The sequence below is a fragment of the Pituophis catenifer genome, unplaced genomic scaffold, assembly GCF_029215685.1.
Source record: "Pituophis catenifer annectens isolate HBS135680 unplaced genomic scaffold, rPitCat1.0.hap2 SCAF_1, whole genome shotgun sequence".
Lineage (NCBI taxonomy): Eukaryota > Metazoa > Chordata > Lepidosauria > Squamata > Colubridae > Pituophis > Pituophis catenifer.
This window is the reverse complement of record NW_027256881.1, coordinates 325,847,013-325,904,450: the sequence shown is the minus strand read 5'-3', so window position 1 is coordinate 325,904,450 and position 57,438 is coordinate 325,847,013. Positions and strand designations below refer to the sequence as shown.

Below are 57,438 nucleotides of genomic sequence, written 5' to 3'. Positions count from 1 at the left end.
AACACCCAGAAACTTAAAACTGGCCATTTGCTCCACTCGGTCTCCATTGATAAGCAAGGGCTGGATGTCTGATCTATTTCTTCTGTAGTCCACTATAAACCCCTTGGTCTCATTGGTGTTAAGGACCAGGTTATTGTCTCCACACTACAAAAGCAACTGGTCCACCTCATCTTGATAGGCAGACTCATCCCCTCCGGAGATGAGCCCCACCACTGTTGTAACATCTGCAAATTTAATAATAGTATTACTAGTGTGAATGGGAATGCAGTCATGCACATAAAGAGTATAGAGTAAGAGACTCAACATGCAACTGTGGGGTGTACCAGTGTTAAGAATAAGGGCTGAAGAGATATGATTACCTAATCTGACTCTCTAGAGTGGCCAGACAGGAAATCCATAATCCAAAAGCAGATTGAATAAGAAAGTCCAAGATCCATAAGTTTAGACACTAGTCTACGTGGAAGTATTGTGTTAAATGCAGAGCTAAAATCTACAAAAAGCATCCTCACATAGCCCCCTCCCCCCCTCCAACTGTTCCAAATGAGTCAGAGCAGTATGAAGAGTGATGGCTATAGCATCCTCTGTATATCTATTTCTTCTGTATGCAAACTGGTGTTTATCAAATGTATGCGGAAGACAAGAAATGATGTGCCAGCAGACCAACAAGCATTTGTGGGAACCCTTGTTAAATGTTTTGTTAATAAATTGTGTTTATTGTGTTTTTATGTCTTACTGATCTAGTAGCCATTTAAAAATGGACGTAACTAATCGAGAACAGCGGGCCTTAAACTCAAATCAGCATAAATGTTACACAAGCACTTGGGCTATGACACAGAAGCCTTGTTGACCATTGATTCCAAAATCTCCAATGAATCAAAATTGAAGGAAATGAAGTGCAATCTTTTGCTCAAGTCAGATCTCAGATAATATAATCAAGAAGCCATTCCATTAAGAGCTGCCAAATCCTGCTTTTCTTTTTCTCCCTTTGCTAAACTGAAATAGCTTTCCCTTCTTCAGTCTTTTTCTTGTTCACTTTCTTTTCTCTTATTTCTCCTTGCCTAGCAAAGTCCTCCTTCCTTCCTTCCCTCCCTCCCTCCCTCCCATAGCAGAGAGATCTTGCTTGTTTGCTTGCCCTCTATTTTCTCATTCCTTGCCACACTGAGACCCTTGCAACAGGAGGGCTCAATCCAGACCTTCTCCTCTGCTCCTTCCTCCCTGCTTCCCTTCCTGCATACCTGCTGTCCTTTTCCAAAAAAAGCCAGTCACCATGTCACTTCAGAAGCAATACCCATTACAGACCATCAGAGTGGGTGGAGAATTCTTGATAAGCAGTGCTGTTCAGCACAGGTGATCTCAGGGCACCTTTTTGCAATCCATTTTTTCAGAAGATACAGCAGATTAAAGATTTGATGAGCAGTATCCTGGACTGCTTGTTGTGGTCCAGCTTCTGCACATTGATGTTATTTGGGGGTTCAACTTTCTGTCCTTTCTGATCATCATCCTTGCCACTTACAAAGCCTTGCTGCAGGCCGCAGAAAATTACTTGGAAGGTTTTTTGCAACTCACAGCTATGAATCTGAGACTCCTGATCTAAATGTCTGATTCATGATAACCCATTCATAATTCATAATTCAAAACAAGTTATTCATTAGCCCTTAGCTAATTAATAGCCTGCTTTGTATTGATGCTGTCCTAGATTTGTAGATAGCAAAATTTCTAAAGGAATATGTTCTGTGTCTATTCATTCCATCGGTGTCCACTTTTGGTAAACAGCAAATTTTCAAAGCAGAAGCTTATCTATATCTTCTTAAATATAAAATCTGTGGCTTTCCATTCTTCTTAAACTTCTTTGGGATCATTGTTGTTTTGTTCCTAATGTGAAATGAAAACCCAGGGATGGATCTTTGGAATATTGTTATTATGATACAAATAGAATGGTAAGAAAGAGAAGACAATAGTGATGGGAAAACTGTATTACTGAAACTTAAAAAAATATTAGTAAATTGAGCACAGGGTGAGTTTGCTAACTAGCTAGCCTATCTTCACCACTGATGGTTTTTATTTTCAAGAAGAGCAGAAGTTACTATTTGTTCCTTTGTTCCCCCACATCTATGTATCAGTTTGAAAACATAGTACACTGAATGTACATGTTTTTAATTCATTTTTATTTCAACATACTTATTCTTTTTTTGTTCCTGTATAAAATAGTTGAGAGAGAATATAGAAGATGTTTTTAGTGACATGAAGGAAAAGCCACCATAAGGTTGAAAGAACTAGACATAGATATCTGTCTCAGCAAGGTAATGGATCAATCTTAGGAAATGGCTGGTTTTATAAATTCCCATTATTTTGATCCTGTAATGATCAGAGGGGGTGAGATGTTCAAACATTCCCAGATAAAACAATCAACCTGCTGTTTAGTGGTATTTGAAAGCAGTGAGGAAAGAATCTCACCACTGTTTTCTAACACTTATGTGTGCACATACAGAGACACAGCATATATGGAAGTGAATCAACTGGAGTCCATATTCAACCCATGTCTCACAAGTTTCCCACTCTTAAAAGTCACATTGATATGCTCTAGTCTAATGGCTGAAAAATATCGAGAAACTAAACTTTATTCCTAATTCTATTAAGATGCTGCTAAGCTCTATCAGGGATCATTTGTGCCTTTATGTGCTGTAGGAAGTTAGCACCCACCCCTTTCTTAGAAGAATGAAATATTTTAGGAAATATTAAAAAGGCAGAATATTATGTTTCCCTGGATGAGAAATAGAGAAGCATGTTTTAAAGGAAGCAGCTCCCATCTTCCTGCCCCCACCCTTTGTCAATGGGCCAGAGGCAGAAACTCAATCTTTGTCAATGGACCATCATCTGCAACACAATAAGACCCATCTAGCAACAGAAACTAACACAATAGAACGCATCTAGCAACAGAAACTCACCACATGGCACCTGGGAAGATTACATCAGCCAGCAAGGCTAGCTAAGACCCCCAACCCCCTGGGAGTCTGACAACCAATCAGGATACTCTTTCGGGGCCCCAGGAAGTTCCAAGCCAGAGAGGGCATAAAACCCCGGGACTCGCTGCATCTCGCCCTTTTCTGTTCAGGAACTCAAACCATGTGATCCTGTCCACTATTAAACCATCTTTCCAAGCAGTCTCCATGTTTCCAGTGTCTTTTTCCCCACTTGGAGCTGAACCCAGAAGGATATTTCTTCTAACAGTGCCAAATGTCAGCACCATGCAAAATGTGAGGCTCACTGCAAATGAGGCTTCCAGAAAGGCTCCAAGCAGCTCCTCTACAAAAGCACTGTTGCAGGTTCTTTTTTGAATCCAAATAATCAGATTGATCCAGACTCAATAAAGACACAAAGCACTGGAAACCTGGACAGTTGGTTATTGTTGTTGTTTTCTATCTCCCTTAAATGGCTGGGGGCACTTGTATTTTACAAAACAAGGACAACTGTTTGCCCTTTTAAAAAAGGAGTTGAAAATTATAAATGCCTTCAACTATTTCAGAAACTAAAATTGCTGCCTGGGGAATTCTGAGAATTGGAGTCCACATCTTTTAGTTTTACCATTTTCACTTATAATGAACTGGATGACATAGTTCTCACTAAATCCATATGCAACTCTACATGAATTAGAGAAATAATCCTATCAGAACAATCCAATTCTGAATCCCAGTAACAATAATTAGTTTGTGCTATATACCTATTAAAAGTATTAGCTGCTTGAGCAGTTCTTTCTCTCCTATCAGAATTAGAAACAATTAGGGGTAATCCAATAGGGCTTGATTTCACAATATTTTATTTTTTTGGTAGGATATGAATTGATTTTGAAATGCAGTATACTGTTTCAGTAACAGCTGTATGCTTAAGAAAACAAATTAAGGAAGAGTCTGAAAGGTAAGTCTTACTTTTCCTTAGTTGGAACAATACAAAGGGCTTGTACACCCTTCAGAATATAATGCAATGCTAAATCAGAAAACATTCAACTAGGACACAATAAATCACTGCCTATCAAAAAGACCAACGTTTATTAGAAACGTAACTGCACCAAATATTGTATTGAACCAAATACTGTATTGATAAACAGCATGATATGCAAGAAAAGAGGGTCCTGGGTCTGCTATGGCGTTTACTTCAATCGCCTGTCATTTTTTTTCTTATTTAATTCTAGTGACGAGATCAATCCATGTTACACTTCTCCAATTTTAACGCCCTTAGTGTTAGATGGGAATTACGCAAAATAAGCCCCTGAATTGAAGACCGAACTTAGTTCAGGACAATTCTTCACAAGGCCGCCGTGAGTCGACGTCGACTTGACGGTAAAGAACCACAATAGTCCCAGTACAGTTGAAAAAAAAAAGGGTGGGGGAACTCGCATTCAGAATGCATCGGCGCGGACGCTGAAAGAAATCGGACACAGAGACGCGCCATCAAGTAAGCAGATTGGCTCAAGTTCCGCGCAAGCGTGGAAGAGATGGAAGAAAAGCCCCGCCTCCTCCTCCTCCTCGTCCTCCTCAGAGAGTTGCGCGCGCAGGTGGCGGGAAGCGCCTACCTCTCAGCCGGTCTGTTTTGAAAGCGTTGGTGGGGAGCTTGTGGCGGAGCTCGTCGGATATGCGCCTCCCGTGCGACGTGGTGGTGGTGAGTCGCCTGCTGCCCTCAGCGGGGATGCGGACCCCGGGACGAGCTGCCAGGGCTCTGCTCGCCCTGGGGAAGGCAACCGGAGGAGACGGAGGCGTCTGCCTTCTGGTCAGCACTGCCCGCCACCGCCCTGGAGCCAAATACCAGGTGAGGAACCGCGAAGAGGGAAGGGGGTGGGTCGGTGTCCCTTGCTCCTTTCCTCGGTCTTGGGTCCTCCATGCCTAATCGGAAGTCTGCACGGTCCATTTAACGCCGGTCGGTATTTTGTTTGAGTTTGATCCCTCTTAAGAAATGATAGCAATAATTCACAATTTTTTCTTGCTGATAGCTTATTCAGCTGTTAGTTGCATCTGTCTATCTAATCTATCATCTATCTATCTGTCTGTCAGTCTATCTATCTATCTATCTATCTATCTATCTATCTATCATCTATCTATCTATCATTTTTGACCCATCTTTTTTTTAATATGTACAGTTCAAGACAGCGAACATAGCAACACTCCCTCTTCCCTTTTCTACCATAACAGCAACCCTGGGAGATGAGTTGGGCTGTGTGAGTTGGACTGTATGACTGTAACTTTGTTGCTTGTATCCTTATGATTTATATTGATATTGTTTCCTGATTGCTTATTTGTATCCTATGACTATCAATAAGTGTTGTATCTTATGATTCTTGATGAATGTATCTTTTCCTTTTTGTACACTGAGAGCATATGCACCAAGACAAATTCCTTGTATGTCCAATCACATTTGGCCAATAAAAAATTCTCTCCTCTCCTCTCCTCTCCTCTCCTCTCCTCTCCTCTCCTCTCCTCTCCTCTCCTCTCCTCTATCCCATCCCATCCCATCCCATCCCATCCTATGAGAGAGTCACTGGCCCAAAGTTACCCAGGCTATTTTTAATGCTTAAAGTGGGACCAGACCTCAGTTTACTGGTTTCTAAGCCAGCATCTTCATTAATTTATTTGATTTATATAGCCACCCGTCACACAACATGACCCTGGTTTTACAATAAACAGTTGTAAAAACAAGGTAAAAGAAATATGTAGAATAGAACAGCATTTTATTAGAGTCACAGCCTGGAAATAAAATGCATAATATAAAATAAAAACATAGCAGCTGGGCATCCAACCATCAGCAAAGCCAAAGGTCTTTGGTGGGCTTTATCACTCTTCCAGGGCCCCAGGCTCAGAAACAAAGCCAATGTTTTAAAGGTCTTGCAAAACGCAAAGATAAGAACTAACCTAATCTCAGTTGGAATAATATTTGACAAAGCAGATACCACAGCAGAAAAAGCTCTCTTCCTGGGCTCCAGGAGCCAACACTCCTTAGCAAAAATACCTAGAATATGTCCTATTGGAGAGTACCGTATACTTCCTACAAAAGCAGATAATCCTTAAAAGTTTATACACTAAGCAACAATGAAAGCAAGAGCTTGGAGATGATGATCATGATCTAAACAGAACAAAAATGAACTGTTAGCAGGGTGGATTTGATTTAAATCAAGTCGATTTAAATCACTAGTAAATAGGCTTGATTTAAATCAACTTGATTTAAATCAGTGGTTCTCAACCTTCCTAATGCCGCGACCCTTTAATACAGTTCCTCATGTTGTGGTGACCCCCAACCAGGGGTGGGTTCTAATTTTTTTCCCTACCGGTTCTGTGGGTGTGGCTTATTTTGTGGGCATGGCTTGGAGGTCATGTGACTGGGTAGGCGTGGCTAGCTGGTCATGTGACCGGGTGGCCATGGCTATGTGTATAGGGACTACTCAGAGGGCTGAAAAAAGTCATTTCTGACAGGTCCTCACACTTTTGACTGGTCCTCACGCTTATGACCATCCTCACATTTATGCCCGTGCAGCATTCTTAACAGCCATGTCACTCATTTCACAACTGCTTCTCTTCACCATGGTGATAAGATAGGGCAAAAAACGTAAAATGTGAGGACAGTCGTAAATTCGAGGACTGGTCAAAAGTGCGAGGACCAGTCAAAAATAACTTTTTCAGCCCTCTGAGTAGTCCATGTGCACAAAAGGACTACCCAGAGGGATGAAAAAAGTGATTTCTGACAGGTCCGAAGCACTTTTGACCGGTCTTCGCACTTATGACTGGTCATCATTTATGCCCATTGTAGCATTCTTAACAACCGTGTCACTCATTTCATAACTGCTTCTCTTCACCATGGTGACAAGATAGGGCAAAAACATAAAATGTGAGGACAGTCGTAAGTTCGAGGACTGGTCAAAAGTGCGAGGACCAGTCAAAAATAACTTTTTCAGCCCTCTGAGTAGTCCATGTGCACAAAAGGACTACCCAGAGGGATGAAAAAAGTGATTTCTGACAGGTCCGAAGCACTTTTGACCGGTCTTCGCACTTATGACTGGTCATCATTTATGCCCATTGTAGCATTCTTAACAACCGTGTCACTCATTTCATAACTGCTTCTCTTCACCATGGTGACAAGATAGGGCAAAAACATAAAATGTGAGGACAGTCGTAAGTTCGAGGACTGGTCAAAAGTGCGAGGACCAGTCAAAAATAACTTTTTCAGCCCTCTGAGTAGTCCATGTGCACAAAAGGACTACCCAGAGGGATGAAAAAAGTGATTTCTGACAGGTCCGAAGCACTTTTGACCGGTCTTCGCACTTATGACTGGTCATCATTTATGCCCATTGTAGCATTCTTAACAACCGTGTCACTCATTTCATAACTGCTTCTCTTCACCATGGTGACAAGATAGGGCAAAAACATAAAATGTGAGGACAGTCGTAAGTTCGAGGACTGGTCAAAAGTGCGAGGACCAGTCAAAAATAACTTTTTCAGCCCTCTGAGTAGTCCATATGCATAAAAGGATACAGAATAGAGAGGGATAAAGGAAGGGAAGGGAAATTAGAGTAGGAGTGAAGGTAAGAGAGGGAGGAAGAGAGGAGGAGGAGGAGAAAGGAAGAGGAAGTAGGGAGGAGAAGAAGGGGGGAAGAGAAAGTAAGAAGGAAAGAAAAGAGGTGGTAGGTTTAAGGAGAAAGATTGCTGTACAATAAAAAAGATGAAAGGGAAGAAAACCAACCCCAAACAAATACAAAGATATTAAGATAAAGAATGAATTGTTAAACTTTAAAGAATAAAAGAGAACAAATATGAATAAATAGCAATAATTAGAAACACACATACAAACATACAATGTATTTTCTTTGAACAGAGTATTTGGCCGGTTCACAAATTTAAACAGTGTTTAGTCATTTCAATTAAATTTACAATTTCTATATTTCCTTTTTGCCATATTTATTCCTCATCTATTTTTGTAAAAAACCAATATTGCCCTTCATCCTCATCTCTTATCTTAATCAAATTCAATTTTTCCCTTCTATTCTATATTATATCCCTTCCCATTGTCATCTATTTTTATATCCATCCTCATATTGGTTAATTATGTAATTATGTAATACAGTTGTTTAATACAAATTCAACATTTTAATATAAATCAATTAGTTATATAACTATCTTTTTTGTATATTAATCAATATGAACATGAATATTCCAATTATTTCCATGCAATCCAATTTCTTACAAATCAATTAATTATATTTACCAATAATAATAAACCAAATAATTTCCCTCATATATTCCTCCAAACCACAATTTAACCATTTCTGCTTTCAATACAATATACAATTAATAGTATTTCAATTATTACAATTCCCTAGTTAAATTGAGCTTTTTTTCTTTTGTGTTTTAAAATCTTGAACCTCCTCTTTTGCCCTAAATTTCCCATTTTTCCCTACCTTTTTTGGTGAGGAAAAAGAAAAAGAAATCTCTCTCTGCCTCATTTTGTCACATTGCAGCAAAGACCCTGCTTTACTTTCAGTTTCGCTTTTTCAGCATAGCTAGGGGGAAAAAAATCTGCTCCAGCTCTCTTTGCAGCTAGCAACAGAGAACAGACCCCTGCACAAAACAGCTGAGAGCAAATCAGCTGAGAGTCGGGAAGCCGATCTAATAAACTTGTGGTAATTAACCTATGCGGAAGCTGAAAGGGGCTGTTTTTTCTATTTTTGCAGGCACCGGTCTACTCATTTGTTTTCTTTTAACACTGATCAGCTTTAGGCCGGCCCTTTGAAGCCCCGCGGCAAGAATTTAAACAGTTTTTTTCCCTCTAGCCATCAGCTGGGACTCAGGAGGCAGCAATAGATTGGGAGTGGGCGGGGTAAGCGAACAGCGATCCGGCAGAGGGTGAGGGTGAGTGAAGGCATGGGGGGGGGGCGAGAGAGGGCTTTGGCGACCCCTGTGAAATGGCCGTTCGACCCCCAAAGGGGTCGCGACCCCCAGGTTGAGAACTGCTGATTTAAATCATAATTTTTAAAGAGCAACTGTCATCTCTGACCAGCAGCGGCTCCTCTTCTGACCTGCTGTTGACTCACCGACTCCCAATATTGCAGAATATATAGCCTCATGCTACATAACTAAGCTCCATTTCATGCTGAATAAACTAAATTATTAATGTATCTTAAATAGAAAACTATTCTTAGGTAGATTTTTATTCCAAAATCATTTTATGAAAATAAATTTGATAAAAATAAAAAAAAATTAAAATCATTGATTTTTATCCACCTTGGATGTTAATGTTTTAAACAAGTAAATCAGTGATTGGGATGTGATTACTTCTCCATAGGAAAATTGCTATAGGCTTCTGTGGATGTTTAGGTGAACTTTTTAAAGATATTTTTGCCCTTAATCTCTCACAGAACCATCAAGCTTCTTCTCTGAAATCTAGGGTTCTGACAGAGTTTGAAAACTCTAGGTTAAATACAAATAAGATGTAAGATTACTAACATTTTTAATAATTGATATTATAGGATTTTGAAAATATTTAAGGTGGGGATTCTGCATTGTATCAGACTCCCGCCGATATTGCATTCTTTTCTTTAGTCTTGCCTGAATCAGGCTGGTGATTTATTTGGCTATACAGTTGAAAAATCATTTGAATAATGAAGAGCATTATGAAACTGTTCTCTTTTCTTGTCTCAACATCTGGTCCTATGAAGACACAGTCTTTAAATTCAGCATAGGTTGCTTGTTCATGGTTCTACCATTTTTTTCTTTAAAAACAGTTGAAAGAAAACATAGATCAGCTTTTTACTAAGTTCGTGGATGAAGGAAAAGCAACCGTACGGCTAAAAGAACCAGCTGTGGATATTTGTCTTAGCAAGGTATGAAATCAGCTCTAGAGGCAAGTAGACTAAGTCACATAATTTTTGCCTTTAAAATTAAAGAAAACTTAAAGGGAGGTATCTTGGCAGTTCCATTTGAATTGGAGGGACAGGTGAAGAATGCGGAGGAGGGATGTTCAAACATTTTAAGGTAGAATAATCACAGTTGAAGTTAATATACAGTAGTTTGGAGGAAAAAAAAACGTTACTAATGAATTTTCTGACATTACAAATTTAAGAAATTAGTTGGCAGCTTTTGAACTTCTAATCTATAGTGCATATCTATATGTCTGTTTGAAAGTAATGACCAGATTAAAGGCTGTAACTTTTTACAGCCTTTAAACCCAAGTGAATTATACATGTTGTTTAACTTTGTGCACCATTTTCTTTCCAGGCAAGTGTCAGTGAGCTGAGGACTTTCCTTTATGCAGTGAAATTGGCTCATCAAGGCACCAAAGAGGAAACTTTACCACTTTCTAAACTGGTATCACCAAAGGCCTCTGAAGTTGAAAAACCAAAAACCAAGATGACTATAACATCAAAGAAGGATTATCCTTTAACTCGGAATTTCCCATACTCTCTGGAGTATCTCCAAGCCTCCTATTGCAAATTAGCTCGTATAGATATGCGTATGCTTTGCCTGAGAAGCCTTCGGAAACTGGACTTGAGCCACAATAGTATTAAAAAGCTTCCAGCAACTATTGGGGACCTTGTTTGCCTTCAGGAGCTCAATCTACAGGACAATCACTTGGAGTCATTCAATGTGGCTCTGTGTAACTCCACTCTCAAAAAATCACTTCAATCTCTGGATCTCAGCCAGAATAAAATCAAAGCGCTGCCTGCACAGTTTTGCTACTTGCAAAAACTCATACATTTAAAGTTAGATGATAATAATCTGATTAGATTGCCATTCAAGATTGGTCAACTGTCGCATCTCCGCTTCTTATCTGTGGCTCGTAATAAACTCCCATTTTTGCCCAGTGAATTTGCTAAACTCTCACTTGAGAGCCTGGATTTATTTGGCAATCCTTTTGAGCAGCCGAAACCACTTGTTCCTGATATACACTTAAAAATACCACTGACTTTACTAGAATATTCTGCAAGAGCAACCATCAATTACAGGTAAAAGGGACAGGCTCTAGTTTAAATTATTTTTAAAAAATCATTTTCCCAATTTCCTAATTGGACATTTGGCAAGAAGAATCATGAGAAGGGTGATGGGGAAGTTTTAGGGAACTTTACTTTAGGGAAGTAAATCTAATATGAATGCCATTTTTTTTGTAGGGTCCCATATGACTGCCACATTCTTCCTTATCACCTTTGTGTTGATCTTGAGATGTCAAAAACTTGTCAATGTGGACGGGCTTGCGTGACCTGCTTCATTCAAACAACAGTGACTATGAATCTGCACAGTGTGGCACACACAGTTGTTCTTGTGGATAATATGGGAGGCACAGAGGCCCCCATTCTTTGCTATTTCTGCTCTCTCACCTGCTATTCCCAGTTTCTGGATAGACATTTGCAAAGTGTGAGGTGATCAGATTATAATCTGAGAAGTTTTATTCAGCAAATGCTAACTTCTGTTTTGTATTGGAAGAAAAGGAAACAATAATCTGCTGGAACAAGGCTTCTCATCTGTAAACCATCTCCTTTTTTATTATCTGAAGATTGCATAAAGTGTTTCAACACTAGGGTCTTCAAACTTGGCAAATTTAAGACTTGTGGACTTCAATTCCCAGAATTCCTGAGCTAACACGACAAGGAGGAATTCTGGGAGTTGAAGTTCACAAGTCTTAAAGCTGTCAAGTTTGAAGACCCCTGCTTTAAAGTGTTAGATATTATCCCTGATGCCAGGTGCAAGTTCCTTCCTAACTCCTGTTTAATGCTGTGAATGGAATAGCTGGAACTCACATCCTCTCAACTGGGAAAAATTCCTTTTCTGCTCTTATTTTAGCATTATTTTTATAAAATCTTTAGTAATTTTTTCTGGGTAAGAATGTATTTTCAGAGATGCTGTATAACATGCAGTGTTTTGAATGCAGAATTTGCAATCACTTGAAAAATTCTTAAATTTATAAACCATTCTTTGAAAATGGGAAGTGCTGAACTCATTATAGTATTTGGTATTCATTTTAAAAAATAAATGCACACTTTGTGCAATCTGTACATGCCTATCAAAGGAAAGTTTGTCACACCAATGTAACCAATCATATTTACAAACATTTTGATTCAGAATGGTATTTTAAAAGTTGTTTACTGTAAAGATCAGTTCACATATTACACTTTGTATACAATAATTTATTGACAACAAAATACAATTTATAGTGTTTTTATAACATTGTGGACAATAATTTCCAGACATCAGTTGAGATTTTAAAATCAGCATGACAAGATTTATTACCAGGTCAGATGGAAATTGTGCTTAGAATAAAACATAGTGCTTTAACTACACCATGAATCTAGAAATATTTTTCCAGTCTCAGAGAAAAATACAGAATTTATCTTGTTACTACAAGAAATAAAACTTAATTTTAATACTTTTGTGGGAAACCTCCCCCCAAAGAATGAAATATTTTGAGAAATATTTGAAAAGGCAAATTTGTTGGAAGAAATGTCCATCTGGGTTCAGTTCCAAGTGGGGAAAAAGACACTGGATCCATGGAAGTTGCTTGGAAAGATTTATTGATGAACAGGATCAAATGTCTTGAGATGAATAATAATAATAATAATAATAATAATAATACAGAAAGCTTTATTTTGGCAGCTCAAGAACAAGCCCTAGCCACAAACTGCATGAAGGCAAAAATTCAACATGTTACCACCAACAGCAAATGCCGCCTCTGCAATGAGAAAGATGAGACAGTCGACCACCTAATCAGTGGGTGCAGCAAAATTTCACAAACTGACTACCTACAACGCCATGACCGTGTTGCTAAGATCATTCACTGGAAATTGTGCCAGAAGTTTGGATTTGAGTACAGCAAAAACCACTGGGAACATCAGGTTGAGAAAGTTTTAGAGAATGAAAAACTCAAGATCTTGTGGGACTTTAGGATTCAGACTGACAGGCACTTGGTCCACAACACACCTGACATAACAATAGTTGAAAAAAGTATGGTTCATTGACATTGCAATACCTGGTGATGCACGGATTGAAGATAAGCAGCAAGAAAAAATCACAAAGTACCGGGACTTGAAAATTGAAGTTGAGCGACTGTGGAAAAAGAAATCGTGTGTTGTCCCGATTGTCATTGGAGCCCTCGGAGCAATACCCAAAGGGCTACTCCGCTATTTAGAAATTCTAAATTTGCTGGACTTGAACATTTTGACTCTACAAAAAACCACCTTACTCGGAACAGCTTACATCCTCCGGCGATACCTTAACAGTTCCTAGGTCCTTGGTTAGGACTCGAGCTGCTGAGCTATTACCCAGCCTCAAAGGCTGTGAATCTCACTAAAGATTAAATAATAATAATAATAATAATAATAATAATAATAATAATAATAATAATATAATTTCCTGAAGTTTCCTGAGTTCCTGAACAGAATCACATGGCCTGGGTTCCTGAGCAGAAAAGGGGCCAAGATGGTGGGTGTGCCTTGGTTTTATGCCCTCTCTGAGCTTTGAACTTCCTGGGGCACAGGAAGAGTATCCTGATTTGTTGTCAGACTCCCAGGGGTTGGGGGTCTTAGCTAGCCTTGCTGTCTGATGTAATCTTCCCAGGTGCCATGTGGTGAGTTTCTGTTGCTAGATGGGTCCTTTGTGTTGCAGATGGGATGCTGAGGCCTTAATGGCCCATTGGCAAAGGGAATGAGTTTCTGCTTCTCTTTTAGGGGAAATATTCTGCCTTTTTAGTATATCCTAAAATATTTCATTTTTCTAGGAAAGGGGAGGGTTTTAACTTCCAACAGCAGGATAAAATATTTCCTCTAAAGGAGAAATGAAAAAATCTTAAGGGAGGCAGAAACCAGCCCATTTCCCTGCCCCAAGCGGGAAACTGAGGAGACCAGCTTTTAGAAATGCAGATTTGGTAATCCATTCAGAAAAACTGTCAAGACAAACTCCATTTTATTTCCAGCATCTTTCTCCCAGCTTGAAACTGAACCAGATGGATTTTCCTTCCAACAATTTAAAAATCTAGAAACCAGAAAACTGATTTCTAGTCCCACCTTAGGCAAGAAAAACTAGCTGGATGACTTTGAGCCAGGGTCTCTCAGCACATTTCACCTCACAAACATAATCTATACTAAAAACATGGATATAGCTTATGTAAAACATCATTGTTATGCTTTGGGGTAAAGATGAGCTCACAAGGAAAGAGAGATGAATTGTGAGGGAGTTGACTGCTTTTCAAGAAGGGGGCAGGTAAGAAATGAGAAAAGTTCTCCATCTTTGTTGGACCACTGCACATTTATATACTGTACACGCGATTAATTGATTATGGACTATCAAGTCATTGTCAACTTTTGGGATGATCTGTTCCTAATCTGGTTTTTCAGGTGTGATCTATACACCTACCATATGGCCAACAAGTTAGGATAGTTAGAAAACATGACTGGAGAGAATAAGTTGCCCATTGTCTACAGCAGGGGTCAGCAACCTGCGGCTCTGGAGCCCCGTGTGGCTCTTTCACCCCTCTGCTGCGTCTCCCTGTCACTCAAAATATGTGTCACAACCGTCAATGTGTGACACCCGCCGGCACGCGATTTATTGAGCTTTTCAACCCTGGTAGGCCAACCATGGATACAGCCAAGAAAAAAGTTTAAGAAGAAAACAGAACATTTAATTCAACTATATATGGTTGTTTTGTGACCGTTCAAGAAATAGGCAAGGGAAGGATTTTGTGGCTCCTGGCGTTTTCTGTGGGAAACAGGTCCAAATGGCTCTTTTGAGTGTTTAAGGTGACCCCTGGTCTACGGAAACAACGAAAGTTTGGGGATACTTGGTGATCTCTGAGCTTGGTTGTTCTTTTCCAGCGGTTTCATTGCCCAACTAGGCAACAGCCCACGAGAAAATAACCAAGGTCAGAAAACTCCACAGTTCAATCCAAATATTCTCTTCTGTTGCTTCAATAAGTTATTTAAAAGGCCAGAAAATTTGGACAGCGGAATATCTGCCTCTTTTTGCCTCCTATCAATCAGATTCATTTCGGGACCATCAGTGCGAAGCGGCTCCTTTTTCCAAGAGAGCCTCTAGCTAGCCAGACACAAACCGTTCGGCCCAGATCACGGCCTCTCCAGCGAACGAAGCGGGTAGTCCGGATCCGGAAGCCGCGCCTGGAGAGGGAGGTCCTGGGGTTGCTGCAGCCCCGACGGAGGTAGCGTGGCCGGCTGGTGCGTCCGGGGCGGAGCCGCTCGGGTCCCTCCTTCCTTCCTTCGCTCGCTCGCTCTTCATCCGGCCGCGCCGCCTCTTTCGTCTTCGGCCAAGAAAAGGAGGGAGAGGATGCGCGCACGGCGGCGGCAGCCCGAGCAGTCGGGCGCCCTCGAACCCTGGAGCGCTCGGTTGTTCCGCTGATGCGCGCCAAGGGGCAGGGGGCCGCGCAAGGCCCGGCTCGAAGCCACCGCAAGTGAGGAACGAGGAAGGCGCAGGAGAACCGGAAACCTCCCGGACCATGAGACTCCGCATCTACAAGCGCAAAGTGGTGGCGCTGCTGCTGGTCTTGGGCGCCGCCGCCTGTGCCTTAGTGCTTTGGGGAGGGACAAGCGAGGCCGGCGGCGGCGGCGGCGTGGCCGGCAGCAGCAGCAGCAAACGGGAAGAAGCCGCGTCTCCGCCGCCGCCGCTGCTCCCGGGAGATCGACCGTTGCCACCGGCGGTTACCAGCAGCAGCCTTCCAGTTAATAACGGGCGGCACTCCAATTCTTCTTCGATATCGCGGGAAGAGCCGCCGGCAGGATCGAATCGCACCCTGCACTACCGGTCTCTGGTCTACCGACTCAACTTCGACCAGCCGGTTCGCAACGAGGCGCGCTGGCGGCCTGGCGGGAGCCCCGGAGAGGTAGCCGTGGCGCTGGTGGTGCAGGTGCATGAGCGCGCCGAGCACCTCCGGATCCTGTTGGACTCGCTGCGACGCGCGCCAGGCGTGGACAAAGTGCTCCTCGTGCTTAGCCACGACGTGTGGTCCGCCGAGTTGAATGCGCTGGCCGCTTCCGTGGACTTCTGCGCGGTGCTGCAGATTTTCTTCCCGTTCAGCTTGCAGCTCTATCCGGGCGAATTCCCAGGCACGGACCCACGCGATTGCCCGCGCGACGTGGGCCAAGCGACAGCGTTGCGCACGGGCTGCCTCAACGCTCACTACCCCGATGCCTTTGGCCATTACCGTGAGTCTACTTTCACCCAAACCAAACACCACTGGTGGTGGAAGCTTCACTTTGTGTGGGAGAGGGTGCGGGCTCTGCGAGAACACCCAGGCTTGGTGGTCTTCTTGGAGGAGGACCACTACCTGGCACCTGACTTCTACCATGTCCTGCAACGCCTCTGGGCCCTGAGACAGCGTGAATGCCCTGAGTGCCAGTTGCTGTCCTTGGGCACTTACGCCACTGTGCGTGGCAGCTTTGCTGGCCGGGCTGACAAGGTGGAATTGAAGACATGGAAATCCACAGAGCACAACATGGGCATGGTGTTTGCTAGGGACACATACCAACAACTGATTGCCTGCACTGATGCCTTCTGCACCTATGATGACTATAACTGGGACTGGACTCTGCAGCATTTGACTGTAGGATGCCTTCCTCATTTCTGGAAGGTGCTGGTTCCGGAAATCCCCCGAATCTTCCACACCGGTGACTGTGGCATGCACCACAAAAAATCTTGCCAACCCTCTGTTCAGAGTGCCAAAATTGACTCGCTGTTAAGTAGCAATAAACAATACTTATTTCCTGAAACCGTAACTATTAGCAAGCGGTACTCAATGACCCCTTTGAGCCCCCATGTGAAAAACGGGGGTTGGGGTGATATTCGGGACCACGAACTCTGTAAAAGTTACCGAAGATTACAGTGAAAGAAGGAACATTGAGTCTTTGTCTCTGTTAGACTGACTAGTCTTTTAAATACGCAATCATAAAATACTTGGAATTTGCTTCTAGTTTAATATGGACAGCAATGGTTGCAGACGATGTCATTTGGTAATTTTGGACACTGAATAATTATGTGGAGCAATGCTCAAAATAAAAACTATAAATGTCTACTTGTTTACTGGAAATAAGAGGGTTTTTTTACAACTGATCTAGTCCCTTTTATAAGATATTCCCAACATCTTCAAACTTGTTTTTAACAAAGATAAATATTATAGATACAATTGTATCTTGGGGGGGGGGGCTTGTCAGTCCTTCGCTATTCAATGTCCATGAGTTTTCAAAAGTTAGTTTTTAAGTTTGTTTTGTAACTTACTCCCCCCCCTCTTTTTTTTTTTACAGTATGATCCTCTGCTCATTCAGTATTCCATTTCTATAACCTTTTACGCGGCTTGCTTGAAATTTGATACCTTAATACCTGCAAAAAGCATTATCTTATTTTCTATGTGCTTATAAGAGAAAAATGAAATTGATTTCTTTTAATGTAGAATTATGCAGCTTTTTTAATTATGCCAAAATAAAAAAATCATGTTTTTGTAATACAAGTTTCAATGGTCTGATAGGATCCATTTTATTTGAATTAAATATCACAAATTAAAATTCTCAGTACAGAAATGTTATAATGCAATGCTAAAAATAACATGTAAACAGCTCTTTTTAAAAATATATTATTTACTTCCTATTGAAATAGTCTAATTTTTAGATTTGGCACCTAATATAATTATAGAGCATTGAATACAGAATCTGAATGTTAGAAAAATAACTAGAACATTCTAGGCTTAATACCCTAAAAAACCTTGCTTGGAAACGGTCACAATTTAATTAAACTATATGCTCAGCTCTACGATAGAATTTGTCTCAAATTTCTTCTAGGCAACCCACATAAAAGTTCATTATGCCAACAAATGTCCTAAAATACATCTTTAGTTTTTAATAAAAGAAAATCCAAAATTTATTACTTGTCCAAACAGATAACAGAAATAACTGGGACAAACTAGCTTAGTCTTTAAAATATATTTTTGATAAATTGTATTTTAAAAGTGAGATCCAGGTCGTATTAAACTAGGAGGAATTAACAGAAAAACTACAACAGCTTTCCGTATCTTGTTTTTTTGCCTTTCTGAAATAAAGATATTTTTTAGGATTACAAAAGGAAGGATTTATTAGATTTTACAAAATTTCTTACTACAGTTTCATTTGACTATGCAGACAGAACTTTTAAGTTAAATAGATGAAAAACTGCAAACTGTTTTAAATCATTCTTATTTAGAAGTGAATTTTGTTAAAATTTCTGGTTTGTAATATCTGCAAAATGGAACAATCCAGTTAAAACTAAGCATAACTAGGAACCATATGTCACTGATGAAAGTTCATTTACTTCATGGAAACTTTAATCTTGACTTTGTAGTGTTTGCTCTGTGCGCTGTCGCTTGCTAATTTCCAGTAAATTATCAACAGCACCAAGGCCATTTTCCACCTAATGGATAATTCTGGGGCATAATTAGAAGTTGGCTTAAGCAAGGAAATTTAATTAAGTTGACATTTAGAACAGTTCTCTGTTATTGCGTACTGTGTAGTTTTGGATATAATGATAGTTTAACTGGATTTCAATAAGACAGTTTTAATGATGTGATCTGCATATTCAAAAGGATAACAATTTCAAATACATACAGTAGTATCTAAGAATATATTTTTATGGAGGTACCTACCTTATTGTTTGCATAGGTAAGTCTTTCCATGATTATTTAATGACATTACTTACACTTACATGACTTACACATAACAAAAACAGACTGAAACTGCCACTGGTTGTTGTGACAAAATAGGACAATGCTTACAAAATGTCTTTAAATTAAGCTTTTAAATTCTTTGAAAATTTAAGTAAATGAAATTGACAATCCGGCAGCATTAGAATCCTAGCCATGTTACAAATAAATCCATTTGGTTTCAATGATTTCATTTTACAATTACCACTTTTTCATACCACTTGAAGAATTTCCCCAATGTGACTGAGACATTACAAGGGCTCCCAAAAGACTGAAAAAATTAGCAATTAATTAGTAATGAATTGTTAATAATCTTTATTCTCTTCCCTACCTGTAGGATGCTAGTTAGCATGAGAACACTCAAGCTGTGTAAATAGTTGAAAGCAATCTAACAGCAAAGGCTGTGTGTAAAATGTCATCTAGTTTTGGAGAACGTTTACTGGTTTATTATTTGCCATTTGGCTGAAAACTGGAGAAAACAGAAGAATGGGATATTAAGCAAAACATGTTTACAGTTTACTTATAAGTCAAGGTGTTTGCAGATTTTTTGCACATTCTGCATGCTTTCCTAACTTGTGCCATCTAATTCGGATCAGGATTTGCCTGAGAAATCTGTTTAGCTTCAATGAACTGCCCATTTCTTTTTGAAATTCAGTAACAAACAGTCACATCTGAATCTTAGAACTAAATTAAGAAACAAGCAGTTTGTTCCTTTTTTCTTCCAGCAATTGAATTTCAATTTCTGTATAGCTTTGACTTTTTGTATACTTTATAGTAAGTGCAGAATTTGAGGTAGCTGAAGACTCAGGTAAGAGTCTTATGAAACTGATTTAATCCAGTTCATACAGCAAAGCATTTTCAAAGGTGGCTGCACACTGTGTTCTGTGACAGCTTGTATATTCCACGCTACCATCTTGCATGTTAGTTTCCTTTAACACAGTGGGAGCTAACCTGTTCAACTCTTTGTTCTGTGAGGATTTCTTCTGTTCATTCACTTCCTCTCCCTCCTGGAGCTCAGCTTGCACTGAGGACGTGGCTCTTTTGCTTGTTGCAAAAGTAAGTCCTGACTCATGTAATTTATTTATCTGCAACTTCCCCAGAATCCTCCCACTGGGATCACCAGGGTCAAGCTCCATACAATAGCTTGATCCCTTGCCAACTTGCCCCATTGCCTGCATAGCTACAAATGAACCTGAAACACTCTTGGTTTGTTCAGAGGAATTTTCTTCATCTGTTAAAAGTTTGCCATCTTCTTGTTCTTGTTCACTGCCCTCTCTTTTTTCTCTTCTGCCAAGTTCGAGGCTACCATTCTCTATCTGCTGAGAGGAAGAGAGAAAACATTTCACTGTTTCAACCTAATAAACAAGCTCATTAACCAAACCAGAATAACTTGCATTTCCTCCTTGCCTGGTCTTATCACACACACATCTGTGTTACTATCTTCTTGTTATACTTCCTGTAAACATAGTTGGAGTGTTTCCTAACCCTGACAGCAGAATATAACTACCAAAATTGCTTCTAACCAAATTGCTTAGAAGCAATGTTGCATTATATCAGACAGGTGGTTGGTATGTATTTAGCAAAAAAAGAATCATGATTAATGTATACAAAATGTCTTCTGCCTATTCAATGCCTCAGTACCATATGGACATATGTTCCTGGAGAAATGTTATGATTCCAGTTGAAGAATTAGTTGATCTGCTTGGACTTTCAGCCTCTAATGTGCCATTTGGATCTACTTTGTTAATTATTTAAGTATTAAATGGCTATATTGATAGCCTAGCTCAATGAGAAATTTGATATGCTTCAGATGCTTGTGAGGAGGACAATTGGGAAGGGAAAGATGGACAAATATGCTTCTAAATTCTCAAAATTCAATTTACCTAGAAGTAAACTAATTATTCTCACTCAACAATGTTCATAAGCCTCCAATTATTATTATTTGCTAGCATCCTTCAAGGCTACATTCAAATTCTTATCGGACAAATCAAGTTGCTGTACTGCTTGAAATATTTCAGACTTAGATAAAGGTAAAGGTTTCCCATGTCCAGTCATGTCCAAATCTAGGGGATTAGTGCTCAGGGTTGTCCGAAGACATTTTCCACATTTTCTGTATAGACAGCATGACTATGCCAAAAGTGCACAGAATGCTGTTATCTTCCCACCAAAGTGGTACTTATTTATCTATTCTAGAGTCATGGTGGCGCAGTGGTTAGACTACAGGACTAATTCACTGCTCACTCCAGTAGTTCAATTCTAAGCAGCTCAAGGTTGACACAGCCTTCCATCCTTCCGAGGTCGGTAAAATGAGGACCCAGATTGTTGGGGGCAATATGCTGACGATAAGCCATTTAGAGAGGGCTGTAAAGCACTGTGAAGTGGTATATAAGTCTAAATACTATTGCTATTGCTACTGCTACTCACATTTGCATATTTTCGAACTGCTAGGTAGACAGGAGCTAGGGCAAGTAACGAGAACTCACCACGTTGACCTAGGCCAGGGGTGTCAAACAAGGCCCGCAGGCCGATCCAGCACGTGATGGATCGGATCCGGGGCCGTCCTGGAAAATGTAAGGGGCTGGCCCGTTTCACTTCGGCCCAGTCTACCCAATGTGAAGAGGAAACATTGGGCCAGCGTGGCTTCGACCCGGTCTACCCAGTGCGAAGAGGGGAAATATCGGGCCAGCGTGGCTTCGGCCCGGTCTACCCAGTGCGAAGAGGAAACATGCCAGCAATTTGGAGAGTGGCATCAAGCTGGCCACACCCACCTAGTTGACCATGCCCACCAGTTGGCCATGCCTGTCCGGCCCCCGGGATCAACCACAGCCCTGATGCGGCCCTCAATGAAATTGAGTTTGACACCCCTGACGTAGACTGTCAGCTATCCAGCTGACAAGCTTGGCGGCTTAGCCACTGAACCATCAGGCACCCCCAACATTTCAGATTTTATTTCACTTTTATGGCCAAATAAACTAGTGCATCTTAAACAATTTGTCACCAAGCAATGGGCCTCATGTAATTATCTGACTAGATAATTGCACCCTAGTACAATCAGAGCTAGAATTTTTGACATAATTGACTTTAAACTGGCAAGATATAAAAGCAGTATAATTTGTAAATGTTTGAAGAAAAAGAAAATATAATAGTTGTGAAACTATAATATATAATAGCAGAATCTGAAGCATTCTTATAAAAGAAAAAAAGCAGAGCTAGGATTCAAATGCAGTTGTTTGCTCTCCTTACAATTTTTTTGCTTACTGCAGTGTAGATTATTCTACACCAGTCTCAGCCAAGGAGCAAAGTCCAAAATGCAGCCTGGATTTTCCCAATCTGATTTAAGATAAAAACTGACTAACAGAAGGAGAATCTAAACAACACCTGCAAATATAATTTAGTATCATACAAAATTCAATGTATATTTCAGATAGAAAACTATATGTCTATTCAATAGTTCTTGCTGGCTTTCTTTCACTATTTCATTTACAATTTGAATATTAATTTACATTATAGAAATTGTTTTTCAGAGTGATAGGCTCTACAAACAAAGCCTGAGAAACCTGTGCACTGTTCAAGGTAATAGGTGGCCGACCTAGAAAAAATCTAGCAAGAGAATACATACAGTATAACTATTTTGAGGTATCTTGATACTCAAGTAATTAATCATAATTTAGAAGGAACTCTTAAATAATCATTCCCAGTAACCCTATCTTTTTATTACCATGTTTCCCTGAAAATAAGATCCTGTCTTCTATTTTTTTGAACCCTGAAATAAGCGCTTGGCCTTATTGCCATGTGCTCAAAAGCCCAACTGGGCTTATTATCAGGGGATGACTTATTTTGGGGGAAACAGGGTAGCATCCTGAATTCTACTCTACAAATAAATCTCACATCAATGTTCTATTATTATTCACCTTACGGTTTTCTTCAAAATCTTATCTACAGAATTTATATATATATATCCTGTCATAAACTAAAATCTATACAGTACATAGCATATGCCAGTGATGGCTAACCTTTTTGCCATCATGTGCCAGGAGAGAGGGGACGGGGGAGGGTTGCGTGCGCACGTGCCCACGCGCATGTGTGTGCAACCCCCTCCCCCCCCGCTCCTGGCACATGATGGCCTAGTAGGCCCGTTTTTCTTTCTTACCTGGTTCCAAATCCTCTCTGTGTATTTGGGAACAGCAAAAACAGCCTTTCCCACTCCCTTGGAGGTCCTACGGAGGCTGAAAGGGCCCATTTCCTCACTCCCGGTGGGACAGGAAGTGACATTTTTTGCTGTCCCCAGCCTCCAGAACCTCTCTAGGAGTCTCTAGGAGCCTCTCTAGGAGTCTCTAGGAGCCTCTCTAGGAGTCTCTGGAGGCTGGGGACAGGAAAAAACGTCACTTCCTGTCTCACCGGGAGTGGGGAAATGGGCCCTTTCAGCCTCCATAGGGCCTCCAAGGGAGTGGGAAAGGCTGTTGTCGCTGTTCCCAGATACACAGAGAGGATCTGGAGCCAGGTAAGAAAGAAAAACGGGCCTTCCCCACCCCCCCACCCAGGCCCTCCAGAGGCAGGAAACAGCCTGTTTCCCTATTTCTGGTGGGCCCAGAAGGCCCGAAAATCAGCTGGCCGGCGCGCGCATGCGTCCCAGAGCTGAGCTGGCGTGCCCACTAATATGGTTCCGCGTGCAACCTGTGGCACGCGTGCCATAGGTTCGCCATCACGGGCATATGCATTCTTGTTTGGGGAGATGTAATGAGTTTAATTTAGCAGAGAAAAGGAAGATGGTCAATCAATTCTTATTAGGCCTGTGCAACATTCTGAGTGCACAGGGATATGTACGTAGTATCAATTGACTCTTCCTAAACCAAACTCACCTTTTCTTAGGCGTGCGCAACAACTGTGTAGGGTAGCCACATAATGCCAAGAAAAGATAGAATTGCTTTAAGAAGTTGGTGATAGCTGCTATGTGTTCTGAAACATCTTTTACCAATTTGAATCCAAGGTGCTGCTGCACAACCCTAGGTGCTTTATTTCTGAACAACACATACTGTACAGTATTCTACTTTCCAAATCACTGTTTATCATACAAAGAATAAGCCCTCAAGAACATTAAGCGGGACTTGTGAGAGTAACCATAGTGATAGATCCCCTCAGTTTCAGAACCAGATAATAGACATATGCTGAATAACCATTTACCTTTAATCTGATCTGGCTTTTGCCCTCAGAGACACCCAATACTTCAATTAATGGCTTGTGTTCCTTCTCTGATTGACTGGAGCAGCACATCCCTGGGTGACTGACAAACTTATCAACATTGTTTTCAGTGATAAACCACCTTTCCTAAAGGTAAAACAGATATGGAAGGATTTAAATTTCATTTCAAATTAAAAACATTTGTTCTGAAGACACCACAACCACTACAATCGCAAGAGTTTCTTTTTTTATTTTTCTTCAAGGAGACGTTCATGATGCAGGGAACCTTAGAGAAAAAAAGGACCCAATAATTTTTCTCTTACAATTGCCATGCATTCTGAAGCAGCTTCTTTACTCTGCTGCTCTCCAGATGTGAAGGACTTCCTTCAAAGAACTTCCTTGCCATGCAGGAGAGATTTTAGTCACTTTTCCAATAAAAAATGTTAAACAACCACATAAAAGTATAACACTAGTTCAGTTCTAGCTTCAATTCTCAAGAATATTTTGGTATTAAAATATACTTTTTAGTACTTTTGTACTAACAATATTAAGATGTATTGAAACCAAATGGATTTATTTGTAACATAGCTAGGATTCTAATGCTGCCCGATTGTCAATACTTTTTAGTACTTTTAAGCAACATTATATGCTAACTTACGAAGAATTTTTTAATATTTTAAAATGGCTACAAAAATATTCTTGAGAATTGAAGCTAGTAACAAAAAAGCAGTAAGGAATATGTGCATATTTATTTATTTATTTATTTATTTATTTATTTATTTATTTATTTATTTATTTATTTATTTATTTATTTATTTATTATTTAATCTAATTTTTATACCGCCCTTCTCCCGAAGGACTCAGGGCGGTGCACAGCCAAGAAATAAAACAAACACATATACAAAATTAAAAGCAATTTAAAAAACATATTAAATAATTTGGCCCCGATATCATTAAAAAATTAAAACAACCCATTAAAATTAATGTTTAGGCCAGCCCAGCTTGTTGGAACAATAACGTCCTGAGGGAATGGCGAAAGTTGCATAGGTCAGGGATCATCCATATCTCTGGGGGCAATTCATTCCAGAGAGCGGGTGCCCCACAGAGAAGGCTCTCCCCCTGGGGGTCGCCAGTCGACATAGTTTGACCGACGGCACCCTAAGGAGTCCCCCTCTGTGGGAGCATACTGGCCGGTGGGAGGCTATAGGTAGTAGAAGGCGATCTCGTAAGGGTCTTATGTTATTCAAAAAAGAGGTAGTGTTCTTATTTGCGTAGATTTTGTAACTTTTGAAATACTGTGATTTTTTAACATGCATTGATTTATTTACTGTACATGCATCAGAAGTAAATTATTACAAACACTTTAAGCAGAAATTGGTTCAAGCAAATGTAAAAGATTGTAGATGCTGGTAGCACAGAGCTGCAAGCAAAACAAGTTCCAGACTGACTATGCAACCTTTGTCAGAAATGTATACCATTGCTCTGCTTTTCCCCATCATTACATCTTGATGCTAAAAAATGCTGGATTCATTTATTTGAATTCTGTCTTTATTATTTTTACATATAACTCAAGGTGGCAAATGCACCTTCCTATTCTGAACCCCGATGTGACATTATCACATTTCCACTTTTTCTTCAGACTGAATATCCCATATACCTTCCATTTGTTTTCAAAGAACATAACCTCAAGTACATCACCTTTATCACCCTCTTCTGACTTATCAATATCCTCCTGGAAATGTGTCCAGAACTATACACACAGGTTTGACCCCAAGCATCTTTGATACAGTAATTTTCTAATGTAACCGATAATTGCATTAGCCTTTATCTAGTACCAAATTAAATATTTCTCCTGAGGAGACTGCAGGCATTTAAAATTAGGATATATAGAGGGATTTAATTTAAGTGAAAATCACTTCACTGTCAAAAACAGCAGGTTGACAAAGAATGAAGATCTGGAGATCTCAAGGGCTTTTGTCAATCTTGACACATAGAAATTCAACTCTTTCAAGCAATGCAAAATGAAGGGGGTGGGAAGTGTTTGTAGAAGTTTCCCTGAGGCAATAGCACTGGTTAAAATGATAATAGCCCCAAGAGGCAATCCCAGAAAAAGCTTTTAAAAGCTTGATCAAGAGGTCAGCAATACACATTTTCTAAACAAAGAAAGAGGGGTGTGTCCCTTAAATATTAGTGGCTCTTCCACAAGGAGGCTCTGTTTTGTCAGTAGTTAAAGCAGCAACATTTTAAAGAAAATAGATTTTTCCAAAAATTATCTGCTATTTATTCAAGATTCTTGTGATATATCAAAAGAAATACATGCTTGGTAACCTTTGCAATAAATTGTTCAGGATTTAATCTTAACATTTATATTTTCAAATATTATATACATAACTATACAATGCTGTTCCTTTCAGAGTAATCAATGTTTACTTAAAAAAAGAAAAAAACACTAGGTAAGAATAAAAAGCATTCACTTTTTCTCCATATCTTTCCATTCTAGCAAATTCCTGTTGATTCTGTGGGAAGCCCCCCCTCCCCCGCCCAGAAGAATAAAATATTTTGAGGAATATTTTAAAAAAGGCAGGATAAAATATTTCCCCTAAAAGAGAAATAAAAAATCTTAAGGGAGACAGAAACTCAGAGCCCCAAGCAGATACTGAGCTGGGGCAGCTTTTATAAATGCAGATTTAGTAATCCATTACTCCCTGAAGCAAAGTCTAAACAAAGACAGAGTGTTAGGATTAGCCCTCACTCAAGATCCAAACCAGGACAAAGCCATTAAGCCATAATAGGAATTGCCCAACATCCTTTCAGAACATAAACTCCTTCATTGCATCATCTCAGAGCAGACCAAACTGCAACCAAACTTAGCTCTGACAAACACCTAGGATTTGTACTTTTCCTATAGAGCTGTGATGGCGAACCTATAGCATGTGTGCCACAGGTGGCATGCATAGCCATATCAGTGACCATGGGAGCTTAGCTCCAGCGCGTGCCAGCTCATTTTCGGGCCTTCTGGGCCCACCAGAAGTAGGAAAACAGGCTGTTTCCTGCCTCCGGAGGGCCTCGGGGGTGGGGGGGTGGGGAAGGCCCGTTTTTTGCTGTCCCCTGCCTTCAGAGCCTCTCTATGAGTCTGGGGAGGGCGAAAACGGCCTTCCCCATCCCCCTGGAGGCCCTCCAGAGGCCAGAAATGGCCCATTTGCCAACTTCCGGTGGGACCGGAAGGCCCATTTTTTGCTGTCCCCAGCCTCCAGAGTCTCTTTAGGAGTCTGGAGAGGGCAAAAACGGCCTTTCACACAACCCCGGAGGTCCTCCGGAAGCCGAAAACAGCCCATTTGCCAACTTCACAGTAAATCAATTTACTGTGATTTTTAAACTATAATTTATTACTAACCATTTTATATGAATCCATTCAATAATCGATGGCTGAACAACTGTGGTTTAGCATTGATATAAAAAAAGCCTAACTGGCAAAGTTAGTTTGTTTCATTAAACTGTAATTAAGACTAATCATTTTAAAAGATTTCTATGCTGACTTTATTATTTTTATAAATAACTCAAGGAAGCAAACATTAACAAATATAGCTAACACTCCTTCCTCCTCTTATTTTCCCCACAACAACACTGTGAGGTGAATTGGGCTGACAGAGAATGGCCCAAAATCACCCAGTTGGCTTTCATGCTTAAGGCAAGACTCGGTTTCCTTATTTTTAACCTGCTGCCTTCATCAGTAGACAAAAATGGATCTATTCATTTTTTCATTCTTTTGTCCAGGTTCTATAAACAATTTATCAATACCTCATGACTTCAACAAGAGCAGACGAACAAATTCCTCTGTGGGGTGCCACAGCGGTCGGCCCTCTTACCCCTTTTGTTCAACATTTATGTGAAGCCGCTGGGTGAGATCATTTGTGGTTTTGGGGTGCAGTACCATCAGTACGCTGATGACACTCAGATGTACATCTCCACCCTGGACCATCCCAATGATGCCCTTGACATGATGTCTGGAGACTGTGCGGATCTGGATGTGGAGAAACAGGCTCAAGCTCAACCCATCCAAGACCGAGTGGCTGTGGTTTCCGGCATCCCGATATAGTCAGTTGGTGCCATCTCTGACTATTGGGGGTGAGTCGTTGGCCCCCACGGAGAGGGCTCGCAACTTGGGTGTCCTCCTGGATACACGGCTGTCCTTAGAAGAACATGTGACGACCGTGGCCAGGGGGGCTTTCTATCAGGTTCGCCTGATTCGCCAGTTGCCTCCCTTTCTGGATCGGGACACCTTGCGCACGGTCACCCATGCCCTCGTCACTTCCCGCCTGGACTACTGTAATGCTACATGGGGCTCCCCTTGAAGAGCACCCGGAGGCTCCAACTGGTTCAGAATGCGGCCGCACGGGTGATTATGGGAACGTCATGGCGCTCCCATGTAACACCTCTCCTGCGTGAGCTGCACTGGCTTCCGGTGGTCTTTCGGGTGCGATTCAAGGTGTTGGTTACCACCTTTAGAGCGCTCCATGGCTTAGATATCTATGAGACCATCTTCTGCTGCCGAGTGCCTCCCACTGGCCAGTACGCTTCCACAGAGAGGGGCTCCTCGGGTGCCCTCGGTCAAACAATGTTGACTGGCGGTCCCCAGGGGGAGAGCTTTCTCTGTGGGAGCATCTGCCCTCTGGAACGAGCTCCCCCCAGAGATACGGACGATCCCAGACTTACGAACTTTTCGCCGGGCCCTAAAGACTTTCTTATTTCACCAAGCCGGACTGGCCTAATTTTTAAATTGTTTAATTTTAATCTGAATTTTAATGGGGTATTTAAACTGTTGGGCCAAATTATTTAATTTATTTTAAATTGCTTTTAAATTTTGTATTTTGTGTTTTTACCTTTGGCTGTTCACCGCCCTGAGTCCTTCGGGAGAAGGGCGGTATATAAATTTAAAAATAAATAAATAAATAAATAAATAAATAAATAAATTCCCCTAATAAATCTGTTCTTATTTTTTGTTTATTAGATGTAACATGGTTTTACTACTATTTCATCTAAGCAAGTATGGCTGTACCACAATATAGTACAGTATATTCTGTCAAAAAAGCAGGCAAAATAATTTTGCTGTAATGTGAATAAATGGAGCAAGAATGGGAAAAGTGATTTAGAGGATATAGAGAAAATTACGGTAGTTTTTCAGGCATATATGCAATTATTTCAAGCCCAAATACAAACTTTTGTTAATTTTCTTTCTTATGGGCCACCATTAAATCGGTATAGTTTACCTTTGATTTCTTCGTGTTCAATGCAGAACTGCACTGTACTGCTCATTGTAATTTTTCATTGTCAGTGTTAAAGATTTTGTGTTTTTTGTAAGTCTTCAGAAGCTTAAGTGAAATATCTAAGAAATACTGAGAACATTCCTTCAAGTTTTTGATTGGAACGTAGCTGGTTACAGTACTGATACTCCTTGTCTTATGATCAAAATTGAGCCCAAAATTTCTGTTGCTAAGTAAGACAGTTTAAATGAGTTGTTGTCCCATTTTACAATATTTCTTACAACAGTTAAGTGAATCACTACAGTTTTAAGTTAGTAACGTGGTTCTTAAGTGAATGTGGCTTTCCCATTGACTTTGCTTGTCAGAAGGTCACAAAAGAGAATGACAGAACCCTGGAGCATTGCAACTGTCATAAATATGAGTCAATTGCCAAGTATCTGAATTCTGATCACATGACCACTGGGATGCTGCAAAGATCATAAGTGTAAAAAATAGTTGTAAGTCACTTTTTTCGGTGTCATTGTAACTTCAAATAGTCACTAAATGGACTCCTGTAAGTTGAGGACAACCTGTACTATGATTTCTGCATGAAGGAATAAACTTGTTTTCCCATGCAGGCTGAAAATATACAAATGTCAACATGATGCCAGCCATAATGAAGCAAGATATAACCATCTGGATTAATTTTCTCAAATGAGAACTAGAAATATTTGCAGTGTTCAAAAAGTATTTCAGATGCTACCATTAAATCTCAATCTATTATATCAATCAAATAAGCATTTTAAAAAACTATAACAAATACATGTTCAATAAAATCAGCAATGTCAATCATAAGTAGAATTATCTATTGCAATATGTCAAATTGACTATGTAAAATAGTTATTTTCAGAAAATTTGTTGATTTATACAATTCATTAGACACAGCACTCATTGCAGCTTATATGTATGTATATATGCAATAAACTGAAAAAAAAAGTGCCGCTATTTGAATTACTTATACTAGAAGAACAAATCCTCTGGGAAGAGATGCCAAGTATTTTCCTCATCAGATAGCAAATCCAACATTCCCTGTTCCTTCATAAGAATTCTATTGAATGCACTTTTACTTGAAGCTTATTTGGATTCTCTGCTTATCTTTGCTTCTACCTGTCTGTTTCTATAATATATAAATCCAAAGTTAAGCTTGGAAATGCCTAGACAAAAAAAGGACAGAATTGATATAATATCAGCCAATAGTACTACACGTCATTTTTCCTAAATTATTAAATGTTCCACTAATGTAGGTAATATTGATGGGACAGGATACATTTCAAAATTCAATCCTTTTTCTTTATACATGGAACATTTGAATAGGCAAAAAAACAGCCATAGGCAACAAAGTTAATAATAGTAGATGTATAGGTCAACCAAAACTTCATGTCTCAGGAAACAATTATCCAGCTCACACCAGCAATCAAATTTTGGGTGTTTCAATGCTAACAATAAAAGGCATGGATATATGAGCCTACCCCAATCTCTATATGGTTCTACATGCTGAAAATCTTACCTGACTTCAGTGAAGTAAAGACAGTTATTTGTAATTTTATCTTCATTGTGAAATCCTCATACCAATGGCAATATTTGTAATAAATTCATAGGTTCAGTAAACCATTAATGACTTTGCAGCAGCCTCTGATAAAAACACCAGAGTTATTTGTGTACCTCCCTGTCATCACTGATCCGTAATGAAGAAGATAATAAAATGGACAGATCTTTTTATTCAAAAGAACACTTGACTTTTGAAACTCCATTTAACAAATTAGTAACCTTTGAGTAGATGAAAAATTATATTGCCTCTCCAATGGACACAGCATTTACAAATGTTTACAGAGGCAAACTGTCATTATACAGAACTCTCTCAAAAAAATTAATCAATTTTCCCAAGTAATGGGTACATACTGAATGACAAGACCAAAGTTCAACAAGTCATGGAACTAATTACTATTACAAGAAGAAGAAAAAACTTTTCCACAGTGGTTGGCAAAATGTGGAAGGAATGGGAGAGAAATCAGGCCAGTCTTCAGTAATACCAGAATAAAAATAAGGAAGATTGTCAGAAAAGGTAAACAGAAATCCTAATAACAAAGAAGCATGGCAAATGTTGCAGAAAAGTGATTTACAACCATTTTTCACACTTATGACCTTTATAGGATCTCCATGGACATGTGATCGAAATTCAGACATTTGGCAACTGACTCATATTTATGATGGTGATAGTGTCTTGGGGGTCATATGATCACCTTTTGTGATATTTTGACAAGCAAAGTCAATGAGGAAGCCAGGTTTACTTAACAACCATGTTACTAATTTAAAAACTGTAATGATTCACTAAGCAACTGTGGCAAGAAAGTTATGAAAAGAAGCAAAATTCACTTAACAATTATCTCAATTATCAACAGAAATCTTGGGCTCAATTGTGATTGTAAACTGAGGACTACTTGTAGTTATCAGAAGTATGTATTTCATTAGGAGGAAACCGGAAGCATTGTGGTGAGACTGGCTGGGAAATAGTGGGGTCTGACGAGCTCCATGAAAATCCAGCCAGACAAACCATTGTCGGGGGGTCTTTGGACTGGAACCGTCCTGTAGGGACGGTGAAGAAGGAGAGGTGCCTCGGACAACCAAGAGGAATAGACAAGTTCCTCGAAAGGTCAGAGGCAGCTCTTCGAACCGGGTGGCGGCCATTAAAAACGATCGGTTTGAAGCTGGGGCAACTGGAATAAGATTTTGTGCAGGAGCGGTGTCTGGAGTATTGGTACCGGGTGAGTGATTGGCCAACTCACGGGTAAAAAAGGAAATTTAAATTTTAAAAAAAACTTTAAAAGGTGTCCTGGTGAGGAAACGAGTGGCTAATTGGCATTTAAGAATTTTAATGGAGGGAGAAGAACAAAGAGGAAGTTTAAAGCCCAAAAAAGAAAACTTAATATTTGGATTTAAAATTAGATTTGGAGAAATTAAAACTAATACAAGAAAAAAGAAGCCCTAGGGAAAGCACTTTTTAATGAGGATTTGAAGTATTTTTGACAGTTTTGATATTTAAGGAAGAAGAAGGAGGAGGGTAAAATATTAAAGCCCAAGAAAGGAATTTTTACAACTGGATTTAAAACTGAATTTGGAGAAATTAAAAACAATAAAAGGAAAAGAAATTTGAGAGAAAGTTTTCTATGTGGATTTAAAATACTTTTGTAAGCTTGATACTTTGTTGTTCTGAGATTTGTGGATTGGAGAGAGACATCTGCTGGTAGAAAGAAAGCACTACCAATTGGCCTGAAAATGGAAAGAAATAACCAACAGTGACCTTGAAGAACTGAGAGAAACTTTAAGGAATATTTGTTTCTTTTTAAACTGCTCAGTCTCGACTTTCAAAGGAGGTAAAAAACAATAAAGTTTTAAATTGGAGTGGATTAGACAAACATTTTTACTGGATATTATCTGGAAATAAAAAAGAGATCATATGGACTTAAATCTTAATTAAATATAAGTTAAAATAATATTTTTTTAAACTGACAATATGGAGTCTTGAATGTGTGAGGAATTAATTGAGATGCTTAAAAACGTGTATGAATCAATAAAGGGCAATAATATTTATTGTGTGTGAAATTTATTAGTGTGAAATATTTATTTATTTGAAATTTGTGTGTTCTAACACACGTTAGAACACACAAATCAGGAAAAATAATATAAATGAGAAGCAAGAAAATAATATTGAAGGAAAAGGAATCGAAAGTAAAAAGTTAGATGATTACACTGGGATTTAGTGGCAAAAAAAGAATGGATGGGGGAAATATTTTCCAAAAAAGAATCAATCAAAGGGAAGAGAAGGAAATGGAAAAAGATTAGGTAAAAGCTTGGGGAGAATTATGCAAGTAATAGACTCAAAAGTTAGAGAGAGGATGTAGGAGAAAAGATACAATAAATATAAAAAGAAGAAGAAGAAGAAGATAAGAGAATGGGATGAAGGGAGAAAATTATTAAGAAGTGGAATTTTAGAGAGACCAAGAGAAAATGGTTAAAAGAGGAAGAATAGTGGAAAGGAGGAAGGAAAATAAGGTATATATTAGTAGACCTAAGGGAACTGTATTAACATTAGTAATTGTGAATGTAAGAAGTAAATATGATGATGTATACTGTGTATTGTAAAATGGAACAGCAGATGAAATATGAAGTGGTAATTTGGTTCAATTATGAAAATAACTGAAAACAAGAAACAAAATTGAAATGTAAAGAGCCTTGGTAGTACAGGGGTTTAAGGCACCCTGTTATTAAGCTGGTTATTAAGACCAGCTGCCTGCAATTACTGCAGGGTACGAATCTCGCCAAGGCTCAAGGTTGACTCAGCCTTCCATCCTTTCTAAGGTAGGTAAATTGAGGACCCAGTTGTGGGGGCAATAAGCTGACTTTGTATAAATATACAAAAGGATGAAGGCTATTGCTGAGCACATTGTAAGCCGCCCTGAGTCTTCGGAGAAGGGCGGCATATAAATCAAATTAAAAAAAAAAAGTGATGGGGATTTTGAAATAATTTGTAAATGATGAAATAAAATAATTGATGCTATAAAAATCAGGAATTAAGGGCAGATAGTGATATTGCTTATTATGTACTAAGAAGAGATTAAGATAAGATGTGGAAGATCAATTAAGTTAAAGGGTTTCAATGTAAGAATTGAATAAGATGAAGTACATTGTTTATAGTCAAAAAGTGTGATGGGGATTTTGAGAAACACACTTACAAATGGAGGAATAAGAATTAATTGAAGTAATGCTAAGAAATTAGGATTTAACTATGGATGGTGATATTGTTCATATTATGTTTTAAGAAGAGATTAAGATAAGATAAAAAAAGTAGGGAAAAAGAATATTATGGCAGAAATTGAAATATGTAAATTGTATTTGGAAAAAACAAAAAAGATTGAAATAGATTATAAAAATCAATATATAACTATGTTATAAGTTGTATAAGCTGTGACCTGCTCAATACTTTGTTCATAAAATATGTATGTGGAAAATTTTTTTTAATAAAACCTGTTCAAAAAAAAAGAGTATGTATTTCATTAATTGAAACAATTTCACTGGTGGCTGCTCCATTTTTTTAAATTTAATATAAAGGGCTGGTCAGTAACCTTGAAATCCTAAATGACTTGAAACAATTAAACATGACTATAGTATATCTTACATACTAGCTGTCCATATACTTAGATCCCTTAGATCAGGGGTCCCCAACCTAGTCCACTAAATTAGCCCACGGACTGTGGGGGACTGGTCTGCACAAGCAGCAGATGAGTTCGCGAAGCTCCAATTGTGGAAGTGGCGGGTGTGCATGAGAAACCATCCCTTCCACCCCTGCCGGCACCACCAGGCCACAGAGCCAGAAAAGTTGAGGACCACGGCCTTAGATGTTCTACTAACTACATGACAAATGGTTGGGATTGCAGTGGCTATTCCTAGACTTTAAAATTCTCTTTCTACAGAGCTACATCGCATATTTGTAGTGAATTTTCCAACAAAATAAAAAATCGTTTGTTTTATATCTAGTTTATATCTTCAAAATGAACAAAATCTCTTATTAGTTTTTATTTTGTGAGCATATAACTATAATTATATTATATATTTTAAAACAGATATTGCTGAACAAAAAGATCAAGCCATGAATTGTTTTTCATTGTTATTTAGCAAAAGCAGATTTTAAACTGAAATTCCTATTTCACATGTAGTATGATGAAACCAAGAATCTTAGAAGCTAGATTTGATTTGATTTCTCCTCCATCCCACAGACAATGATGAAAAGAGAGAATGTTTAAACCAGGGGTTTTATATAGGCATCTTCTGCTGGGAAGAATTTAGCATTACATGAAAAGTGTACCAAAACATAGAGCTTCTACAATCTAGAACTTTTTTATCAGTGATCTTGTGAGTGATTCAGTGTTCAGATTGTTTGACAGAAAAGGCAGATAAGAGTTAAGAATGGGACAATATACCATAGAATATTAGTCTAAAGAGAGCAATGTATTAAATCAGTATTCTTTTTAACAAAACCTTGTTCCAAATGAAAATATTCCAGATTTCTAAACTCTACCTTGAAAGTCTGTACAGATTCCATATCCAATGAATGCTGCTGCAAAAGGGAGAAGATAAATAAGAAGAACCTTATAACTTTCTAGTATTAAAAATTGAGCTAACTACTGCCATCAAGTAATAACTTTTATTTCCAACTACAATATCAGCTGAGCAGTTAAAGAAAAACAGCAAAGGGAAACCACTGTTCACTCAGGCAGTGGCATAACTGTCTCTCTTTCCAATAGTCCAGTATTCTGATACATCTTATTTCTAAAGAGTCCTATGATTTCCATTCACAGGACATCAAGCCACTATAAAAAATATCAGAAATGTACAGTAATTAAGCAATTACATATTTACTGCATCAAATAAAGCTACAACCTACAATACAGCTTTGAGAACCTGCTTCTTCGGAGTATATTTGCTATGCTGACCTTCACACTGTGATAACAAAATAGCAAACAAGTGTAAATTTGGTCAATCACTAATTTATTATATCAAATAATTGCTGAAAGAATTAAATTACTGGGTAAATTAGCTAAAATCTACTACCCCACATTCTGTACTGAAAGGATGAAATACATGTACAATTTTGAATTTTGAATGTACAATCCTGTATTTCCAAAGTGTATTTAAATACAGTAGTCTATAGGAGGCAACATAAAAATCTAAAAAGTAATTTACCTGTAAAGTAGCATAATTTGAACCAAAGTAAAACTTTGTCCAAATTCCAGTGGTTTCAGGTGATTTGGTGAGGATAATGACAACATTATTAGGTGATACATTAACTTCACTTTCTGGAGAAGATAATTTATTTTCAGGAAGAAACTGCAATAGGAAACTGTAGGAAATAGAGTCTCTGTTTGCAAAATTCACCGAGTAGTAATTTGTGCCCACTTCCCCTTGGAAACTCAGGGGAACAATATCTGGAACCTGTAAGAGGATCACCAAAGACTTTTCATCCTGAGTACAGTTAAAAGGAGGACACAGAGCGCTGGCAGGAGATATTGAAGGATCAGGAATGCAAGTAGAAGTTATATGAGTATCTACAGCAACTTCAAGCTTTTGTGAAGACTGAACTGAAGAAACAGTGGGTCTCTTTCCAGGATATAAAACAGAATGTTCCACGTGGTTAGTAGTAGTTGGGTTTGCTGTATCTGAGTTTCCAGAAAACTCTGGACTCTGATCTAGATTGTCAGTTGACAAAATTGTCTCCGAATGATCCAAGTTATCAGAGGGCCATTTACGCGGGATTCTGCTGTTATCTGGACACAATGGGAGTTCAACATTAGCGATGTTGGGATTTTTATTAAGTTCCATGTCGGTACAGAGATGTTCCTGATTTAAAGAAACAGCAGGATCTGTATGGAGTTTCCAAGTGTGGTCAGTATGCAGAGAGGTGGAAAGGGAATCTAAGCCGGTACCTTCAGGCTGTGCACCCAAGATCACGTTGTTACTGCTTCTGGTTAAATCCGGATCCCCTTCACTATTGTTCTCGCTGCACACGGGAAGTGCAGCACTAAATTCAGAAGCACAAGAAACGACGGGGTGCTCTTCTCCCGCATGCATCGAAAACTCCAGATTGTTACGTCTAGGGCGTTCGTGGGCACTGAGCGGAACTGGGCCGTTCAAATCAGAAAGTAAAGCAGCATCCACAGCATCATTGGTTGTAGCAACAGCCAAAGAGGGCGTCGGAGTTATTTCTACGTCGGACGCAAGAACGGGAAGCGGCTGCTCAGAACAGCTGGTCTTTCGACACACTTCCGCACCGTCCTTATACGGGCTGATGCAGCTGTCTTCTGGCAGCTGCTCCTCGTTTTCCGGCGAAGCCTCGATTTGCTCCTCCGCAGCTTGAACGCTGAAAGGAAGCCCCGGGTCAGGCTTCCGCGAAACCGGCAAGACGACCACCAGTTGTTTCTTGGCTTTGTTGAAGGTGGCCCGGCCACGGCTCTCGTCCACTGCGTAGGGCAACGGGACGCGCAGATGGTAGGCAGCAGGGCGCTGCGAGTCCAGCTGGAGTTCCTGACCAAGGATCTCCAGCTGGGCCTGGGCGGCAGAGCTGAGCAACGGCAGTTCAATGGTCATCACCAACTCGCGGGGGATCGGGCTAGGCGTGGAGTCCCGGCTGTTGCGATAATCCTGAAGGTCGACGTAGGAGCGGTGCCGGAGACTCCATTGCGGAGTGGTGGCAGGCGGGGGTTGCTTCGGCGGAGGGGGTCTCGGAGCTTCGTACTGCGGGCTGGGCGGCGGATAGGTGTAGGGCGAAGGGAAAGGCGGCAAGGGGGAATCGTCTGGCTCTCCAGCCTCTTCTGGGGACGGTCGAGCTCCTGCGGCCAGCGGCGTCCGGAGCAGCGTGGCCTGCGGAACGCCCTTATACTTGATGCGGTTGAGGGGGACGGCGTTCGTGCGGTCCAGTTGCGGGGAGAAATTTTTCTCTATCGCCTCCAAGGCCGTGTCGTTCACCAGGCGGCGGAATTGGGTCATGCGGCCGGCCAAGCTCAGGGTGCGCGGGTGGAAGACGACGTCGTAGACCAGGCGGCGTGGCCCACGCGGCTGTTTGCGGCTCAGTTCCTCGCGGCCCGGTGCTAAGGAGTGTGGCAGTAACCAGCAGGAACCTCCAGGCTCTGGCCGAAACTCCGGCCTCCCGATTAGCCGGTTGCTGCAGATGTTGATGTAACAGCGCCGGCTACCAGCCTGGCTCGTGCGCAGGACCCAGCCGGGTGTGGGGTGAAGGAAGCGGGCTTCGACGCCCCGCTGCCGCTCCATAGCTATCACTTCGGCCTCATAAATGGCCCTTTGTTCGGGATCGTTCAGTTCGGCCACGTATTCCGCGAAAAGAGTGCGGAATCCCTCCTCCTTGAAAGCGTTCGTCAGGCACTCGGCTTCTTCTCCTGTCAGATTCAAGTCCTCCAGGCCTAAATGGTCCGTCATGCCTGCAAAGCGGGCTTCGTTTCCTTTGTTCGGCCGGCTCGACAGACAGAGGCGTCCTGGTCCCTGTAGATACCAAATCAAACGATGTGGCGGTTGCTAGCGCGTTTGTTGCCATGGAAACGTTCATAACAATATGGCGGGTCTGGTCTGTTGCCATAGCGACCACGGTAAACGGAATGGCAGTTCATCCCCTTTTGGAAGCGCTCTTGAGAGCGTGGACCTCTTTATGGCAAAGGGATCTTTGCCGGAAAATATAAGGAACGGGATCAGAGCCAAATTATGACAGATACTTGACAACGGATTAGGAACCTTCCAAACAACTGCCAAACTAAAGTAGGAAAACAACTCAGCAGCAGGTGTAAAGTTGCCTGTCTATTAAGTTTAATAAGTCTTTTTAGAATCCAAACATCAAGTTTTGTTACCCCTGAACATTTTTGGGGTAGTGCAGCAGAATAGACTCAGCCCTCAGTTCTCTTATTTGCCTAGAAGACAAGAAATAAGCTGCTGGTATCAAGAACAGCTATTGTATCTGTTTTCTTTCAAATACCTTCCTTCCTTGGCTGAATATTCTAAAGAATATCCAGGTTATCTGCTTAATACTAATCAGAAGTTAAATAGATTTTTTGCTTTGAATATTTTGAAAGTGAGGAGCAGTAGAAAATATTTCTTTTTGTAAGAATAAAGTTAAATTATTTGAAGTATAAGATGTGACACATGAATATCCTTATATAAAAATGTATTTACAAGATATATAACAATACATAAGTTATATTAGCTATAACATGACGTTACAATCATGATCCTAAATTTAAAACAGTTGTACTTCAGTCATTTCAAGGCCAGAAACTGGCTTATTCTTCTTGCTTGAGATTTAGAGACCGTGGAGTTTGCTGAAAATTTAAAACAAAAAACAATGTTAATGTTACTTGTAACTACATTGGCAGTCTTGAAACCAACATAGTACTTTTCTTAAAGTATTTAAAAAGCATTTACTTCTTTATCCTTTATTATGACTTGATAATGCAAAACATTATCAATTTATTTATATATCTGACTGAATTATTCATACATATATTTTGTCCTGGAACATAACTTTCAGAAGTCAGATAACAATATTTAAAAATCCCTACAGAAGCAATCTACTATATTCAATTCAATTACCGGTATTCAAACCAGATGGAAGGAAAGGCAACCCAGAAAACACATTTTTTAAAAAACCTTCAACATTTATACACTAAAGCCACTTGTTTTTTTATGGTATGAGGTTCACTACGTAAGAGACCTGTAAGAAAAATCATAATATCCAATTGGGTCTGTGTAATAGTACTCTAATAAAATGGTGCCAAACTATTAAGATAGTAAAACTCAAGCCCAGCATTTCATAACTGCTACAGAATTGGTGTTCCGTTTTGATTGTTTGCTTTCAACACAATCTATCAAGCAAATTCTGTATCTTTCTAAAGCGGTCCCACAGTATACCTAATCTGAGTATAGTTAGAAATCATTAATAATGCCAAAATACATTATTATCTCGGGTATCTAAGGAAAGGACACCATTAACCTTGTTTATCAGCTGACATTCTATGGATGTATTTAATAGAGAAATACTGTACCATTATCAAATTCAGAAACAGGCTGAACATACTTATTAGTGCTCACAATGAGAATTCTGTTTTTTAAGTTTCAATCCAAATATTTCTCTATTGAGATAGTTTTGTAATTTGATTTAGGACTTTTAGGATTGACGTCAATAGATCATTTGCCTCCCTATTCTATTACATTAGGGTACAAATAGCTCAAGATGCTTACGTTGCAGAAGCCAACTCAAAGGCCTAAAAATGGCCATCCAGTTCTTCAGGGGTTATAATGAGCTTGAAAATCAATCAGGCAATAATTTACACCAATACAATTATGAATACATGAATCATTTTGCCCTAGCAGAATTCCAGATCCACTGGGAACCCTCCCAAATATGTTCAGCTTGGTATCATTATGGAACAGTGTTGTTAAGAAATTAAGTCCCAATATGGTGTACATTAGCTCTTCAGTCATGTCAATTATAGTTAATAGCCTGCAAGACATATTTGGAAAAGGTTTCTACATTTTACCCACCTAGGTAACATGAGCCACTGTTACATATTGCTCCAGTATCATTTCATTAACAGTAACTGTTTCCATATTATCAAATCTGCATTTATTTATAGCATTTTCAAATATAAACTGAAGACAGGCTACCTTTACTACTGAGCGCAGGCACCATGCAGTCTGAAAGGAGAGCCAGCAAAAGATGTCTCACTACCTTATCCTTGTCAGAGCTGTGCCCTTCAGCACAATAACAACTCCTTCATGTTACTGTTCTTAATAGCTTTTACCTCTACATTCTTATTAATTCCATATTATACCTATATAAAAAGCACATTTATTTTATATAATTAATAGTGCTGGAGATACAAAATAAAAATGGTGATAATTTATTTTGTCAAGCTATGTTTATTCAATAATTCTACAACCATCAAGGTATTATCTGTTTTTATCAGACAGCATGAAGAACAGTAAATTAGATGTTCTTGTATACTCAGTAATTTTTCTTTAAAAAGTGACCTTACCTGTCTTCAACAGTTTTGCTAGAGGGGTAGAATACTTTGAATGAAAAGCCGCTTCTTGGAAAAGATCCCTGGTATTTAAGAAAAACATCATAGGAAAAATTTTCATCCATGTCACCTTCTTGAATATACGTCTTTTCTTTAGGCATAATTTTAAAATACATACCTAACATCTCTAAATATAATTTCAAATACATCATGCGGTAACTCTTTATTAGTGAAAATTAATCTGACATAAATAGTCATTACAAATATATTTTTTTCTTTTATTTTCTGTCAACAAGAAATACTTTTAGCCTATCTTAAAACATTTGAAAGTAAGATGGATGCTCTGACAGAAAGATTATTTTTAATGATAGAAAATACTACTATGCTTCATAATGCTGCAGATAATATCTATTATGAGCAACAACAACAAAAGTCCACAACAAATACTATCTGGAGGATTTGTAAGTCTGGGATATGAGCAGCTTTGTTATTTCTAATATATTTTGCTTGTTAGAAACATGTTTTCATCATTGAGGATGGAAAAATATAAGCAAGGTCTTACCGGATTTATACAAAGGCAATCGGTGTTGGTTACAGTGAATGGGTCATATTTGTCAGCAAAAACAATTAGATCTGGCAAAGGATAGGTTCTCAAGGTGTAGTCATACGCCCAATAGACAGGGCTGACATTAAGAGGCAGTGGAGTCAGATGTCCTTGTGATAAAATAGTTTTTACAAACTGAAAGATGAAAAACAGTGCTATTAAATTACATATGAAGGTAAACTTCATATAATAAAATAGAACCCCTCAGCACAGCATGAATTATTGCAAATAAATAACTACAGATTTCAAAATTGATTTTGTCCTGTTTGTTGATCAGTAAAATATGTTTGTTAACAGACCTGATTGGTTTACCAGATTGTGGAACCAGATCTAAGATTTGTTTCAATTCCCTCAGTTTTGAAGGAATGTGAGAACACTATTCTGAGCAATATTGTGAGATTCCCTTAAAATTACACCATATAAAGCAGAGTGATCACCATGCAGAGCTGGTGAATAGCTGCAGAATATTTCAATGAACCATTCTTTGCTGGGAAAATTATTCTCCATTTTAGTTACCTTAATCCATATTATCTTTTAATATAGTTATTCCACTAAGTTACCCTTTCCATTCTGCCTCTCATTTTCTTTGCATTATTTCCTGCACAAAATCTTTGTAAACTTGTTTGGTTATCTGCCTAAACCATAACTAAATCAATAAGAATTTCAAGCAAGGGAAATACCTTCCTCCTATACTTCCTTTAATTTCTTAGCCAATTAAAACCCCTCAACCCAAACTTTAATTCAAAATATTGAATGCTTTTTTGATCTTACATGATTAGGAATATCCAAACTACTGTTAGGGAAACGGACACAGTTACGGCACATCTTGTTTACCAAGTCTTCCCGAAAGATTATTATTTCCTGTGTACAGTACTGGACTCTGAAAGTAACAAATGCAACTTTTATCTCTTCTGAGGGATCACCAATAACCCAAAGAGAATTTACTATTAAGCCAAATAAGCCAGCAGCTCTGTCCCAAATTTTTGTATAGATTTGTTGCTAAGTAATAGAGATAAGTGGTCTCTATGTACCTGCAACCTAACAAATACTTCAAGATTACATTGTTGAACTCCTAAATTACCTAATGTACCCTCAAGTAGCAGTTTCAGCTCATTTTTTGTGGTTTGGGAGGGGGAGGGTATGGAAGTGGAAGGGGGATTTCTTGAAATCAATATTTGGCAACAAACATAGCTCAAATTCCCACTAAGAAGTGTTTGGGGGCTCTTATTAATAGGTTAGGGATAACATAAGGCTGAGGATCAAAAACATTTGGCTTTCAAAGGCCTCTTACCCTCTAATTGGGATGAAATAATTGTAACCCGACCTTTCTGGTGATAGATCACCAGATTGCTTCCAGTGGTCCTCTGGAAGGTCAGAAGACAATTTTACTTCATAGCAAAGGTTGCTGTAGAGTAAAACGTCAGTTATCATGGAATACCAATGTTTTAATAAATAAATAAAATAGGAACACTTTGGTGACCATTTATTCCAATGCTGTGCCCAGTGCAGAAATCCATTATTATTAAATGGCCATATGAAGGACACATACCTGCAAGGATTTGTTGTGAAAACTGAAAATGGCACCTGTTGTCTGAATTCTTCAGTAATGTTTTCAGTAAGTGGTGGCCTAAAAAAAGTATATGTGTATGTACATACATACATACATACATACATACGAATGAAAAACACTACAGATTCTCAAAGCATCCTTTAATAACATAATCTTGTTATAGATATTAGGTCAAAGATGTACCTTGGTAAAATGGAGCCTGGACCAGGGTCTTCAGATCCAGGAACAAATACAAATCGACTTCTACAAATAATGAATGAATACATTTGATTTAATATTACTGGTGGGTATAAAATGAAATGTTCATTAAAATTTAGTATAATGTTATTAACGATAATTAGGGTTTAAGAAGCTGGGGCAAGTAATATATGGCTTGAACTAGGCAATTCTCCTGGGAGTTCTCATCTGTAGAACCAGCCCTTCCAAAATAAAGTAAAGAGTTAAACTGAATGCAGCTTCTAGCAGCATCTACAACAAATTATGACACCAAAATGTTGACATGCATCTAGATGTCACGAATCCATTCCAAGTACATAGGTTAGGACCCTTGTATGATGTCACACATATTTGTATCATTTGCTACCCACAATGTGCTCTTGTGGCCTCCAAGTCTGACACATAAATAGTCACAATACCTCTGGATTTTGTAGCTTCAGTTCCCAGCTAACACAATATTCAGTAGAATTGTTTGAGTAGAATTTTTAGCTAATTTACAAAATATATTAAGCTCAGTTTAAGTGTCTTTTTTTTTACAGCTGAAATAAATTTCGAAATGGGGATGATTTCTATGTGATTAATGTAAGGAACCTGTTCTATAAAGATATTTCACCAAGCAAATCATATGGAACATACCTTTCATGGATACTGGGGTATTCACATATTATATCTGCTAGGGCTTTCAAAGAATCTAAAGACATAAAAAAGTACTGTAGTTATTTTCGTTCCCTCTTGTCAACCTTCATTTCAGAATTAGAAAACAAAACCAGAAAAATAAAAAGCCCGATGGGGTTCAAAAGGCAAATACAAATAATATTTTTATAGAGAATAAGCATTATTGTCTTGAAAATCAATATTTAACTGACATATAAAATACAAAATAATATTTTATTTATTTAAAAAAACCAGGAAGGTGATGGATTCCAAGTACCTTTTAGTGACTGAATTTGATTTTTTCCATATGGAGTAGAAGAATAATTCCCACAGAAAAAAAAACAAGTTGGAGGCATGGCCGAATAACCTGGATGGAGAAACAAGGACTATTTCTATTTGGTTTGTAGGAAAGCTCTTCTCCATTGAGAATATAATACATCACTAAGGACAAATCAAAACTTGCATCAATCTCACATATCAAAACAATATTTAATATTATTCTGATTGTAAATATATTTATGCCTGACATTTCATCTCATTCACCCTTGCATCTGAGATCAGTTTGTTCTATAAGCCTTGAGCTAGAAAACCAGGAAACTTGTATTAACCTGGATAAATTAAGACTTCCTAAGGAAAGGCAACAAAATACATAATTCTTGAGACTGAAATATTTTTTTTACTTATGCAAAACGTTTATTAAACTTTTCAAGCTAACTACCTTAGGTAGTAAGAGTTCTGCTGTATCACAAGTCCCTAACCCTAACCAGCATTTTTAGAAAACATTAAAGCATATTGACAATAACTCTTTACTGCTTTTGCCTCCAGGCAATTGTTTTTTAATAGTTCATTACCTCTGTACAGTAGAGTTCTACTTTTTTTAAAACAATATTTTTTTAAAAAAAATTTAAGACAAATATTTAATACATCAATCCTCCCTTCCCTGTGATGTCTCGGTGTTATCTTCTAGTAGTAGGTTTCTACTTAACCACCATATTTAATAGCTGTTAATATGGCTCCTTGCTTTGTGAACTAATTTTCTTTGAGAACTATGTAAAAAAGGCTGTCAGTTCACAAATGGAAAATGAACTGTGATTAATTGTGAAGCTTGGGGTAAACCCATAATTTGTGTGCATTCCTAAGTGTTGCCTAATTACAGAAGGAATGTCTCCTTTCTTGGAAACCTCAAATGTCCAAAAGGCAGCCATCCTAACCCACTTCCAAACCTGAAGCTAGAGATAGGAGCAAAGCATTTTCCACAGCTTTAGAGTTGCAGCACAAGGCTGAAAAAGTAAAAAAAACCAACAATAACTGGGCAGTCGTGGTAATTAAATATTCTGAGATAATTATCAGTTACAATCAAAATGTGTGGCATGCTAACCATATCGTGGAGCAAGTTCTATAAATGTATTATGTGATGATCTGCTCTGCAAGATAAAAATCCTTGCCTGATTCTACTACCAACGGATATCATTGAAAGATCAACATTCTATACTATAAACTTGAGTAACTTCTTAATTTGCTTCATTGCATAAATGAACAGCTTGGAATACTTTGGCCTTTCCTTGCATAAATCCAGTACATATATGTGGAGCAACAGGATTACCTGAAAACATAATGCGGAGATTTTCTAAAACTTCTGCTTGGTCCAGCCAAACATCTGAAAGGAACACGAACATGGCATCCTCATTTTCTTCCTCCATTTGTTTCAGTTTTGCAGAAGATTTTACAGAGGTTGAAGAAGGCCCTCCAAAAAAGTTAATGTTGCCATAATATGCCCTGCAGCATAAACAAATATTTACAGGCTGTACTGAAGCTCATACTTCATGAATCATGAAGCAAGTAAAGGTAATCCTCGAATTATGGCCATAATTGAGCCCAGCATTTCTGTTGCTAAGCAAGACAGTTGTTATGTGAGTTTTGCCCCCTTTTACAACCTTTCTTGCCAAAGTTATTAAGTGAATCACTGTAGCTGTTAAGTTAGTAACACGGTTGTTAAGTGAATCTGGCTTCCCAAATGACATTGCTTGTCAGGTCGTAAGCGTTGATCCCTTGACCCTTGGACATTTTTACCATCATAAATATGAGTCAGTAGCTAAACAATTTTGATCACGTCACCATGATTATAAATGTGAAAAATGGTATTAAGTCATTTTTTTTCCAATGCCATTGTAACCTTGGTCACTAAACAAACTGTTGTAAGTTGAGGACTACCTGTATATTACACATTAAAAATAAACCTCAACTCTCACATTCACCTTCACTTAATTATACAAAGTTTCTAAAATTTAAATATTCTTTTTAATCACCTGTATTCCCAAATCATGGAACCCACTGTTAAGAATAATAACCAAATCAAAAATTATTCTCTTTGCCAAAGTTTGGCTTTTATTTCACATACAAAACTTTATGTTTTCACTTTCACTGAAAAGGGTAAGCTTACAATGAAAAGAAACTTCTACATGCACTTTCTGAACACTGCCTTGGCTGTATATTCATGTGGAAAATGGAATGGAAATTATCAATAAAATAAAGTGTCATGAGTTTACCCATCATGTTAAACAAATATTTGGTTTTTGTTTAGTATATGGATGATCCAAACCATTATGCTTTGTAAATAATTCTTAGTGTTTTATTTAAATCAATTTACTGTCTTGTTAATGAACCATGGCTCTTTATTGTATAAACATAGCCAGATTATTTGACTTAACCTAAAAGGATGTTTTAAAAGATTGGCCTAAACTATTTAGTGGAAAAAATATTTAGAAAATTAGTCCTATCTTGATTTGTAGTGTTAATAACTGAGGTCTGTTTTACACTATTTTGAGCTTAGTTATATGGATTACATTAGGGTTTATAGTAATAAAAACTGGACAGAGTTGTCTTACTCACCTCCCTATCTTACTGCTTAAAAATAGTTTTAAACTTTGTCAAATCTGAAGTAATAAAGTTGCCAGGCTCTTTCAATCCAGTTCAAACTTGCGCTATTCAATATGAACCACATTACAATCTGTCATAAGACAACTGCTGCCACAAGAGTCGCCTTGTGGCGAGATGGGTGGCAAATAAATTTAATAAATAAAATAAAAATAAATAAAATGTCCAACTTGAAAAAAGGGCAACATACTCTATTTGCATTATAATCTGCTCTAATAGAGTTAAAAAATTAAAAAGCAGGAACATTCCTTTTCGCTGCAAGCTTATTTTTAGGGGGTATAATAGGGTACAATTATTCATATCCAATTTTAATGATATTACAATCTCAGGTTTCCTAAATGGTGACTATGGGCAACTCTCAGTTTTGAGATGTGGAAACATTTTAAAAATAATCCCAAAGGTGCTTTTTCAAAAAGCAAATGGACTTTGTTTTTCCTTGAAGATGTTTCACTTCTCATCCAAGACGTTTCTTCAGTTCTGATCAAGAAACGTCTACTCAATATAGCATGCCAATCCAATAAACTTTCTACTGAATACCTTATCTGTTTCTATTTCTCTCTTTTTCTATATAGCATATTGTAATCCATTCCCCCTTTAACTCATACGGTTTTTTTAAATTCTCAATCAGTATTCTATCCTGCTGAAAATTATGGGACTTTCTTTTTATAAGATCACTTCCTCCTTAAAGTTTCTTTTGTAAGTATTTTTGTAAACCTTCGGGTATTTTACCGCACAATTATTCCATTTTCATGTCCATAGCTGCTGATTTTTTTCTTCCATAAGCACAGATCATCCCTCCTGAGGTTATTGGAAATAAGAAAAATACCTAGTAGTAGCAGAAGGCTCTGTAGGTGGAAATCCAAAAGCAGTGACATGAAATACTTCATCTTCGTACCAACCTGTGGAATAAAGTAAGCAAAACCCCTGGTATGTTTGTCATCATTTCAAAACGAGAAATGATACCTATAACCACAGTTTCAATCTAAATCTCACATTTTTTTGAGACTCAAATGTAATCAGAATATTTTGAAAGCAGTTACTCAAAACCAGTCAAATGTTCCTTCAGTTGAAAACTCATCAAAAATACATTGTTTTTGTTTCATGGTAGAAATATAGTGATTAATAGGAACATTCACATACCATACTTATCCATTAAATGATTAAGTAGTGAATATATTCTTTTAAAGCCTTGTGAACTAGCAAACCAATATTACCTATAAACAGTTCCCTGTAATTTGCAAAATGATTTTTGTAACCAAATGCACAATATTGTTTCCAGCTTACTAGAATCCAGACTGTACAGTCATGACTGGCAGTGGTTCTCAAACATTTTGGTCTCAGGACCCCTTTACATTCTTAGAAACAATTTGAGGACTCCAAAGAGCATTGGTTTAGGTGGGCTATATCTGTATTAAAAATTACAATGGATACATTTTAAAATACTCATTTGAATTTGCATAACCAAGAAAAAGGTTTCGGGGACCCTGAATTTTGCAAACCACAGAAAATAGTTTGTGAGCAGTATCCTAAGCATAACTAAGCATAATAAGTGAACTGGTCAGTGGGGAAAACAACCAACATCAGAAAATAAAGTAAGATCAGTATGACCAGTCTGCTTTCAGTGAGTTATCTCCCACCGGATTTATTTTATTTTTTACAAAATTAACATTTTGTATATGTTACAAATTAAGTATCAGGGCATTTTTTTCCAAAAATTATATAGCCAGAATATATAAGTATTATTAAAAAAGAAATGGAAGAGCAGCGTGGTGGCCTAGTGGTGAAGATGCTTGCCTTCCACTTGGAAGGTTTAGCAATTGAGTCGCTCCAATTCTATGCTGAATTAAGGGATTATGAGGTCGTTAAAAAGGAAAAAAATGAAAAGAAATTTAAAAATGGCTCACAAAACGTTTATATTCTTGGAATATTTTAATGTTGCTATCGTATTAGATTTGCCATTTTCCTCACAAAGGAAATGTAATACAGTACAGCAAGTGTCTTCTTGAACCAGTTACATAAAACTCCACTGAGTAGAAAAACAACCATTTTCAGCCTTTTTTATTCAATCCTCTTTTCCAGTAAAAAAAACAACAGTAAATTTAAAGCATGAACAAGAACTTCAAATATAAAATTAGCACAAAATCTTCTTACTGTCAGATTTATACTCCACAGTACCACTTAGAATATACTTGACTGGTTAAGTTAAGCTATGGCTTGTTTAATTATTGTTAACTAAGCCATGATTCAGTGCACTAAATCATAAAAATGATTTATAAAATAAATGGCTAGAATTACTAAGCCAAACCACATACTTCACATTATGGTTTAATGCAGCATCTGAAACCTATCATTATGGTTATCTTGTACTGTATGTGATTTATGTGTGACAGGAATAAGGATAATTGTACATGAGTTGAACAAAATTATAAATCAGATTCCCAGAAACATGCTGTATCCCAAATCAGACCTTACTGAAGTAATATAATTAAATTAGCAGAACTGATTATACACAATCTGTTTTATTTCATTTTTTTTTATTAAACTAGAACATGATTTTATATATATATATAATCCATTACAGAAATCTTACCTTCTGTTAAAACAAAACATGACTCTGTATATAAACCACTGTGGAACTGGTATTAATAGTTAAGGGTAATATTTATTAGATAAAGAAATATTTAAGTAAACCAAGCCTGAAAGAACCATTTGTAATAAATTAATTGCACAATAGCACAAAATTGATAGGCAAAAATTAAGGTTGCACAAAAATAAATTGCTATCTATCCCAATGTAATATTAAAAATAGAACCCTTATCACCGTAAATCGTAACTTATCATTTAACATCTACCATAATTAGATGAAAATCTTAAACTGCCACATTGCAAAATATGCTAATTTCATTTAAATAAAAGATAAAGCTCCTGTCCATATTGTATATATATAGATAAAGGATATTGCTTTACTAAGGTCTAATAGCACAACTCCAGTAGGATCTTCCAAGAAAAACTTTCCCTTGAAAGGATTGGGAGGAAAAAAACCATTAAAACTCCGTTTTAGTAATTGCTCATTAGCTAAGACCATATTCCTACCTTTTCCCAACATTTATTTAACAATAATTATTTTTGTCAGTTTGGTCTAGTGGATAAGGCACCAGATGTTTGCCGCCTTGAATTATTTGTAAAAATCATAAAGGTGGGAAACAAAAAACCAAACAAATAGTGTTAATATTTAGAAATAATGTTCTTCTCTTTCGTAGCCAACTGAACATAAATACTATGTGTTACCATTAGAATATAGCACCGCAGATCACTGCTACCACAGAACTTACCTCCTTAAGCTGGGTGATCATGCCAAGAACAATCACTTCTCCCATTTTGGCAGAGCTGCCCAAAAGAGTTTCTACAGTTTTGAGCTGGAATCAAGAGATACCAGATTAGTAAGAACTACATTAGAGGTAGCTTACATGTGACCTCTAAGACTTTTTTGTGGCCCTTGGAAACCAACCCTCTCCCCCATGATTCCCAAAAACTGGAAGCAAAACCTGCCATTTTTAGGTGAAATACAATTAAAATAGATTATTTCAAGAATAGCCCCAACCACTTGTGGTCCCAATTCCTATCTAGTCCTCAGCTACTCCCCAATGATGTGTGGCCCACAAGCATCAAAAGATTGTCCATCTATTTCAAAGTCTTCAGTAGAACTTCTCAGGTACAATAAAACATCCCCCAAAATTCAAAAGCAGCTTTCTCCAACCTTAACCCACCAATCCTAACCCTCCAATCAAAGGCCCTCCCGAAGGGTTGAATTCACTCACCAATCACTCCCACACTGGCTTAAATTTATGGGAAATACAGTCCAAGACATCTTGCAGGGAAGATTACTCGAAGGATTGAGGTCAATTTAGTTGTATGTGTCATTAGCATTTTGATTTTACCTGAAATTTACTTTTGCTTTCATCTGTTTGTGTGCCAATAGCAGATGGTGTGAATAATTCATGCCTGTGGGTTCGCTGCACAAAATAAATATGAGTCAATTAAAAAGAAAAGCAACATGAAATTATGATTCCAGCAATTTTTTTCAGGCAGGACTACTCTCAAATTCTTATTCAACAATAATATTCAGAAAAAGTAATTTTATGGCTTTTAGACTTCATCGAACTTCAAACATAAAGGGCAGCAGAGAAAGACTGTTGAATAAGCCCTACTGTGACTATCCCACCCCTACAGAAGAAACCCGAATGATTGTGGAATAGTACAGCAACTCTCTAGAACTCAGTAACAGACTAACCAATGAACTCCTACCTAGAAATTGATTTATATTCATAAGAAGCATCTTATAAGCTTCATAAGAAGCTTCTATATTCATAAGAAGCATCTAAGACTTAGCTCCTAGCAAGGATATTTAGGACCGTAATAATTTATAAATACCAGAATAAAAGTCTCCCTTGAAGTAAGCTAGATTCTTGGTGACTCATTCTCTCAAACTGAACAGTTTCATAGTATACATGTTTTCTCAAAAAACCATTTGTGTTATGATTAAGCACTAAGTGAACTTAAAACTTCTTTCCATTTTTCCTACCTGTTGCAAAATGATATAACGTTCACGAAACAATTCTGCTTTATCCCTGGCAGAGCCAAATAAATTAGGTGCAGAGTGGTCGGTCATAGAAAGGCTGAAATGAATATAGACTTGGGTAAAAAAATGTATTTTTGAAAGGAAACAAAACACTGTTTAAAACTGTTTCTTATAAAGGAATAGGAAATCAATTTTACATAACTTTAAAATGTGAAAGTAGCTGAAATTTAAACTATTTAACAATTATATAATAAAAACTTACGGGAGAAACTTCTTTCGTTCAGAATTATAAATATATCGTGGAATATCAAAAGCTCCAATAATGTTGAAAATATGTTCTCTGCAATAAAAAAAATGCATCCTTTGAAAAATTCTACCATAATCTGTTTTTACATTTATAAATAAATTATTTTGCTTTCTATTCTAACTAGATACTATTTCAACTATTTTAAAGTGTTTATATAGCTCCTTTGTAAATTAAAGAATAATTTGTTTGGTCCTTTTGCCAGTTCAGGAAGTGACTCCAACTCTTTGTAGCATCTTAAAAATATTTAAAACAATATGTAACATAGCACCATACGTCTATTGTAAAGTCCCTGAGCAAACAAGATCATTTGTAGTACAAAAAAGCACATTTGCATTCAAAAAGTTATACAGATTCTTCTAAAACAATTTCCATTTAAAATACTATTATCTATACTCCCTGGTTTAAGCCATAATGCTTCTAGACATAACATATTAATATTAGAAACATTTTAATGTTAAAACTCTCTAGGAGGTCTATTCATCAGAGAAAAAACTGAATGTTAATGAGTTTTAAATCCAAGTATCAATAGGGGAAGACAGACACAGGACAATTAATAATGTGACTGCAAAAAAAAATCCTGGTATGTTTTAAAATTAAGGAGGCTAACGTACATTGTTTCATCTATTGATCTGCTACACTCCAAGACTGCTGCTTCCACCATGGACCTTTCAATCATGTTGCATGACACTGAAAAGAAAATTCCAAAATATTGAACTGGTAGTCTATGCAATTAGACAGAAAAAATAATTTGAAATGGTATTAAATCTCTTCAGAGTAAATGATACCATAGGTAGAATTGCATGCATTTACAATGCATGACCTCCAATGCTCAAAATAAAGTTAGCAATAACACTTATATACCACTTCACAGTGCTTTATAGCCCTCTTTAAGCGGTTTACAGTGTCAGCATATTGCCCCCAACAATCTGGGTCCCCATTTTACCGAGGATGGAAAGCTGAGATTTGGCTCTGCCAACTGGTCTGGGGCCCCAATGGAGGCATGTCATTCTGGAGGTGACTAACATACTAAGACCCCATCTTCTTCCTGGGTGATGTTGCTCCCTTCTTTCCCGTCTTGTCAACTTTGAAACAATTTTAGTACTAATACTTGTTTTAAGGTTTTGTGTTTTTATAATTATAAGCCGCCCAGAGTCCCCTCTAAGTGATGGGCGGCATACAAGTTTTATAAGTAAATAAAATAAAACTCTATTCTGCTTGATTGTTTGCCTGGTTGCCTTGTCTTTGATTTATCTGGCTGCTCAAGAGTATCTGGTCTTTTTGTTTCCTTCTTAGTTTTTATTGCCTCTTTTAAATGTTGTGTAACTATAGCTTGTTTCTATGTGCCTATTGATGACTGAATTGTTTTCATGTCAAGCTTCCAGGAAATCCCTAACATTTCTGGATTTGGCCTGGTCTAGAATGTTCAGTTTCTCAGTTGACATTGTGACTGAATTGTCAGATTAAGGAGTTTTCATCATATTGCTTGTTGGTGCTCAGGTATGCACACAAACCATATAAAATCTTCCAGAACATCTTAAATAAACCAAAAGATGCAATAGCCCCAAGGGGGGAAAAAACCAGGAGTCATCTGCAATATATAGTATAAAGACTGTAACAGCCCCTATGTAGGACAGACAAGCCAGCAGCTTGTCACACAATATACCACACATTATGATGAACACCACAGTTCTACAGTGCTACTTCCAATAATTAAGACAATTTTTTTATTATTTTTCAAACATTAAGAAAACTGAAAATTTACTTACAAGACTGTTTTTCAACAGCATCAATTATATTTTCTATCATGTCTTCTAGTTCCACTTCATTAGTTGCTTGAAGAGCTTCTGTGAGATACTTTGTAGCCTCCCTGATGATTAGTAATAAATATTCAGATTACTTCCTCCAAAACATCTGATATACACTTATAAAAAAGTAAAATATTAATATGAAACTTTTCCAGTTCAATCATCTGGAGTATTTTTCTAGCCATTCAGATAAACTTGGTGTCTTTCCTAGATAGTTACAGCTTAATATTCCCTACAGTAAATATGAATAATATGCTGCAGTGGTCAGATCAATTCACTGATGGAATACTAATCATGACTATCAATTTGCACAAAGCTTTGATAGTAGCTGCAGTTCAGAGAATAGATAATGACCTAAAGAAGTTGTTTCAATTTCTCAAAGATAAATGTGGGAGCATTTAGCTAAGGACAGTGTTTTATTTCACTCAACTTTCCATTAATATGTTGAAGAGTAATTATTTGTCAAGCTGCAATTATAACAGGATCATTAAAGCTAAGTTAGCATCATTGTCTAGGTAAGAGCTGTCCAATGCTTTCTGATTTCAAATCTGTGTTTATTTAATTGTATCCCCACCTTTATTATTTTTACAAATAACTCAGGTGGCAAATATATCCAACATACCTTTCTCCTATTTTCCCCACAGTAACAACTCTCTGAGGTGAGTTGGGCTGAGAGTGACTGGCCCAAGGTCATCCAGTTGGCTTTCATGGCTAAGGTGGGACTAGAACTCACAGCCTCTGCTTTCTTCTAGCATGGTCTTAACTGCTAGACCAAACTGGTTTACAAAGAAATGCATTCCATACAATGCTTTGCAAGTATACAAATCCTTGTATCCAATAGGATTTAGTTCTATGTTGTAGACATTTTCTTCATGTATGGCAATTTTCATGTATGATTATTATGTATCATTGGCTTTCATGCAGAAAGTATAAACTTCTTTGATTTAAGAAGGTATCATATACCTAGAAGGCCACAGTACCTAAGTCACAGGCACTTATGATATGAAACATTTAGTTTTTGAAGCGGCATTTTCTAAAGTGCAGGTCTGTTTGGTTTACTGAGGTCTGTTTTGAAGTTTTAAAAAAGGAAGAACTGGAAAATAGTTACTATATTCAAAAATACATTACCTATCAATAACAGCATATTTGTGTTTTGTTTTTCTCCATTTGTGTTCTGCACTTTTTCCGTTACAATTCCCATCACAGCTCCAACCACATAGTCAGCTATTAACTTTACTGCCAACGTCAATCAAGATTGTAGTTTAACTCAGTGGCCAACTTTTTGGGCACCAGGGACCAATCCCATGATGAGGTTTTTCCACGGACTGGAGGGGGCATGGTTTTGTGTGCTACTGCATCCTGCGGATGGGGCTTTACTTGTTTGCACAACTTGGTTTCTGGCATGTCGCGCCCAGTACTGGTCCATGGACAGGGGTTGGTTATGGTTCAACATACAGATGCTGTACAGATAGTCATCAACTTACCACAATTGAGCCCAAAAATTATGTTGCTAGATGACAGTTAAGTGAAAGTTGCCCCATTTTACAAGTTTTCTTGCCACAGTTAAGTGAATTATTACAGTTAAGTTAGTAACATGGTTGTTAAATGAATCTGGCTTCCCCACTGACTTTGCTTGTCAGAAGGTCGCAAATGGTGAACACATGTCCCTGGGATATACAACTGTCATAAATATGAACCAGTTGCCAAGCATCTGCATTTTGATCATGTGACCACAGCGATGCTGCAATGGTCTTGAGAAAAATAAGTCAATTGTCACTTTTTTCAGTGCTGTTGTAACTTTGAACAGTTACTAAATGAATCGAGGATTACCTTATTTGTATAACATGCTAAACACTAGTTGCCATCATAATTTAACTTGACATGAGGTATTAGGTAAAACGGGTTACTTTATAGTCAATGTGTCATGTGAGTCTGGGCAACTGATCTTTGTGAGCCAGTTAAATTAACGCTGGGTAAATATGTTATGCATATAACCAAACTTTACTATGGCAAACAAGGTAAGATATATTTGGAAAATTAAATCTTGAACTTCTAAATATCTTTATTACAAAATTCTTATGGTTGTGTTTACAAAACATGCTTACCAATTTTTTACTGAACTATGATTAACTCAGTGGACCCAATTTTCAAAGATCACACAACAAACTTATTATTTGTGCAGGGTTCAATCCACTATGCTATGCTATATTGTATTTAAGTGATTCGTGTCCACTATTAAGTGGCTTATTTTTTATTATACATGCAACTGAGGTATGCAAAAAGGAACTTACACTTAGCAACATCTTGAGATGCAATTAAATGCATTACTTAGAATAAGTCTATTAAGTGCAAATAAACTACTGTACCTGTCAGTTTCTCAAAACATGACTTTAAGTGGATAGAGAATTTTGGGAGTTGAAGTCCATACATCTGAAAGTTGTCCAGTTTGGAAAACACTACCTACTTATATAAAATGTGACTGCTGTATTCCTTTAACTAAAAATAGTACCTTCTGAGCAGGTTTTCATTCCATCTGGTCTGTTGCGCTTGCCAGTTTCTATTTTATTTTTAAATTTTTAATTTGACTGTTGGGAGCTGCACGGTCATTGGAAGTCAAGGCAACATACAAGTTTAATTATAGCTTGCATTAGTACACGTTATATTGTAAACCAAGGTTAACAAGCCACAGTGGTTAAAGAAGCAGCAAAGCAAAATGATGGGTTAACAGATTAGCCTGGTTCAGTCAACACATTAATCTGGCGGTTTGATTTTGGTTTAGCCATCGTGTTTTGTTTATATAGTTTCCTTACGCAGAAATAGCCATTCAGAGTGTTTATCGATATTCAGATTAAAGATTTTGGGGAATTTCTTTCTTTTTTTTTACTACTCACGCGCGGAGGACCAAGCCGTGCATTTTGAAAGCAGCGCCCACTTTACTTCTCAGCTTCTCCGCAGCCATCTTGAACGGTTCGCGCCACAACGCGACTCCGCCCCATCCGAGCTCCAGCCCAAAGCTCTCCCGCCAAGCTGGTGATTATAGCAGCTCTACCGCCGCCGTTCTTCGGCGTTCGGTAAAGACAGCCTCGCTACCATTGACGGGTTTTATTATCCCGTAGAATTATTTCTCCCCCCCCCAATCCGGTGAATTGTAATCAGTTTATTGGCTGATGATGGTATCTGGAGGGCACCAACCCTAGGCGCTGGATTTTAGGACTATGGGGCAACGCAGAATCCAGATCCAGATTAACAGAGTTGGAAGGGACTTTAGAGGTCATCTAGTCCACCCCCCCAAAGCAGGAGAACCTACACCGTTTCTGACAGGTGGCAGTCGAGTCTCTTGAAAACTTTCAGGGATGGTAAATTAATTAACAGAGACCTTGTAGGTCATCTAGTCCAACCCCCCACCCCCACCCCCAGCAAGAGAACCTACAGTTTCTGACAGGTGGCAGTCCAATCTCTTGAAAACCTCCAGTGATAAAGCTCCTGCAAGTTCTGAAGGCAACTTCTGTTCCATGGGTGGATTGTTCTCACTGTCAGAAAAATTCTCCTTATTTCTAGGTTGAATCTCTCCTTGGTCAGTTTCCATCCATTGTTCTTTATCTGGCCTTCAGCGGCTTTGGACAATAGGTTGACCCCCCCCCTCCTCTCTGTCCAACCATTCAAGTTGTGGAGGATTCAAAAAAGAATCCTGCACTTCTCTTCCCAAAGGTGCATTTTTCAGGAGGCAATTGGATTTTCTTGTTTTTTTCTTTGAAGACGTAGTTTCTCATCCAAGAAGCTTCTTCCTTCCATTCCCCACTATCCTGTCAGAGCTGAAGAAGCTTTGAAGAGTTTCTTCATCTGATTTACATGTGACATAAAGGAGGAGCACGCACAAGACAAAGGGAGACTCCTCTACCAGGCAATTCCTCCTTGACCTTTTTTTTGTTTATTAAATAAGTTTATCCCTCTTTCAGAACCCCCTTTTTAAAATAGCCTGACAAGAGCTGACAGGTAGTAATGCTGAGGGACTACTTTTAAAT

The 57,438-nt window shown here is 38.2% G+C and overlaps 4 protein-coding genes across 6 annotated transcripts; 2 read left to right on the top strand and 2 right to left on the bottom strand.

Moving 5' to 3' along the window:
• Positions 1 to 4,626: 4,626 nt before the first annotated feature.
• Positions 4,627 to 11,553, top strand: LRR1 (leucine rich repeat protein 1). The gene is made up of 4 exons (XM_070931703.1): positions 4,627 to 4,800; positions 9,758 to 9,856; positions 10,251 to 10,978; positions 11,141 to 11,553. The coding sequence occupies exons 1-4, from the start codon at positions 4,627 to 4,629 to the stop codon at positions 11,391 to 11,393; spliced, it is 1,254 nt and encodes a 417-aa protein (XP_070787804.1). The 3' UTR covers positions 11,394 to 11,553.
• Positions 11,554 to 15,231: 3,678 nt separating this feature from the next.
• MGAT2 (alpha-1,6-mannosyl-glycoprotein 2-beta-N-acetylglucosaminyltransferase) lies at positions 15,232 to 17,038 on the top strand. Its single transcript, XM_070931702.1, has one exon. It carries the CDS (start codon positions 15,469 to 15,471, stop codon positions 16,852 to 16,854), a length of 1,386 nt encoding a protein of 461 aa, XP_070787803.1. The 5' UTR covers positions 15,232 to 15,468; the 3' UTR covers positions 16,855 to 17,038.
• A 2,225-nt stretch (positions 17,039 to 19,263) lies between these two features.
• On the bottom strand, positions 19,264 to 38,156 carry DNAAF2 (dynein axonemal assembly factor 2). The gene is made up of 3 exons (XM_070931700.1): positions 35,910 to 38,156; positions 23,875 to 24,018; positions 19,264 to 20,012 (listed from the first exon to the last, which is right to left on the bottom strand). Exons 1-3 carry the CDS (start codon positions 38,154 to 38,156, stop codon positions 19,524 to 19,526), a joined length of 2,880 nt encoding a protein of 959 aa, XP_070787801.1. The 3' UTR covers positions 19,264 to 19,523.
• A 721-nt stretch (positions 38,157 to 38,877) lies between these two features.
• Positions 38,878 to 56,760, bottom strand: POLE2 (DNA polymerase epsilon 2, accessory subunit). 3 transcript variants are annotated; one of them, XM_070931697.1, is made up of 19 exons: positions 56,308 to 56,759; positions 53,378 to 53,478; positions 52,223 to 52,298; positions 51,567 to 51,644; positions 51,308 to 51,401; positions 50,664 to 50,738; positions 50,058 to 50,141; positions 49,685 to 49,741; positions 49,316 to 49,364; positions 47,552 to 47,624; positions 45,395 to 45,567; positions 44,069 to 44,158; positions 43,774 to 43,828; positions 43,105 to 43,164; positions 42,901 to 42,978; positions 42,123 to 42,231; positions 41,310 to 41,486; positions 40,763 to 40,830; positions 38,878 to 39,046 (listed from the first exon to the last, which is right to left on the bottom strand). In XM_070931697.1, exons 1-19 carry the CDS (start codon positions 56,373 to 56,375, stop codon positions 39,028 to 39,030), a joined length of 1,584 nt encoding a protein of 527 aa, XP_070787798.1. In that variant the 5' UTR covers positions 56,376 to 56,759; the 3' UTR covers positions 38,878 to 39,027. The 3 variants fall into 3 exon arrangements, with proteins under 3 accessions (XP_070787798.1, XP_070787800.1, XP_070787799.1); XM_070931699.1 differs by lacking the exon at positions 56,308 to 56,759 and adding an exon at positions 55,783 to 55,823; XM_070931698.1 differs by lacking the exon at positions 42,901 to 42,978 and having other exon boundaries at positions 56,308 to 56,760.
• Positions 56,761 to 57,438: the final 678 nt, after the last annotated feature.

Bases quoted from the DNA above. Each gene is read 5' to 3' on its own strand.
- MGAT2 (XM_070931702.1), top strand. From the start codon at position 15,469: ATGAGACTCCGCATCTACAAGCGCAAAGTGGTGGCGCTGCTGCTGGTC.
- POLE2 (XM_070931697.1), bottom strand. From the start codon at position 56,375: ATGGCTGCGGAGAAGCTGAGAAGTAAAGTGGGCGCTGCTTTCAAAATG. The intron at 52,299-53,377 runs GTAAGTAAATTT...TTTTCTTTTCAG, and splicing joins TGCTGTTGAAAAACAGTCTT to TGTCATGCAACATGATTGAA. The intron at 51,645-52,222 runs GTACGTTAGCCT...TTTTTATTGCAG, and splicing joins AGATCAATAGATGAAACAAT to AGAACATATTTTCAACATTA.
- LRR1 (XM_070931703.1), top strand. From the start codon at position 4,627: ATGCGCCTCCCGTGCGACGTGGTGGTGGTGAGTCGCCTGCTGCCCTCA. The intron at 4,801-9,757 runs GTGAGGAACCGC...CTTTAAAAACAG, and splicing joins GCCCTGGAGCCAAATACCAG to TTGAAAGAAAACATAGATCA. The intron at 10,979-11,140 runs GTAAAAGGGACA...TTTTTTTTGTAG, and splicing joins AGAGCAACCATCAATTACAG to GGTCCCATATGACTGCCACA.
- DNAAF2 (XM_070931700.1), bottom strand. From the start codon at position 38,156: ATGACGGACCATTTAGGCCTGGAGGACTTGAATCTGACAGGAGAAGAA. The intron at 24,019-35,909 runs GTAAATTACTTT...TTTTACCTTTAG, and splicing joins CAAATTATGCTACTTTACAG to GAAAGGTGGTTTATCACTGA. The intron at 20,013-23,874 runs GTAAATGGTTAT...TCTTCCTCTCAG, and splicing joins AAAGCCAGATCAGATTAAAG to CAGATAGAGAATGGTAGCCT.